We start from the raw sequence: 58,577 nt of genomic DNA, 5'->3' as shown, positions 1-58,577 counted from the left end.
GTTCGTTTTATCTACCCCATGCTGCAGTGTCCAGGCTGCCCATGGGATGCTGGCTACACAGCCGGCACACATAGGAGAAGCAAATTGAAAAAGGTGTGAGAGTGAAGTGTCAAGCCACAGAGCTGGTTGAAGGATTGTACAATGAGTAGTCAGACTGCTCACCATACTACAAAGGAGATGCCGTTCGCTAACAGCATGTACATGCCTTCATAGGGAAAACACCAGGAATTAAAAGGCCCTTTAATCTTGTAAAGGAAAAGAATAAAGTAGAGTCAGTGTCTAGAAGCTGAAGTTGGAGAAATACAAATTATAACTGTTATCAATGGGAGTGAGTGATCATTGGCACAAATGACGGAGGGAAAGTGTGCTTTATTCTCTGGAAAATTCCAAATAGAACAAGATGTCTTTGTGGAAAATATACTGTATCCCAATGGAAGTAGTTGGGCTTACCATAGGTATAATTGGATACAATCTAGTGGCCAGGGATATGTAGTAAGTCGGACTAAAAGACCCGGTGTTCCATCATTCTGTCCTCAAACTGTATAAACAGGACAAAGCAGAACATGCTAAACAGACCCGTTATACTCTGATTTCTGTCATTTACTGATAGCTTTGTCCATTTAACTGACTTGTCTTCTATGATTTCACTTCCAGAGTATTTCATCACTTTTCAGGCAACACCGTCCGAAACCTTCCAGTTGGTTTAAAATTTCAAAACTCTCTAATTCCACATTTATTTTCCTATTTTTGCCTCACCCCATTGTGTAGAGCTTGTTAATCCTACAGTCACCATTGTCTGTCTGCCCAGCTTAGTTTTCATATCATAGGTTTTCAGGATTAGAACTGCCTGGAGGAACATAACTAAAGTCATTTTTAGCACGTGCAGCTTGTATGGTATAAAAGGCTACTGCTTCTATCACACTCAATGCCCATGTGAAATCTCAGCTTCACTGAAGTCAGTGGAAGGCATCTTCTGCTATACTCCATCCTTCACACGCTCTTTAAATAATGCTGCAACTAGTTCCTGCAGTTCTTGGCATCTCGATGACTTAACACGATCTTAAGAATTAAAGTGCTGTGTTTAGTTCCTGTCTCTGTGACTCCTCTGTCAGGTTATTCCACATTTCTCTGTGTGACCTTTTCCACCTGTGAAATGTGGATAATGACACCAATTAAAGGGATTTGCTGTCTATGGATGCAAAACCCTGAGGAGAGCCAAGTATCAACCCTGATTATCTGGTATTACTCCCTGCAGCTGGTTTCCAAAATAAGAATGTAACAGGATTCAAAAGTCAACACTAAATTGGTAGTGCTCACATCTCTTACCGTAGAATGAAGAACAGATGAAGAGCGCATACAGATGTCTGAAGACATCTCATTCCTACTTGCCCCTGGAAATCTGTCACCTCTCTTTTAAACAGTGAGTGAAGCTGGTTTCCCTTTAATCCACTTTTCCACCAGACGGTGATTTCAGCCATCCCGTTCCTCTACTTAACCATCTGCAACTTCCTTACTATTTCTTAATAAGCACAAACAAGAACAGCAAGCCTTGCTTCTCAATAATAGCCTTTAAATCTGTGAGAACACTTAATTTCACAGCCTGAAATCACAGTCTAATGACTAATTAGTGGAGAGTTGTCAGATACACATCTCCGTGTATTGCACACCCAGGTTGAAAGTAGTATCTGCATATGCCTACAGCTGACAAGAGGTATGTTGGTACACCGTTGGAAACGAATGTTCAGCATCTTGTAAGAAGAAACCCTGGTTTCTTTTGACCTTGTCTTAAACTCAGCGATTTCTTTCTGCCTTAGTAATCACCTGTTCTTTCTCTTCCTTTCCCATTCCCTTGAGACCCAGGATTCTGCTGGCACCTGCTTGCTTTCAAGGACTGTACTTATATTAAAGGAGATGTGTAGAACACAAGATCCTCCTGGTACTCTTGAGGAATTATTCTCTCTAGATGATCATGCACCAAGGTTGCATTTTGTGCACTTTTTGTCACCTTCTTTAGAAAATATCATGAAAATAGAATCACATTTTTTCAGGGTGGATCTATGAAGTTGTACCACGGGTATAACCATCCCTTCCAGCGCCACAACACATTGTGTTGAAAATGATGCATCACCTGTACGCATTTACCATATCAAGTGAGGATAAAGTAGCAAGAGCAAAGGAACAACTAAGCTGCATTTGTTTGTCTCTGTTTTATGTTGAAGACATTATGATTGCCCGTTGACAAGAAATAAACAGCTACTTTAACCTTAATCAGTTTATTCACAAAGTCTGATGAGAGCTGCCTTCCCAATGTCCAGAAATATGATCTAGAATATTGAAGAAATCTGCATAAAGGTAGCAGTTGTATAATGTGGTTTCAATAACAAAAATGTTGGCTCGTCATTTGTATGTGGAAGTCATTAATATCCAGTGAGTTTCCAGCTTGCTCACAGTCCTTGAGGAGGCAAATTAGGTTTAAAGTCTCAAAGCCCAGCACTATAATGTAATCTGTCCTTAGTCTATAAAGAAAAGTGCGTCTCCATTTCATATCATATTCATATCTGAATACCCCACGTCACTGGGATATTGCAAGCACTGATGCTGTAAATAAGACAGCACTTAATATGGCTCCCTTTAAAAAAAGAAACGAAATGCATTTAATATAGAAATAAAGACAAAACTCCTGACCTTTACAGAGGACTAAAAATAAGACTTGGTTCTCTCCAAACCATGTTTCTTTCCCATGTTCTGTGGCTTGAGTATATGAAATACAAGGGGAAAAAGATTAGGGAATTAATCTGAATGAAGGGAATAGTAAGTAACAGTCAGCTGCTGTTGGAACCCCAGAAGGAAATGTTTCAGACGGCCTCAAAAAGAAGGCAAAACCCATCAGTAAAATAAAAATGACAGGCATTATTCAAACCATTATTCAAAGGACAAATTTAGATCTAAAAAACCCACTATAGTTTTACCGGGGTAGGTTGTGTTATCTTCTTCTAACATACTGCCTTATTTCAGTTTCTAAGCTATAAATGCACTTGATCAGTGTCAAATTCAGCTAATTAGAAGCTGCAGTGGAAAAGGGCATTGATAATAGGTGTATTATAAATGGCAATGTTTCGGTGGTGTGCAATAATTCTTAACGACTTATTTTAGACTGTTAATGTATTCTTTTTAGAGACACTCATTGGTATCCAATGACTAGAAATGATGATTGCCAGATAGCCCCTGACATGCCAGATTTGTGCTTTACCTGTGCTAAAGTAGTACACAGGTATTTGTATTCCTTTATGACTCTTGCCTTCTAGGAAGACTCACAGAAGGGGATGTTTGCCATTAAGACACTTCTCAAAGGAGACTTTTTATGTATTAATATAGATTGTATTAATTATGCCTTTCATATATATTATATCGATATTAATATATTAATATTGCCTTTCATTCAAGTATCTCAAGGCTCATCAAAATTCAGTGAAATCTCATGCCACAGCCTAAGGCATGTAGGAACTTCATGAGTAGGTGACCAGATCAAAGCCTAGAGCTGGAGAAAAACGAGTTCATGTACATAAACTTCATTTTATTTCAGTAGCTTATATAAATATTCGAAGTGAGAAGATTGGGGCACAAAGAAACTCGATAAGAGTCACGTAGCGAGTCACAGAAATAGAAATAGGAATACAAATGGAAATAGAACCCAGACTTCAACCCAGACTTATTTACCATTGATATTACAACATTTGATGCTGGGTGCATTTCTTGAAAGTAGCTTAGGTATTCAGACACCTACAGACACACATAAGCTCCTTGTGGATTTTTAAGGAACTGAATTCCCTAGTTGACAGCATAGCTTTAAATATATGCTCCCTTCCTTCCTTCTTTAGATGCTTTGAACATTCTCCCTGCTGTGAAAACTTCTATTCGCTACGCATCAGCTTATTTCATGCGTCATGTAAAGTGAATAGGAACCTTAGCTGATGGGAGACACTGATTTGCATTGCCAGTAACGGCTCAGGCAACAGAGAATTTAACTGCAAACAGTGTGAGACCTCAAGGTCATTTAATCTAACACAGGTCAGTACTAATGAACAAGCCCGGCTTCTGAGTGCTGCCAGAGCAAGGCAGCTGCTGCTGACAAGGTAAGAGAAGCGTCACTGATTTTGTGGGTGCCTCTTCAGGTAACTCAATGGGCAATACGTGTTTCTCTCTCCATGTTCAGCAGCTAAATCAATTCAACTCCTCACTGCTGTATTGAATGGAAAGGCTGGAACAAGGAAAGTGAACAGGACTAAACCGCCCAACCTCTGCTGCATCTTTGGGGTCTAAGGCCACAGCCTCTCATGTTCATACATGCAAAAAGAAGGGACTCATTGATTGAGTTAGACTTCTGCAGACCTTAAATTCATTCTCGCTTAAAGCTTATCTTTTGTAACAAGGACTTGTCACACAGACAATGCCCTGGCTTATGGCTGGTGGGAAAAGCAGGACTTCGAAAAACGAAGATTTGATCTGAGAAGCCTCCTAAATAAAACAAAACTTGGGCTTTAGCACCACCACAAGAAACACTCCATCTTCTGTGCCTTCATTATGAACACTGGAAACTTGTCCTTTGCTCAAGATCCAGTCTAAATCATAAGTGATGACTTAGGTTATGATTCTTAGGGAAGAGGCGTGAGGAATCCATATTTTTCACCTCACTCGTGAATGCATTCCACTGCAGTTAAAATGAGGACAGCAAACAGGGCACTATCATGGTTGCTTTGTGCTTGCTTGCAACAGCATTTTCCCATTTCTTCCCCAGGACAGAACTTGTTGCTTCCCTGTGCTTTTGCAGTGCTGACCACAGCAGAATTCCTGATGGCCTTCTCCGTAAGCAGCATGTATGACACAAAGGGAACTGAGGCATATAAGGATTCAACATTTCACCACCTCTCCCCAAGGAGAACACAAGGGATAAGCCTACACAGGCAGCAACCTCAGTGGGACTCCTCAGCAATCACATCAGGCAGGTCAAACCATCTGGGAAGACAGGCTATGGGACCAGCCTGCTCTTACTTTATCCTCATGAGAGCTGGAAAGAGCCAGGTCTTTACACAGAAAGAGGAAGCTCCTGCAACAAGAGGTTACCTGTTGCTTTGTACCCGATAGGGAGGAGAATTCAGAGCATGTAACTTACCTTCGCTTGTAACCCCCAAAAGATTGCCAGTTCCTGAATCCTTTCACACCACAGTGATACTGAGAGGCAATGATGTAATGTGGCATATCTTTGCACCTGGAATTACATAAATGCTTTGCGATACACAGGTCTACAAGTCTCATGAACCGGGTCCAAAATTACACTTTAATTAGCTCTGGTTTGACAGTTAAAACAGGAAAAAAGGACAAGGTTAAAGCATATGGAATGAGAATGTTTCTAATGGATCACAACCCACACAAGAAGTTAACATATTTTTGTTTGTATGACTCATATAAACCTTCCTTTTATATCCCCAGGAACCTGCGTTTAGCTATTTAGTCCAGAAGAACAGGGAAATAAAGACCATTTGGGATCTAAGTCAGCGACAAAGAAAGAAAAGTCCTACAAGAGAGGAAAGTCTATTAAATAAAAGAATGTTGTGGGGAAGAATATTGTACCACGTTGACAAGGCCAAGAGACAAGCCAAGCCTGTGCACGGCAACAGCATGGAGTGTTCCTGCATTTATGCTAAAGCTAATGCAAACACAAGTATATTTATAGGGAATATAATTCTCCTGACCATTCATGAGTGTCTGAAAAGCCTGTAATGAAACCTTGAAACCGAATTAGACTTTTTTTCCCCTTTTTAGCCCATGTCTCAATAAGGATTTTAACAACCTTGCATGAAAGTGAATGAATACTGCCCAGCAATACGCCAAGACACAGCGAACTTCAAGTGTGCTGCGCAGATTCCTCTCTTTATGAAGTATTTATAATGTTGCTTTAAAACTTTGGAGTTTTATAACACCACATTAAAAAAGCAATCTCTTATTTGGGACCCTCTGATATGGCCGGGGAGTTCAGGGAAGAGATTCCAATGGGCAGGCAGGAGACTGAGCTCTATTCTCAGCACAGACAACACCAATCTGCTGGTGGGGAGCCAGGCACAAGGCACCTCATTTCATGGCGTCAGTCCTTCCTCTTCCACTCTTTGCTATGATAGTTTGGTGGGAAGGGATAGAGGGGAACTGGGGACAGGATTATCTCCTACAGCATGTAGATAGAAAACATAGCAACTTCAAGCTCCACTTTCAGCTCGATATTACTGGAGTATGAATGATAATATTACACTGCCAAACACCCTCTAATATTTAGAGGAAGATGGTGTTTAAAAACAGTCACCAGCTGTTCCTTTGCTGCATGCTTAGGACAACTGGTGCCACCCCATAACTTTTGGGAGCTCTGGTTAAAATTAGCTATTTATACTGGACTTTGATGGACAAGATGCCAAATCAGCAAGAGAGCCAAAATGGGAGAACTTTGGTTCTATTCTTTTTAAAGTTCATCTCACAACGTAGCAGTGATTTTCTGAAGCCCTACTTCCAGTTATATGAGAGTTTGTGCTACCGGAAGAGAATATTCAGTCCTGCTGATTGAGAAAGAGTGATCTTGAAAGTATCAGCCTTACAGGTTGAAGAAGGAGCAGGCAAATATGCAATAAACTGCTTCAAGCCTGAATTCCCAAGCAAGAAAGACCGATAATCTCGCCTAGTGACTTTGAAACCACTGCCTAATTTCTGCCAAAACTGACAAGAGGGTGGGCATTTGAAATATAACTCTCCTGTATATAAAGCTTAAAGCACACAAGAAGCCAAATTATATTCTCTCATGAGGGCAAAGCAACTAGGATGGAACTGCTCTTCACATATGCAGCTGGTGACAACCAACTGGCAGTTGAACATGGGTAGTCATCCATGGATAGCTTCACATTAGCCCTGTTTTTCAGGGCTAACATCATCAGCTGCTGCTGCAACAGCTCATGGTGGGGAGCTGACATTATTAAAATTGGAAGAATGTGCACAGGGGCAGATAAAAAGCTGGAGGCAAAGGACAAGTCATAGGAAACCAGAAGGACTTGCTTAAATATCACTGCTTTTTAAGACAGGGGCCACAGCACAGACGCTGTCAGTTTGAAAAGAACACAGTACAATGAGCACATGGCATTCATTTTGACCCCTCAGGGAAGCACTTGAAAAGCCTTGCCACCTTTTTGTGACAGCACTTCCCTTTGCTTCCTGTGCCAATATGCGGTACTACATGGTTTGCAAGCTTTTGAGCTCTTCATGCATTGATTTCCTGACTTAGCCTTGCAAAACCAGAGCGCAAGAGATGCACATAACTGGGCAAGGCAGAAAATCATGAGAAAGTATGTGGTTTTCCACTGGCCCTGGTGAACGTTGCTCAACCCCAGGGAACACAAGGGGAAGCTGAAGTGCTGAAAGTGCTTCTATATAGCTGCCAATCTACCTCTACCCAAGTGAAGGAGAAAGCTGTAAAAGGCAAGAGCAGGCAATTAAGTGCTTTATTAGGATTTTGATGGAGGTGGTGTTTCAGCACACAGCCACAAGCCAGTTATTTTCTGGTTTTGCCCTTCACTTCATGGTGTGGAGAAAGGGGAGAAGTTGAGGGGCCTCCCAAAACATGGCTACTCAGCCAAGAGGAATGTGCCTAAGTATAGCCTTTCCTCTGCTATGTGTCCTTCAGACACAGCAATAAGCTCCTTTAGAGGGAAACAATCTCCTTTCCCTGCTTCTACCCATTCATGTTATACATCAAATGGTATGGGCACAATCCCTCATTCCCCCTCCCAGCTCAGTCAGATCATGGATGAAGTATCAAGCTTACAGACGATGCTATTTACTGTTACGGAGACTGATGACTACAGCCTCTCACTTATACTTCTCTCACTTGCCAGTGTTCCCCACAGTTTCTGTCTAAACCAAGGAAAACCAGACTTAGCATCTCAATGGTGAAAAGGTGAGAAAAGAAAAACAGGCAGCACTTTCAGAGGTTGTTCTCTTCAAACCCATCTTAAATCCATTGCAGATCCACTCCCCAAGACCCCATGTATTTGCCTGGAAAATGAGGCACCCAAAAATATAAGCTCATTTCAAAAATGCCCCCTCAAACAGCACTTTCCTCTCCTTTAAATGATCCATAAATCAATCTCAGGTAAGGAAGCAGGAGCTAAACAGCTCAAAGTAAGCAAATGGTTTCTAATCCCTCTACACTTGTTAGAAACAGGCCTGAGTGGACTATTTGCTTACAGCCTGGGAGCCTGGGGACGATACTTTGCTACCCAGGCAACTTATTCTCATCGTCGGTAAAGCCCTGTGGGTAGTGTATGCAAACTAATCTGAATGAATGGTCCTGCTATGTCATCTATTTACTTAACAAGGTACAAATACAGCAGCTGTCTGATGGTTTCTGTAAAGAAAGGGGTGAAGTTTACAATGATAACTTGATCATAGTTGTTAGCCAGTGTTTTATCCTCAAGTGCCTGTGCTAAAGATCACCATAAGTGGCAAACTCACTCCAGTGATGCATTTCCCTTAGGTGAAGCTGGTGCTGAAATGTGGCATACCTTAGACCTGTGTAAAACTGAAGATGTAACTCAAAACACCATCTTTGTACCAGGGAGTAATCAGAATGAGCTGTTGAGTTTTGCCAGCAAAGATGAACAGAAGAGCGAGTCAGCCGCAAAACCTCCTAGTCCCTTTGCTGAAACCAAGCGGATGAGATGCTTTGATAGGTAACTTTGCTCGTTTAGGGGCAAACACAAAGACTCAACTCTTTAAAGAGAAAACGGGTGCTCTCTGCACGGATTTCACCTACTTCAAGTAACTGACTGGAGCTATCTGGAGTTTCAGGTATTTTTAAATACCAAACGTGTTAAATACATAGGTCATACATGTGCCAATGCGCATTGGTCATACATCGACACTGTCCAGTGTGTAACACAGTGCCCAGAATAGGAGCTGAGGAATCGCATGCAGTCTGTGCAGAACTGTCTTGAACAGTATGTTCTGAGAAGGGTGCAGCTTTGCTGTTCCTTGCCCTTTCCACTGGGAGATCTAAGGAGGCTGCACTCATTATTTTGCTCTACTCAGGGCTTTGTGTCCTGCGGTAAAAGCATGAACTGAACTTGAAAATCAAGACTGTAACCAAAGATTACCTCTCCAACCGGTTGATAAGGGAAGGAAAAGCACCATGTGAACAGATTCGTGCTCTAAACTTGTCTTTTTAAGGCAGGAATGGGAATTTACTTGTTTCAGACTTTTGAAAGAATAAATCTCCAGCGAATTTCTGTGTTACAGTAATGCATGCATCGTCAGTGCAAGGACAGAGGAAATATCTGGAGGCAAGATTAGCAGTTTATCTGCTTTGAATGTTCAGTGAGCGCTCTGAAGGAGGACAATTTAGAGAGAATCACGCTGTGGTAAATACTGACAGTTTTCAATCAGAATTCGTTCAGAACAGAGCCTGCCTGAGCCTCGTTTGGTTTTTTTATGGCTACTTTTCCAGGGGAGAATTCAAAGGGAAGCTGAATCTCTCTGTTATGAAGTCAAGGAGTGGGTGCTGTTAATAACTCCAGTAGGTTGGGGATGACTGCACATGACTTACAGCTTTGTTTGTTCACTGCGTATTGCTTTAACTGACATGGCATAAATCCAAGGGGAAACAATTAGTATCCATGCGCTGAGAGACAAGCAGCGCCGGCTCTTTCACTCCTGAGCTCTTGGAGGAGTGACCAAGAGCCAGATTTAAGGAAGAGTTTAAAGCCACACAAGTGAGACTTCAGTTCACCAAACCAAATTCACGTCACCTTCCTCTTGCCCACCTCTAAATGCTCTCTGTGCCTTTGTTTTAGCCAGAAGGTATTTGGTGTGCAATGCGTAACCATTGAGAGGAGAGCAGGCTTTATCACCCAGCGACCCCACTGCTAGGCTGCGAGATCTTGGTCCCCGCACCACCTCCCTTTCTTACCCAATAAGTCTGTTAATGACTGTTTGCATGAAAGGGCCAGATCCAAGAGGGAACCTTGCCTCCAGCTCAGCTTTGTGTCATGGTCTTAAGGTGGGAGAGGCTGGTCTGAGTATTCTGGGTAAGGAAGAGGCTGGCTGTGCTCCCATTCTGTGTCCAAACGCTCCCTCCATTTCAGTGTTGTCTTCAGGAGGGAGCTTCAGGGAACACTTTGGAGGGATGGATCTCATGTAGACATCACCAGGGCACCTCAGAGAGAGAGACTCATCCTTCTCTCTGCTGTTTCCATATGCCTAGCTTGAGGCAGCTGTGCGTTTGAGCTGATCTCATAAATCAGTGTAATGGCTGCACTGGATCACATCCCAGGGAGTTTTATTCTCTACATGAACCACATGTATTTCTGAACAGAGGATTTTGGATTTCAGTGGGGAGCCGAGCATCTAGTATTGCATAGGAGTGCATAACACATTTACTGGGCACATTTGCTATAATGTGCTTGCACTAAATAGAAGGGAGAGAAAGACGTACCTTTGAGGTCACCACATAATTTGAGGTCATCTATTAATTGTTCGTTACTCAACTGGCACCAGAAAGAAAAGCTAAAGAAAAAATCAAATTCACAAACAGAGCTATCAGCAAATGCACTCAAAGCCTCCAAGAGCTCAAAGAGAAAGGTAACATATGGGTAAGGCTGGAAAGGCTAATTTTAACATGCTTTAGTTCAGCAAAGAACACATCCTGATTCAAAATGTAGCTTTATTCTTATCTCACATTTGTTATACTTAGTTATTTTTCTGGAGATTGAGCCTCGCTTTTAGCAGTTATTAAGACTTGCTGGTTTGCAAGTAAGTGAGGTGGGTTTACTAAATCTGGTACTTTTGCTTTGGGAACCAGCAGAACGTATAATGAGGTTACTGAATTTTTAGACTATTCTATTAGGAAAACGCAGATAATGTTTCTTGTTTCTAAGGGGATTCCTTTTTAGTCATGATTGGAGTTAAGCTAATTTGGATGGAAATCTCAATTACATATAAAAGGCAAACGCTACACTTTAATCAATTAAACGTAATTACATGGAATACTCTGAGCAATAACAAAACATTTAATTTGGAGTTAAAACTATCTGACTCAGGAGTTCTATGTGGCCATCTCTCTGTCTTCCAAGATACCTGGAAGCAGAGGAGGTTGAACTCCTCCTCTTCAAGGTTTTGTCATTAGAATCATAGACTCATAGAATAGTTAGGATTGGAAAGGACCTTAAGATCATCCAGTTCCAACCCCCCTGCCATGGGCAGGGACACCTCACACTAAATTAGCTCGTACATTTTCTTCACTCAGGTCACTGATGAGTATTTCATACCTAAATCTGATCTGCAGTGTACATTCTCATGGCAAGGGTCAGGTCAGAAGCTGTAAATGCATTTTTGTAGGCAACATTCCTGACAGTGGGCCCAGTTGCGCATCTTGAGGCCACCATTGCTTTCTTCTGTCGATGCACGTAGAAAAATAAACCATCAAACCTGCACGTGAGTTTCTTTGTTCTTCTACCCCTAAGTTAGTCTAGAAATGGGTCACTTCATGCTCTTGCGTTCTGCTTAAGAGACTTCTTCTCTTCTAAATGGAGCACAAGAATTCTCCAGCTTGGCTTATAAAGCTGGTTTTGCTCAAGGCTCTTGATGCCTTCCTGTCAATCAGCCAAGACTAACATGTGTGACAGAAAGTAGGGCAGAGATCCCCAAAGAGGGACAAAGAAGTCAAATTACAAAGCAGCAGTAGAAGACGCAGGGTCATTTCCCTCCCAGCTCCAGTGCAATACCTTTATGCTTTATGAGTCAGCACGGAAGACACAAATAAACTGCAATTATAAAAATAGGTAAATGATGAACACCAGATCCTTGCAGAATGCATTTGGCTGCCTGGTTTAGCACAGCAGGAACAAACAGGACCGGTTGGTCTGAGATGCCACCGTTAAAAAGCACAGACCCAGGAGATGAATCCATGGCTTGCATCCCTGATCAGGCACCCAGAACACTTCACAAAGAGCAGCCAAGAAGCCCAACATTCCAGAACCTTGGCTCCAGCAGTCCTCCCAGCCACAGAAACAAACACTTTCTAGAACCCGAGAGGGAAAGCAAGAGGTTCAGTGCCCTGTAGCCTTCACCAGCAGCTCAGTGCTACCAACATCCAGTTGAACTGCCCAAAGAGCACCCTTTCTTTGATTTCCTACTGGGTGAACAAGCCAGAGGAGGTCAGGAGGTCCACTTGAACTCAGCTTGTGCATTGAGACCCCCTTGCCCTGCAGTCAAATTGAAGAATCTGACTTTGGTTTTGCTGGGTTTCCTTTTATGCCGATGAAATTAATCTGATTGTTACCAGATTTATTTTCCTCTCTCATATGGGTAAAGATTAAAATGTGTCTTGAGGCATTTGTGTTGGTTGCAGATGCTCTCACAGCCTTACTTGCAGGGCATGGACAGCAGAACTTACAGATCCCTGTGAGCTCACGTTTAAACACCTCACCCAAGTATCTTCATGGAAGCATGGCTTTAAACCAGCAGCCCTTTCCTGAGGAGATGTGGGAAGCTCATTTATTTATGTTGCAAGAAACCATCAGAGATGCCTCTTCTCTCATCTAAAAGCAAATATTGAGGTAATTACTTCATAAGGAAGGCTTTGCAGGTGGCAGCAGATACTCTCACTCCGTGATCCTTTCCCTGCCATTCTCAGATGAGAAATTTTCCAGGTGAGCTTTCAATTTCATCGGTTCTAATGGAAGCGACAGGTAAATGAATCCTGATCAAGGGAAGTAAATGACAGTGTATTCCAGGGGAAGGCTGGGTAAGACATGTACGGGATTATCCATGTTAATGCCAGGGAGCTGGTCCAAGCCTGAACGACATATAGGGACTGGGAGCAGAAGATGCTGGTAGCATGCACTCCAGCCCTACAAGCAATATCCTTCATCCTGCACTCTCTCTCCCTGTATTTCCCCATCTCTAAACAGGAATGACCAATACACGTCCACTGGGCAATCACAAAGCTCGGCTGCCTAATGTTTGCACAGCATCCTGACAGTCCCAGATGGAAGCTGCTCCATGGAGAGTCGCCTCTACCTCCTCGATGCACTTTTTAATCCACCCTCTGTTGTCGGCTGGTATTTGGTGCTCCCTCCCTTGCAGCCGAGGCAGAAATGACAACGTGCGCTTCCAAAGCTCCCTCCCACTCCCCTCTCCTCCATCTGTCGGAGGGAGGGATTTTATTTGCTGCACAAGTGCTGTCTGGCTAAAAATGTGAGCACTTTTTACAGCGCGATCCCACTCTCTCCTCCACACACACCCACTGCCCAAGTGCTTCATGCTGAGCTATGACATCTCCTCTTCGCTAGCGCCCTGTGGAAGGAGAGGCTTCTCCAGCGCTCTTCATTAGGTGCGGACTAAAACGCTGCCCCAAAATCCCACGTGGTGCTCACTGCTGGTCACTGCCACCCCGACTCTTGGGGATGGAATGGAACGGAACAGGGGATATCCGACGCTAAAGACTGATTCTCTTTCCCCTGTCATAAGCAGACCAACTCAGCCATATTCCCCAGTTTTGAGGTTTAATCCCAAGTCTCATGACCAATTGGTATTTCCCTTTCATACCTGGCTTCTAGAAAGAAGGGGTCACCTGAGATTTACTGTCTCTTTGTAAGTCAAGCACTCCTGGCTTGGGAGGAAAATCAGGTTTTGCTGAAGACACTCGAAAAGACTCAGGAAATAAAGGCAGAAAGCACCAAAAATCCTTAAGCACACAATGCAATCTTCTGGGTTTAAGCCAGTGTGCAGCACTTCTACAGCTGTGGAACCGGCACTATGAGGAGCAGGGAAAGTTTGTGCTTATGAATACAAGGTTGTCCACCACATGGAACTAAAGGAACTATAAAAACCTGGGTCCAGACAGTGTTCTAGGCCAGATCTCAAGGTCTGGGCTTGAAATACTGCTTGAAGAGAAAGCACAAGAGTAATGAGATAAAAAAGGCAGATATTGCCTCATTTATCATTGAGGCAAAACCTGGGGGAAATAAGCAACAAGCTCCCCTCCACACCTCCCCTCCACACCCATGTTCACTGTTCAGTAACAAACAGCTAGTTTAATCTATTAAAATCTAATCTCCATTCCCAACACAAAAACTATCCCACAAAGCAGTCAAAGTCTTTCCTCTCCCCCTACACCCAGACTGCTGCAGAGCAGCGAGCTATAAATACCCCATGTCACAGGTACAGCTTATGGCACTTGAAGTTTACCCCTTTGTTAAACATCAGACTCCTCCAGCCGAAGTAAAGTGAGGTGAGAAACTGAACGCAACATCGGGCAATTCCTTCCCATGAGGTGGTGTTTCATCTTGTCTGAGCAGCATCGGACTGAAGAGCAGACGCAAACGGAGCGACAGGGTCAGGAAGAAGTGAGGTTCCCAACGCATGTTATTTACAGAGACAGGCAAAGCAGCTTGGAAGCTGACAGCTTTTTCTGTTACTTACTTATTCATTTCAGCTTGACGCCTCTCTTCTTTATGCAGGTCTCCAGCCAAGAGTTCCTTGTTAAGTGCTCCAAGTGTATCCTTGAGGAAACCTGGCCATGGTTTATGTAAGAGCTATGGAAAACGTGGTTCTGCATGATATGGTCAAGTACTTGAATGCTTTGTATGTGCCCAATAATCATGGTTCAAATAAGGACAACAGCACTGCTAACTCACCCCAGCACTGATTATCGTACAGTGCAGAATCATCACACAAGAACACAAAGCATCAGTTGTCCTAAAATCTCCCTACTCTAAAAACGGATGGAGTTATCTAAGCAGTACTGGTACCTGCATTTGATGCACACAAGAGCAGAAGCAACCTTATCACCACGGGGGTAGCCCGAGAAACAGCATTCCTTGCCCTGAAGCTAATGTCACTTTGAACTTGACCATGTAATTGGGAGAAGGAAGAGGCTTCAGAAGAAAATGGATGGGAATAGTAGCAATTGGCCAATACCAAGACACCTGGCTGCACCACCTCTGGTCTGACCCAGCATCTATTTACCTCTATGATCCACCCAGAACTGCTGTATTTTGACATGCTTGAGCCGCTCAGTGTGTTACCTACCTGTGAGTCCAACCAGGATCCAGAGAATAGGCAGCTCTTTGGCTTAGTGAGGCCAGAGGAAGCCACGGAGATGCTGCGAGGGCTGGAGCAGCTCTGCTCTGGAGCCAGGCTGAGAGAGCTGGGCTGGGGCAGCCTGGAGAAGAGAAGGCTCCTGAAGGGGAGACCTGAGAGCAGCTCCAGTGCCTAAAGAGGCTCCAGGAAACCTGGAGAGGGGCTTGGGACAAGGGCCTGTAGGGACAGGCCAAGGGGAATGGCTTTAACCTGCCAGAGGGGAGACTGAGATGAGCTCTTAGGCAGAAGCTCTTCCCTGTGAGGGTGCTGAGGCACTGGCACAGGGTGCCCAGAGAAGCTGTGGCTGCCCCATCCCTGGCAGTGTTCAAGGCCAGGTTGGACACAGGGGCTTGGAGCAAGCTGCTCCAGTGGAAGGTGTCCCTGCCCATGGCAGGGGTTGGAGCTGGAGGAGCTTTAAGGTCCCTTCCATTCCAAAACCCCTCTGTGATTCTATGATGATCTGCCTTAGCCCAATAAAGCATTCGCCAGGGTTCTTGCACACCGTGGGGAACCCCATAGAGTGCACTCTCCTGCTGAGACACTCACTAAGTGCAGGTGTGAAGGTCTTCGTCAAAACTCAAGGCTCCAACAGCAAAGGTAGAAGCTTGGCAGCAACATCCATGGTCCCCTTTCATACAGGGAAGAGTGCTTCAAAACTGGCTGTCACTAAATCATGTCATGGTGACCGCTGGCAGGAAAACCTTTGTTTTATTTACACTGAGACAAGAGAATCTCTTCCCTCCTGTTTTCAGTGAGCATCAAGACCAAAGGCTTCCCTTTAGGAATGAAAGCAAACACTTAAAAACCAGCAAGCGTTGAAATGTTTTGCTGGGTCAGTTTAGAACAGTTCATTGTCAAGGAAGCGTTCTGGAGTCAAAGTGGGTAGTATGAAACAATGCTGTTAAGAGGAGTAAGGGTGAAAAGGTAGAAAATACCCATCACCCCCACCACTTACCACACAGTCCTTTGTATTAATAGGAGGATCAAGCACCTTTTAGAGCACATCCCCATCTTCCAACTACAGCAAATAGTTCAGTCTTCTTTTTCATTTAGATGTCACTTTTGTACCACTGGGGAGAGAGGTTTTAAGTCACCAGTTCCTGTGATTTTGAAGCTTTTTCTTAATTCTTTTGAACTCAGCATGGCTTAGACAGGCAGAAGGTGGGTGGATGGGCTTGACAGCCTGCAGGCGCCACTACTGAGTTCCAAGGTCTCAGTGCAATACGCATCTCATGTGTACCAAGGCTCTTAAGCCCTTCGAGTCAATGGCTCTGCCTGTGCCAGAACACCGGAGCTTCCACCAGGGTGAGAAAGGTTTTTAAGCACACACAAAACCACTCCCAAGGGTGTATCTGGACAACCCCTTCTTGCTAAATAAATATTCCAATAGGATTAATGCACTCGGAGCATTAGCATCTGAAGAGATTGCCATGGAAAAGAAAGGTTTATGTTTATTTATGGATATCATGATAGGGGAAAGAAAACCTTTAAGTACTGATATTGGACTGGAGATCCAACTAGAGTTCCCAATTCACAGAATCCCAGATTGGTTTGCGTTGGAAGGGACCTCAAAGCTCCTCCAGTTCCAATCCCTGCCACAGGCAGGGACACCTTCCACTAGAGCAGCTTGCTCCAAGCCCCTGTGTCCAACCTGGCCTTGAACACTGCCAGGGATGGGGCATTCACCACTTCTCGGGGCTCTCAGTGCCTTCCAGTCAAGCCCCTTCTTCCAGTTTCTATACCGAGATGATGTTCTATGATGTGGAATATCCCTTTGGATAGCTGGGGTCAGCTGTGCTGGCTGTGCTCCCTCCTGGCTTCTTGGGAAGAGCATGAGAGACTGAAAAGTCCTTGATCAGGGTAAACACTAACCAGCAGCAACGAAAACATCGGGGCGTTATCAGCATATTCCCATACTAAATCCCAAACACAGCATTGTACCAGCTACTAGGAAGAAAATGAAGTCTATCCCCCCCCAAACCGGGATACTCCATTATGTTGGAGCCACCAAAATCCCAGAAGTAAATCAGCATCAGTATGATGTGATACTCTGGACCCAACCTGTGCGCTCTCTGATGCAGGCAGTCACATACAGCTTTCAGGAAGCATTCAAAACATAAGACAAGATTCAAGTGATTCCAAAAATCTTACAGGTTTTATAAAAACATTATTATACATTACAAAAAGCCTTTTATCAATTAAACCTTACAAAACACTTAAAATGCCAGTATTCTTTTAAAGACAGATTATCTGTATTTCAATATGTACATATTGATATCAGTTTATATCAAAACTTGATGAAATAGAGGACAATCTGTAATGTTCTTACTAAGCCAGTTAGAAGTATGTACACTGACAAAAATAGGAATGTGTTAAGAAATTACTGGTTTTGCCTATAAAAATAGAAGAGAGATACTGCAAGTATCTCACCTGAAGACTCAAGAGTTTCCAGACATAGAAAGACTCAGAACACAGCTGGTTTACAATGGTAACCTAAAAACACTGATTAAAACCTCTTAAAATCAGAGAAACTACCCTATTGCTCTGAGTGTTCCAACTCAGAATGATGATGTAAAGTAAGAGGCAAGAAGGAAAAGAAGACAGAGTGGGAAAATACCCTGAGGTGAGGCAGAAACGTTCTTATTTCTTCTTACTTGCTGCTTCTTTGGCTTTTCGCTACTTTCAAGCTACCATAGAGGTTTGAAAGGAAATTTGTCTTAACAACTACATTATCAGCACATAGGTAATTATTCTGACAGAATACAAGTGACATAAACACAATAGCATAAATTGCTCTTTTTTTTTCAGACTCTTCCCATTTCTGGCTCCATCCCTCTATTTTGCTTTTTAATTCTAACACTAGACTGTTAGGAGGACAGAACAGCCACCTGCACGCTGCTCCTCATCACCATTTCCCACATCTTCCTTTTTTCCTGGAGGGTTTTTTATAGACGAGTTCTTCAAAAGCCATGCTTTCATCTTCCACTTCATTTTCCAAGTCTCGATCATGCACAAAGCCTATATTAAAAACAAGAAAAGAATGAAGTATGGAAAACCCCAACACCTTTTCCTCTTGATAGTATGCCAAGCTGTCATTGCTCTTTTATGTCGGCCATATAGCTTCATATACAATATATAATCATGTTTAAGAAGTATTGGGCTTAATATGACAAGTATTTAAGAGCTCTGCTAGGAAGCAGGGACTGCCAAGCCACTTGCTGCACTAGTAATTAATTTTTACATAGGAAATCTGTTGGAAACCTGTGTAATTTGAAAACATACCTTCTTCTTTTATCTGATGAGAGTCCATTTTCTTCAGCCACTTACGAGCCTCATCAACGGTGGCAACCAATTTGCTGGTGTGTTTGGTTATTGTTTCTTCAGCTGAAATGGAGCACAATTAACACTGTGTAAGAACTAGGCAAGAGATGGACAGCAGCTAAAAGCCAAGCACAAAACAAAGTTACTCAGAGCTGTCTTCGTGATGCTGCTGCAAAGCAAGAAGTCTCAGTCACCACTGATCTCATGTGCAGGGAAATTCACTAGTGGGGATGAAGGTGCTGGATGTATTCCTCCCCATTCCAATTAACCTCACTAGCACTAGCAGAGGAGAAGCTCTGCATCCTTGTGTTGTCCCTTTCAAGGTACACCTGAAACTCCTGAAAATATCCTAGTTTATCTGTTTTGGGGGTATTAAAGTTCCTGGTTTTCATTACACAAGTCAAAGTCAAACATCGCCCCAAGATGCTGCAGCCTTTCCTTAACTGCACCATCAGGGACTTGAAAAATGCTTGTTATAAAGTGAGGAAAAAGTAACCTCAAAGGGAAATAATTGCTGTAAATGTATTTTCACCAAGTGGAAGAACAAGGTAAGATTCATCAAGCAACTGTCATAACAAAATCAACTATTACTTAATTAAGCTTACTACATCCATCACATTCATCACTAGCGTGGTTCACTGAGCAGAAATCCAACTAAATAATAAGCAAAACTTTATGGAATTCATCCCTACGGCAAAGCTTTCCACCAGGAGTAAAGGTAAAGCTTATACATGAAGATCACAACCTAACATTTAGGTACAAATTTACCATGGCTCTCAAATCGGAGCTGATGAACATATCAAATATTACAGCTTTTCACTCCTGTCAGACATCACAGGCAACGTGATAACGTGATGGGGTTGGTAGATTTCTACAACTAAAGCCAGTAACAATGTTTTGATTTAAGATGTCACTTTCCCACAGCAAATACTCCAAACAATTGTGTTCCTTCCTAGGCTGCTCAGTCATTCAGTTCTGCTTGCAAAAATCAGCTCAGATTAATGCTTAAGTATACGGGTGAAAAAAAGATACTCAAAATGTGTATCTCCTGAGTACCATCATTTACTGGACTGAATACCAGGGTTGCCTTTGAGTGTCTGACAGCCCGCAGATCTGTAGTCAAGTATCCACTTCTGTTCAGCCCTAGCAAAATTACAAGTCCAAGAGCAGGATAGTCAGAGGTATCCTTCACTAAAGACTCCATGTACTCCCAGCGCTCTGCTCCTGCATATCCCAATTACTATGGCTGGCAGAACGGAATAAGTAGAGAACAGTAGAAAAAGCAGCAAAGATTACCTGGGCTAATGTAACACACTGCTGTAAGGCCGGATAAATTCAGAGGACACGGCACATCTGCTCGTGTAGGTAAAACTCACTTTACTAAAATTCATCACTATTCACTTGACTTGTACTATCTGATGCATGACTTTGTGTTTGGAAGAGGTCAGAATGTATTTGATATATTCAGCTGTCTCAGTTCTTCTTTTCCTCAGCTACCTGAAATACCTTTCTCTTGACCACATTAAGATGCTCAAATGGAGCCTTGCCAGGTCCAGAAGTTTGGCCACAAATGACACATCAAAGTTCCTACCTTTAGCCCAGGCTTTTCTCTCATAGATTTCCTCTACTGCATCTGAAATCTTCTTAATATTCTCTTTGATTTTTCTCTGGCGTAAGTTGGAGCCCTCTTTATATGCCAAATGGCCTTGGGTGTAACTCTTTTCCATAATGGCCTCCACTACTTCCAGTCCATCACGTATTATTGGATCTATCTTCCTCCTGAAAAAGTCGGCGTAGTATTTGTAGGCAGCACTGTTACTCCTGTGTTCCTCTGTGTTTCTGTGCTCTATGTAAGCCTCACTGGCCACCGAACTCGCATCTCCTTCTGCATGCAGCTTTTCTTCTCCGCTGATCTCTGTTGGTGTCAGAGGTTCAGAAGTGTCTGCCTCCATGCTTTCTGACCGGCTGAAATAGCTCTCGTTGCTCTGGATAAACCTGACCCCACAGAGGTCACACTGGGTTTGGTCGATATCTGCTCTTTTGAAGATCTCTGATAAAAATTCCTCCCCTTCCACTGCAACAGGCTCAGCTTTGGAGCAGGCCTTCCTCTTCCACTTCACACACAGGTAAATGATATGGAACACACGACGCAGCTGGCGCTGCGCAGATGCTTTCTGCTCCTGCTTCTGCTGCTTGCTGAGTGCAATGACTTCCAGGGGATCTTTTTGGTCCTCTAGGCAATGAACCCTTTCAAGCTCCTTTTCTAGCTCATCAGCATACTCCGTCTTATCCAAAGAGGTCACAAACCTGTCGAGGTTTATGTTTTCATACAGGATGCCCCGTATGGGTGGATGCCCCTGAGTGTACGCAGAGTCCCACCTCCATCGGCAGTCCACCAAGTACTCTTCATCTCGCTCTGTCAGCAGCTCTTGCAGGCCCACAGCGACTTCCCTGACGTGTGTAGCATCACTCACTTGCTCCACAACCCTCAGCAACCTTTTAGGCACTTTAGAGGGAGGGTGCTGAGATTTCAGCATCGCCTTGATTTCAGGGAAGTGGTGGTGTAAAAGGGATTTGTATTTCAAGCTCTGCACCTGATCAGCATTCAGTAGCATCACTAAGCACAGCACTACAGTCCGCTCAGCCTCCCCTGAAGTTATACAGTCAGAGTCCTCAAAGGCATCCAGAAGGACATTGAACCTTCCATGAACTCCACACAAAACCTCTGCCAGATAATAGAGATGAAACATGAACTTCTGCACAGCCACATAGGTGTCCTTTGGCCTGTACTCCTGTATAATAGAAAATGTGTCTCTAGGTTCTTTGTTACGGTCCTTGCTTTTGAACAAGAACTCCCAGTGATGAATGAGAGCAATATAGCTCTTCGGAAAGCAGAGAGTAATGTTCTTGGAGAGACGCATCAGGACGGCGCAACAGAGAATATACTGGAATTCCAACAACATCACCGTGTTTCCTATGCTTGGAATCAGGTACCTCGTGCACTTCTTGACCAGGACATTCATAAACCGGAAGAAAAACCTTTTACAGTTTTCCGGGTTCTTGTGAACGTAGAACTGCTCCAGCGAGTTTTCAAGGAGGCGAATGAAGCACAAGTGTGTTCTTCCTCCGTTCTCAGCATTTTTGTCAGGTAGCAACATACCGTATCTGCCCTCTATTCCTTTGGCCTTTCCTCCTTGCCCTTTCCCCTTTGGGGAGGTTTTTGCCTTTGCCAAAGCAAGGTTGAGCTCTTTGTTATAATCATCCTCTTCCTTAAAAAGGAGTTTCTCAAACTCCTCAGGATACCCCGAGGATAAGATGAGGACTTGCATGACATGTAGCCACAAGTCAGTTGATTCTCTTCTGGCTGCAGTCTCTTCATTTTTAAACTTAAACATGAGGTACGCCTTCAACATGGCTCTGCAGGGTTTGGAAATAATGCTACTGAACTCCAGTATTTCTTTGCAGGCCTTTGGGTTCTCAGACAGTATTCTCAAATGGAAATGGCTAGGAAAAAACATATCCAGGAGGGCTTTACACGATGCATATCTGTTAGCACTCAAAACGTCTGCAAAGCCTTTGCACTGATTAAGTAGCTCTTTAGGGAAAACACATGCGGCTTCCAATAGCAGGCCATTTATTGCCACCAGGTGCATTTTACACTGAATTACTGTCTTTGCTTCATGGCGCAACAAGGGCTTATGGTAATCCTTACAGGCTTTATCTTCACAGTTCAAGCCAACAATGAACTTCATACAAATATCAGGGTAATGCTTGTTCACTAACTCATGGGTGATTGAGCACAATCTGGTTAACAAGTGCCACTTCAAAGCTGATTTTACCTCCTCTGTGCTTACTGAGAAGCCACCTTTTGTCTTCGTCTCTTTCAGACATGGTTTGCCTAACAAAATCCTGAGAATGGGTTCACCTTCATTTTGGGACACCAGACAACTGTCACCTGTTGGGACAATCCCAAAGTAGGCAAAGCATAACTTCACCATATCTTTCTCTGCATTGGTGGCTGCTTTCTTCAAACTCCTAACCAGGTTCAGCAGAGCCATCAAGCCACGTGTTGCCATAAAGAGGATGTTCTGGCAAGGAGCGCTGCAGCGAGATAACGCAAAGAGAGCTTCCACGGCACCAGCGGCATGATTCAGAGCCAGGAACTGACAGTAGGCGCTGCTCAGCTTTGTGAAGTCTCCCTTCAGAACCCCCTGCAAGAACACAGCCTCAGCAATGCCCGACGTCTGCTTAGTTTGTTCATAAAGTTCGAGGGCTTCTTTAAGGATGAGCTCCATTCCCACCGGGTCTGATTCCGAACAGCGAGCGACACCGGCGCGAGCTGCAGCAAGCAAACACGAAGCACGGAACTCTTTTACAGCCGTGAGGTTAGCTGCTTCCAGAGCAAACCCATGCTGCTTCATTAACTTGGCAGCTTCCTCCTCTCGACCTTCCCTTTGCAGTAAGTCTGCTGTTTGGCGCAGGCAGCCACGAGACTTCAGGAACTCGAGCTGATCCTCGACGTCAAGTTTTGAGAGGACCCGCATCATCTCCTCGGTTCTGTTCATACTCAGGTACTTCGCAGCTGCTTCCAAATACAACTGATTTGCCGTACATGAGAGTTTGGAAACCATCTGCCCTTTTGTGTTCAACATCTCTTCATATCTGAAATAACAGATACATCAATTTACTACCATAGATGACTAACCTAGGCAAAAAAAAAACCCACTTCAGTTTTAAAAAGCCCCTGAAGCATTAAACAGTCACCATCCCCGGAGGTATTTGAAAGACCTGTAGATGGGTCTCTTAGGGACATGGTTTAGTGGTGGCCTTGGCAGGGCTGGGTTAACAGTTGGACCCAACGATCTTAAAGGTCTTTTCCAACCTCAGCCAGTCTATGATGCTAGGAAATAGCTGTCCCCAGAAGCTCTTTCTTCCGAAAGGCCAGGTATTTTAAGTGATGTCTGTCATGCAAGAAAAACACTCACATCATCTTAAAAGATCTACTGATAAAATCGAGTTACAACGTAACGCTGTCTGAAGCAAGATCCTGACAACTTCTGGTACAAAGAGCATCACGAGGTTTTTACAGCATGAGGGAATCTTCCTCCACGCTGTCAAATCACTGTACAAATCATTTTAACCACATTTTGCCAGTGATAACCTTCTCTTTATTAAAGTAAACCTCAAGCTAGAATGGTTGTTTACAGGAACAAAAGCCAGAACGAAATAAAGGCAAATTTCAATGAATTCCCCACGGCCAATATAGGTAACAGTCTGTAAAATTTACATAAACCACTCCATTAAGAGGACTCTTTCAATTCTGACACACGTACCTATATACACCGTGCTGCTTATCGAGTGCCTGAGCAAAGTACCTGGTTTGCATCTCTCAAAACAAGCACTTTAAACCACTCAGTTCTTATTACTGGCTGCTGTGAAATTATTAAGATATCCCCTAAGCCATTCCTGCAAGACTGTTTTCTCCTGCATGCTGAGAATGAGTAATTTTTCTCCTGATGGGTGAGTAAATTATCATTAGCCTTTCATTATCATATTTTCATGACGAATGTGGGAGTGCAAATTTTGGTACCTTTGCTGATGAATTCGCAGGAATGATTTGGGGAGGCTGATTTAAAACATGGTTATTTGGTGCCTTTAATGCTTGAATTTTTGGATCAAACTATCTTTACATATGAAACAAGCTTTAATCCTTCAAAACCCAGTTGTCGTTATTGAAAGGACATCACAAAGGATTTCAGTGAAGGTGTGTAACTACAGGCCTTGCTGGAATTCTAAGTGGTGTATATATGCTTTAAAAGTGTAATTTAGGTGGAATTAATGAGAGGTGCAGCCAATAAATGTACTCTTTATGCAAGAATGTGCTAACGAGGTCACAGGGCTGGTGCCAGATGTCAAATGGATACTCATAAAATCAGTTTATCAAGCACAGTGAGAGGCAGTTCTTAACTGCCCTAGGCCAGCACAGGGGAGATGGTATGGAAAAGTTCACCTTAGAGACTGGGACCAAGAATGTGTCAGGCAGGCAGCCCAAGCTGCTCATTTAAATTACTGTTCTTTGCTCTCTACATGGATTTTGATAGACAAATAGTTCATTTGCCACAACTGCTGCATTATATACCATACATCTAGTGGTTTATACTGCCTAAGTGGCAGTAGGGGGCACTAAGCTAAATCTGGTACTATTTCAGTCTTAAAAGAGAAGTGTTCAATACTTCTGATCAATGTGTTTGTTGCATTTAACATAAGAACCTAGTTCAGAGGATTGGCTGCAGGAGAACTTGCACAACTAGTGAATAGAGATCGGAAAAAAATCCCAGGGAAATGAAGCTAGTCACTGCTGCACCTCTGGATGCAGCAGAATGCTGCAGTAGAATGCAGTGGATGCTCCCACGGTGTTATCATTACCCAAGTCAGAATTCTGACCAAGTTAATAGAACTTCATACACAACAAAGCCACCAGCCAAAACTCTTGTGACAACCTGAGGTGAGCCAACTGTGTCATCTGGAATTTGGAAATGGAAAAGGGAATTGTATTCCAAAACCAACTCAGAAGACATACCTCTCAACTGCCTTTGCTGCTTCTTCATAGAGTTCTTCCTGACAATACATTTTAATTGCCAGATCAAACTCCTCTATTTGTTCATAACATTCGGATGCCTCTTTGTAGCACTGGCATTTCTGATAGTAAAGTGCAGCATCTTTCATCTGCAATGCAGAAGTCAATAATGAAATGGAAGCAGTCAAAACTACACAAATAGAATGAATTTACTAATTCCGTCATGTAGGTGTCTCATGGAGAAACACACTTTAATAAAACGCGATTAAAGTATCTGAATGTAATCCAATACATATTAAAGTAACCACCACTAAAACTGAACTGAAGCCTTCAAAATACCTGTGTCTGAAAAAAAACAGAATGTAAAATTAAAGGCATTACGCAGGATTTCCAAAGTCCTTTTCATTCACCCAGCTCTGCCTGTTGTTAAAAAACACCACAGATGCTTCTGTTGACTTGCAAATTACTGCGAATCATCAGGATTAAGTTGAAACAGTTATGGATGCAGAACTAACTTTGCTTCTGAAACTTTACGCATTTGGGAACAATCACTTCACTTCCTTTTAGCAGGAATGCACTGCAAATAAAAACGTTAAATACCTCCTGCGCTTGGAAAATCACTGTTAGCCCACATAAGTCTCACGGTTCCATGGAGATGGCTGTAATCAGTGAAGTTTCACTATCGTCACAGTCCTGGATGAAGTAACAGGTTAGCTCTTCACAGTTTCATTAAATCAGTCACTAATTAACTTCCAACTGCAAAGCAGAAGTGACTGATGGTGACATTTGAGGAAAGCCAAAGAAATAGACCTCAACTGCGTAACTGCATCCTTGTCCTCTTCATTCCTCTTCTGGCTATCCTGTGACAAGTGCCTTCCCTTGAGCAGTCCCGCTTAAAGACCTGGTTTAATTCAGCTACTACCATGTCACCGAAAAATGCTATTACCCTGTGAGTAATATGAGGGGAAAAAGGCTGTAGGAAGAGGAAAGGGATAAGGACAGGATAGTTTAGAGGACTTCATACCTTTCCTAACTTTTTACACAGTTCTGCACAAAGCCGGAACTCCTTTGATTGAAACAGGCATTTTAGTGATAATTTTGGTTCTCCACATTCCAAGTAAGTTTTAGCCAATGCCATATATTCCATCTGCTTTTCTCTGCGGAAAATAAAGAGAAAATCACTAATTACATCCGAATTGCATTTAGGAACACATGATCAGTCACTGAATGCAACCAACACTGGCATCATGTGTTCTTTTTCATACATAAAGTGATGAGGTACAACCTTACAATTAGCTGCATTTTGGGCTGTCACTGTTCTGCCCAGAAGCCTGTTCCAGAATCTCACTGCTCTGACAGTAAAAAGCTTTAAGTTTCAAACTTAAGCACACTTAGCGTGGTTCTGCGCTGCTTCTCTTTTCTACCTGAACTTGCTCCTTCTTCCTACCTGCTGTTTAGCTCCAATGCCATTAAAGACAACAATCAAATTTGTTCCTAAGCTCCCCCTTTCTGTATCATTGCCAGACCAAGTCTGAATTCATCACTCTTGAGCCTCAAGTATCAGAACCATACAAAGCATTTAATATTATAGAGCTCACAGGAATCTTACCTATGCTTCATACACTGGCATTAATACTCTACTAAAGAAAGCCGCCACTTTCACAGCTTCATCATGACATATGTTCTGTCAATTTGAGATACCCCATTTCTTCTCTTCAGATTGTATCTAGTTGACAAGCACTCCAGTTTACAGCCAACTGAAGGTTTTTTTCAATCCCATCAACAGATTCTCTATGATCATGAAATTCCATGGATATCCTACTTGTAGCCAGGACCACTAATACAAAACAGGCAATTAAAAAGGGTAAACCTTTCATTTTATCCAGTAATAACACTTCTCCACACCTTCCCCCTTCTCCCTTCAGTGCTGCCTTGCTCTGCTCTAGTTATTCCTGCTACCACTGCTAGTTTTCAGCCTCCCCAGCGTGAAAAGGAATTACTTCACTTACAGTCCTCCCCATGAAGTGTTTTCCTCTCTTATCTGAGACCAATCCCAGGCAGTTTTTCAGCCTCTTCAGAAAACTGCAACCTTTCTGCCCTGTCAAACCCTTGAGCTGTTTTGCACGAACTAAATGATTCATCTCCAAATCTGCCCCTTTGGTTCAAACCTAGCCCTGCTTGTTTAATTCAGATTGAGTCTAACATGGATTTTACCTCAAAACCCACTTTTTTTGCAGAAGCAATGTACTACACCATTCCTTCTTCTTTGTTAAGTGAATATACAGTGGGATTAACTGCAGTTGAGCACTGCTGATGGCATATGCTCTTCTATCTATGTCTAAGAATACAAAGCCTCTTGAGGCAATGCAAAACCTGTTGCTTTTCTCTCACATAACCAGTAAGCCCTTTCAAAGGCCACTTTTGCTTTGGACAGCCTGTGGCATACAACTGCTTTCAGTACTCCCCAAAGGGAGCAGTGCCCTAGATCCCGTTGGAGCTATATTAGACTTCCCAGTTTCTTTCACCTCTTTTGCAACCCACAGACACAGACGTGGAGACACCTCACCTGTGCAGGTCCCCAATGTCTCCAGTGTGGTCCCACAACCGTGGTGGGAGTCTCCCCATGAGGTCTGGCACTGCAGAGCGACACTCACTCCTCTGCAGTGACATTTACCTGGGGCTGCTCTTCTTGGAGTGCACTTTGAGAACAGCATCGTGTGCCAGGGCCAGTTTTGACTTCTCGGCTGCTCCTCCCTTTTGGTAACATTTGGCTGCCACCTGGGGTGAAATCATACACAGCGTTCACACCCCAGCATCCAGCCCATGGCTTAGCACAGAAAAGCAAGCCTTAATTTTACAGTCACTGTGATGGAAAACAGAAAGACTAGCAGGGTGCCTGGAGGAAGAAAAAGGTGAAACACTGCAGCTTATTTGTAGGACAAAAAGAAAAGCTTTGAAGTCAGTCCACATGTGACCATCACCATTAGAGTTTTAATTAAAAGGCTTTACGTGGAGGTAGTGAAAGCAACCCTCCTGGAAGGCTGGCAGAAGAAACAGCACATGCAATCTGAATGATGTCCTCAAGCATTAATTGGGAAGTCACCAGGCATCTACCACATAAATTGTATTACTAATAGGAGAACCAATTCAAAGGTCAACCAAAAAAGCATGGATCCTTTATTCATGCTTTTACCACACCAGGCCCTTTCTGTGATAAGCTAAAGAGAAACTGCAGGAGCTACCATGTTCTAGTAAGGTTTGTTTCCTTATCACCTCACTCATTCTGTAACGCCATTATTTCTCTAATCTATCCATTGATCTAGTATTTACTTCTGTTTGGAAATTACACACTGCAAGCCACTCTTAGAACTGCCAGATTCACTAGATAATTTCTTCTTAATGTAGCAATGATAAGCAAAGATGAGGGTTATAAAGGAAACAAAATAGCAGATAATATAGCTAATGCATTTCAGATTACAAGATGAGATTTTTCCAGCTGTGTGGTTTTTATCTAAACACTCTGCTGTCCATGTAGGAAATTGCCTTTTTTCCAAGGGGAGATAAAGGCCATACAGTGGCAGCTGATTGTTCTGATTTTTGCCTTGTATAAATAACTGGTTTCCATCCAAAAAACCTCACGTTGCCATCAGCAAAAATGGAACCTTTCCTTCTGCCATGATCAAAAAAGTGTCCAGAATATGGTTCCATAGGATCATAGAGTATCTCAAATTGGACGGGACTCATAAGGATCATTGAGGCCAACTCCCCACTCCTCACAGGGAGGAGTAAGAGCATCATCCAGACTCTTCTTTAACTCTGACAGATGTGGTGCTGTGACCACTTCCCTGGGGAGCCTGTTCCTGCAACCCACTGCTCTATTAGTGAAGAACCATTGCCTAACGTCCAATCATAACTTTGCGCATGGTTTAGAGTCACAGATTCCAGTCAATTCCAGTTGTTGCTACCAATTGGGAGTTTTCAACCATCTTTCATTTGTGCACATTAAAATGTTTTTCCCTCACTGAAGTGCAGATTTCTGAGGAGTGAATTCAATATTACAGACAACAGGCTCGCTGTCCCTGCTTACTTCTTGCCATTTGTTAACAAGTAGTCTGTAGACACCTACACAACTACAAAGCACAAACTGAGACAGGCAGCTACGAGCAACTGAAGGTTTAGAGACAATTTTAGAGATGGAAAGGAAAAGCCCAGAAGGTTTCAGAATAGGCAATAACCATTACTTCAGATAAACGTTTGCTCCTACCTCCCAGAACTGATGTTTAGCGTAGTAGTCTCCTTGTGCAATCCATTCTTCTGGAGTTGAAGTCTTAGCAAACATGCTGTCGTCTAAGTCTAGAAGGTCAGGGGTAATCACTTTATGTTAGAATGGGGAACCCACAGAAACCACCTATCACATCCCAAAACTAAGAATTAACATGACACCAGTAATGATAACCGTATCAAATGAATGCTTTCATTTGATAAACCTCTCTTAGCTAGGATGGTTTTCTGTGAACAGCCTCCACTCCTGTGCAGGTGTGATGGACGCACTCCTGTTTGAACTAACTGAGCTCTGGTCCAGGCAGATGCTCACCAAGTAGGCCTTACTGAAGTAAATCCTGTTGTGTGAGGCTATCAGTGAGAGCGCAGCACCAAACCCAAAACAACCAACAGTCTGGCTGCAGACTGGGCTGGCAAGTGGCTGAAACCGTATAAACACAGCAGAAACCTGATGACAAATCAACCAGTTTATGCTATACATATCTCTAGCCATCAGGGTCCATCGAGCTCTCCCTGCACAGCAGTGGATTTGGAGGTGATCTCCCCTCGGTCAGCGGTGCCTCTCAAGGTTACCCTTTGAGGCTGAGAGATCCCCTACCTGACACCAGATATCGGTGGGTTGGTAAGTGGCACTTTTTTGTGCATGTAACATTTAAGATCTGTACAGTAAGCTTAAGCAATTGTCTTTGTATCCCATACTATCTTTAAGTGTAGTAAATAGTACTGACCGCCAATCCATCTCTACTCATTGAACACCTAAATTGACTGGTTAGAACTCAAAAGGACCTAATTACTAGGTCAGATCTGTCTGAATGAACTCTGATTCTTCTCCTCTGACAGCAGGAAAACTCATACTAATGCATGAGCAATGAAGTTACGTATTAACATACATGACTGATCTTTAGAGCCAAAAAGAAATCAGTGGAAATTTGCAAGGGCTGTTACCAATAAGTACTGTTAGAGGGAGCACGGAATTTAACCTTCTTTATTACACAGGCTCAGCGTAAGAAAGCATGAGCAGGCTGTTTCTGTTCGACAGCCTCTGAAGGAAAGCTTTAGGATAACTTTACCTTTCTTTTCATCTGTTTTGACAACCTGGACAAATTCTCTTTTGATGAAATACTTAAAAGCTGGAGCCCGTTTATCACTGTCTTCATCGAAGATCCAAAGATTGACTCTGGCTCTTGTGATGGCAGTATACAACTGCTTCAGCTCTCCATTCAGCATCTGAGGCAGAACCGAACAAAAGGCAGCACACTAAATAAAATCAGTTAAATGCCAGATTTACACCCCTACAAAGAAATGTACTTTGCAGTTATAAGAAAACTGCACATATATATAATTAATAACCAAGAAGAAAGTATCTTCAAGGAAGTCTCAATATTAAACATGTATTTTTTTTCCATTACATAAGCAATTGTCCAGGTAATTTGCATGAAAGTACAGCTACTGCAACTGAGGAAGCTGTAGGTGTGACAGTCCATTCTCCTCCTAAACACCTGCACACACAATTATTCATTCTCAAGACTGCATGGTAAAAAATATCTGACTCATTAAACTCTAAGAAGTTTCCTTAATTTTAAGGCAGTGACACTGATCTAAACCAGACTAAACCAATAACACTGGCAAGCTGATCTGCTATTTGCTTTAACCACAGCTGCTCTGTAAATACACCTGAAAGTCTCTTACCCATAGTTTTCCTTCTCGAATCAAATTCGTCTTTTAAAATCAAGAGTGTATCATACAAATGTGAACAACTACCAAAAAAAGCAAGCTCAGTAACACATGGAAATACAGGCTGAAAGGATTTCTTGAAGAAATTCCCCTACTTAAATCTTAGGATTTAAAAATTGAGTTTATCTTTCCTAATCCCAATGGCCCAAAAAAACTCACCTTGTACATTTCTACATTAAAAGGAGTTCTTTTCTGCATACCAGCAGCATCCTCTAAAGGCATTTCGATTAGCAATTTGTTTCCTACTTGCACATCCAAACCAGGAGTATAAGAGGAAATTATCTTCCATTCTTTGCTAGCCTAAAATGTCAAGAGAATGAGGTTTACTTGTATGCAGCAATCACTGCCCCCCACATATGCAAAGGATAAGGGTGAGACACTGGCACAGGGTGCCCAGAGAAGCTGTGGCTGCCCCATCCCTGGCAGTGTTCAAGGCCAGGTTGGGCACAGGGGCTTGGAGCGACCTGCTCTAGTGGAAGGTGTCCCTGCCCGTGGCAGGGGCTGGAGCTGGAGGAGCTTTAAGGTCCCGTCAACCCAAGCCAGTCTGGGATTGTGTGATTCTGGGATGGGATTGACAAATTCACCCCTACAACTGAAGAAGGCTCAGAGGAGACGAGTGGGGGGAAAAAGTTATCTCTGGGAAGAATATAAAGAACAATCAATTTTCCAAGAAAGCTGAACTTCACCCCAATGCAAACAGGGTTGGAGGGTAACCTTTTCTTGAGGCACATGCCTGCACCAGGCTGTTATCAAGCCCAAGAAACAACTTTCCCCCACATAGCTAGAAGAGAGTAATGGCACCCTGAGCCACCCAGACCAACCTGGGGGAAAGTGAACACACGGCTCAGCCCAAGAGTGGGTAAAAACTGAGCAGCAAACCATACTAATGTGGAAGAGTGCAACTGGCTTGAGGGGGCTTCAAGCTACGTATTACTTATCCGAGGCCATTCTATGGGCGATGGTCTCCACTATAGACTGTGAGACATTACTAAGTTTCCTGACAACTTCTGAGCTAAACCAGAATGAGTTTTCTGGAGCTAAGTTGTGGATGGCTACAAAGCATCCCCCTTCCTGCCCCCCTCAAACACATACACTATTTGATTCTAAACATCATTGTTTTTCAATTCTGTGGTGACGCAAAGCAGGGGATCTCAGCTGCTTTTTGGGGACCCAGAACTCCAGTGTAAGGTAAAGAGTATGAGCGGGTGATGGAGTGTCCCTCCACCCCTGCTCTGACCTGAACAGGAAGCAGCCTGAAGGGACATGCTGCAAGATAGCAGAGTACCCCTGGTACACAGCAGAAGTGTGTGTGTGCATGCACTGCTGTGCTGTGGTAATCCCAGAGCTCGCCCTTGAATTGCAACAGCCAATCTGAAGGAAAATGCAGCACTAAGGGAAAACACTCTCAACTCATAAACCTGTTTGCTGCTGGAGTGCAACCACCCATCTTCAGAGGTGAGAGGGAGTCCTTCCCCGGCTGGAAAGCCAATTGGACCATGTGCAAAATGAAGAGTTAAGAAAAAATGTAGGAAATGGATAAGAATTAAATACCTCTGAATCAGTGAAAAAGTTGTAAAGAAGAACATCATCAAATTCCAAGCCCTTTGCTTCATAAACTGTCAGCACAAGTGCTAAACTAAGCTCCTCGGGTATCTTCTCCTTTGCAGTCTCATTTGCCACTAAAACCACCTGCCATAAAATACAGTAACAAAGAGAACATATTAGTAAGGAAACAAAATAGGTAGTAGCTGCATAGAGAAAGCACACAGACATGCCATGATGATGCAAGAGCCTTCTCAAAACCAGGCAACATTTAACACAGACATTCAAGCACAAGCTCACAAAGCTGCCACTAGAAGACTGACAGATACACGGCATGTGCAGGCAGTTGTAGATCCAGTGTAAGAAAATGTGGAATTAGAAAGGAACAGGACAGGCAACCCCCGATGCGAAAAAATAACAGAAGAAGCCAGATGTATTCAGAAGAAACAGAAACCAACACAACAAAGGCTTCCAAGTTCAAAAAGCATAATTTATCTGCGAGATAAAAGGGGTCAAACTGCGGGCAGTCCATAAATGATAACTCAGCATCAGAGCTGGAAGAATCTGCAAAAACCCGTACACCTAAGAAAAGCAAACCTGATGTGCTCCAAATTCAATGGGCTGTGTTTTCCTTTTGTTGCCCCTCAGCAGAATTGCCAGGTCACTGACGCTGCAGGACTCCAACACCGTCGGCTTTGGTCCATCGAAGAGACCGCAGTCCTTGGGAAGCCGATCAAAAGACTCCGGGAAATAATGCTGCAGCAAATCAACCACTCCAGATGCTAAACGGAGAATGCCTGCCATAAGCAGAATACAGGTTCTAAACTTCAGTCTGTCGCATACTCTCTCACAAACACACTTTTAAAAGGCTTTGTTAGATGTTTGGAAACAAGACACATCTTGTCAGAATATGCATGCGAGAGAGCTGATCTCTTAACAAAACAAGCTGCCTGAAGACGGTTGGAATTGGCCAGCAGAAGCCCTCAATCATTAGTGACAACTGAAGAGCAAAGACTCACATCATAAATACATTTGTTACTCTACCTGAATGGGACCTGTAGTTCTGGTACAACTGGTAGATCCTTTTTGGTTTTCTAACACGCTGCTTCTTGCTGATGGAGTTCTTGCTTGCGTAATGGAACAGGGACCTCAGATCACTAAAGCGAAAAGCAACTCCTTTCATGATGCTCTGGGCAGTGTCCCCAGTTAGAAACATGGCATTAGGGTCATTGATGCATTTCATTAACAGTGCTAGCTCAGCTTGGGTGAAATCTTGTATCTCATCACCATAAAACTCATGGATGGACCAAGGCAGCTCCCTGAGCTTCGAGAGTCTTTGAGATATATTATACAGCAAATCTTCTTCATCGAAGTAACCCCTCTGCGATCGTATTTGCTGGTAAAGACAGAAGAGGTGATAGATCTCACTCCTGTCTTCCGTGAAGTTCGGTGATCTCTTTCGGCCTAGCTTTTTGTACTGCTCCTCGGTGAGTTTACCCCCAAAGCAGCTCAGGGCCTCAAAAGACCCTTTCAGAAACGATTTGATTTCCTTCCAGACCAGCGCTGGATTGTACAAGCTTTTACCTTTTATCATTTTTGGCCATATTTCATTCGCAAATACATCGTAAGTGACAAAAGTCCGAGGATCGCTTTCCTTAGAGTACGCATCTGCAGCTCCTTCCTCATCACCACGTTCTGCTTCGCCATTCCCTTCTTCATCCTCGTCTTGCCAATTTGGCACAACCACGTCTTCCTGAGGACTCCAGCCGACAATGATTCTCTTAAGGCTCCCATCTTCATTCCTTGGGAAAAACGGGTCAGGCATGGACGCATCCAGTAACAGCAACAGCTGCTTGGAGGTGACGAACAGCGGGAAATTCTCATCTTTAACATCCTGTAGCTTGTGCACATTTGGCTCCAGAGGCCTGAAGTGACTGGTGACCTTGGAAGACTTGCTGAGCTCAATGAAATTCTTCTGAACCTCCTGGCACAAGACAGGATTTTTTGTCACAAAGATCTGGTGCAGGTGCTCCAGCCTGTTCGATGCTTCTGCGCTATGCATTTGGTCTCCTTCATGGTCACCACACGAGTTCACCTCTGCACCAGCTGTGCCTGCAGGAACAGTTTCATCCTCGCTGTCCTGGTCTTGCTCATCGCTCACCTGCTCCTCACTTGAATCATCACTATCCTGTTTTAGCTCACTTTCTTCCTTCTCTAACCTCGCTTTCTCAGCCTTGCTGCACTGTCTTTGCTGCCAGGTCTGCCTCTCCAGCAGAGGACCATTTGCCAAGGTGGATTTTTCCCAGTACGAATAGAACTTCTTCCAAAGCCTATACAAGCAGCAAGTCGTCTTCCCTGTCCCACTTCGCCCAATTAAAATGATTGGCTCCATGGGCTTTGGATTGAGATCAATCACTGCGTACTCTAACTCCCCAACTCGGAAAGGGTATTCAACAGACGAATGGACATCATTTATAATGTTAAGTGCCATGTTAGTACTGAAGCTGTGGAATTTCATGATATTGTATTCCAATTCTGCTGCGCTGGCTGGAGGGAAATACTCAGGTATGGTACGTTCTTTGGACCTTTCTGCCTCTAGGTCTTCAATGTAACAACGTGGGACACGCTTCTGCGTTGTCACATTGTGGTTCTGATGCCCTTCGTTTATGCCCTTGAGCTTCTTCCTCAAGATGCAGGATAAGCCACGATTGTAGGAAATACAGATATTATCCAAGACGCGGTTCAGCTTGCAGTGGTCAAGAACAATGGCCCAAATTCTGATTATCTCTGTGTAAACTCTACCCGATTTTTCTGGAAGACTTTTGGCCTGCTCTGTCTCCATGATCTTTTCCGCACTCTCGCTGCAACGAGGAGAAAAGTCAATTGCAAGTTCCCACAGCATCCGTGCACCTTTACCCAACTTGGCTTCATACAGCTGGATATCAGCTTTCAAGTGTTTCAGTGGCTTCTGAAGTCCCCTGGTCCATTCCCCATTGCCGAGCTGCTTAATTGTCATGATTGTTTTAGTTTTCAGATAATGAGGCACAGCTTTGCTGCCCAATGTCTTCAGCATCTCAGGAGTGCACTCTATTTCCCAGGTCATGTTGTCAAACTCCTGCACATATGCCTCAATATCCAGAATCTTCCCCTTCTCTTCCTCTGGTTCTTCCTTCTCTCCATTAGGCAGGGCTGTACTAAAATCCCCTACTCCCTTCTTTTTCTCCCAGTCATTCCCTTTTCCTTCAGGATAAACTATGTTACCACAAGGTTGCAAGAACTTACTTCCTCCCTCTTCCAAATTAGTTTGGGCTGAAGATGGCTTTTGCACCAGAGGATGATCCTTTCTCAGGGTGTCACCCCATTTCAGCTGCTGAATCAGAGCTGTGATTGCCTGCACTAGACTCTCCTGGAGTGTTAAGGGGCTATTTATTCTTTCTGTTTCCTGCTTTGCCAGCTGATCTTTTTTTGCCTTCACAGAACATGGGGGTTTTAAATCATTATGCACCATGTTGCCAGATGGTGCCTTTATTGAGGACCCAGATGAAGAACGCCCTGTGCTCTTCGGCTGTGAAATCTCAGAGGCTGGAACAAGCTTGGATGCTTTAACCGACTGCCCTGCTATATCCTGACGGTGCTTCTTCTTCTCCAGTGCAGCATTATTCCAGGCAAGCAGCAGTGGGTCGTTTTTTTTAATTCGATGCCTCACATCTCTTCCTGATTTGTTTTTTATATTGAAGTTAATGTCAAATCTTGCCAACGACTCCACTATTCTCTTGGTCTGTTTTGAAAAGCCTCTCTGAAAAACAACATGCATCACTGTATTTCCATTCTCATCTTGTATGTTCGGATTAAGATATGGGAAGTCGGAAGGTCTCGAAGCAAAGAGGTCAAGGAGGTAGTTCAGGATGTTTAAACCAGTGCCATCTGAAAGCGAGAGAACCACCAAAATCATCACTTGCGTTACAAGACTGCTCTGCAGGCCAACAATTGTTAATACTTTTTTTCCTGCAGCTATTAAATGAAAATCAATTTGCTTTCCTAAGAACAAAAAATACCATTTTGGATTTGTAAAACTTGCTCATTTGAAATGGTTCGAAACTGAGCTGTTGTAGTACTCAGGGAAAACAACACTACAGCAGCAAAGCTTTAGCTGCAGCCCTAGTGCTGCAACTGTTCCTAAAGCAACTTCCTACAAAATAAGATGAGTCCAATAACTCCTCGGAGGGAAAAAAGAGAAAAGACATTCCACAGCTTTCTGGATTTAAACACAGGTAATAGATGAGATTTAAACTGGATAATGTATGTGAAACATTTCCTTCCAAATGGTAAAACTGTGGCACACCAAAATCATTGTAAAGAATAGCGTGAGCCGTCCCTGCCCACCACAGGGGGGCTGGAACTGGATGATCTTAAGGTCCTTTCCAACCCAAACCATTCTGTGATTCTATATATTCAGGAAACAGTAACTGGTGGAGACATTCCAGCTGCTTGATTCCCCCTGGTCACCTGAACAGCAGCAGAAGGGGCAGCTGGATGGACAGGTAAGAAATGGGGATGTTTCCAACAGTTGTTGTAAAAATGAACAGTGCACGTCTGCTGGAGCTCTCTGTGTTCCCTGAGCCCAGGCACACAAGAGCCTTACCTTTATTATCTAAACAGATGGAAACTGCAGCATGCAAAGGGGTATCTCCATGTGCAACGGAGACGTTTTGAGGATCTGCACCTTTGGTCAGCAGCAAATACACCAGTTCAAAATAATTCTTTTTGAGGCATATCTGCAGTGGTATTTCAGAGCTGGTGCCAATCCCATCCGGCAGAGCTGGGGTGAAGAACACGAAAATACAGGGGTTAAATCGGATACACCAGACCTGGAAGCTGTAAACAGATGAAGGCACAGGCTGATTGCTGAGCAGGTGACATCTTTCTGTCAGCTTTTTACACATTAAAGAACTTTTGACTAAGAAAATCTTCAAAGTCTCCTGTTCTCTCTCATTGAACTGAGCAAGCAGTCCTGTTGTTGTGATAGGAAAGGCCAGAACATACCTTCCTCAAGTCAGTCAGTCACTGACCAACCCAAGAAGCCTCCTTGCATTTCCACAAGGCTAGAGGAGGACTGTGTGCTCATAATTTATAGTGAACATCAGGTTATAAACTGAAATGCAAATTGACGGAGTAATCCTAGAAATAAACCTCATGCAAAGCAAGAAAAATGATGGTGTCTGTACCAGCTGGAAAAAGAAAGACATCTGGTCATGCCTTCGAGATCACTGAAGCAGTCAATGACTTGTAACAGACTAAACCCAAAGACTGTGGCTTGCAGTTTCTATTGGGATAATACTGTGCCTAAAGACAGAGAAATTGAAACCCAAAGAAACTACAAAGGAGCAACAATATTCTTTGGCCTTTCAACCCTGACAGCCAAATTCCAGTTGAGGAAACATCTTCTATCCTATACAGCCTTACTGGCTTCCCCGTGTCACACACAGCGGATGCAGGCATCAGAGCCAATGCACTCCAACAAGCCGCTGCACGTAGAGAGAACCACAAAACCCACGTGTTGGTATCTCTGAAACTACATTGCTCCAAATGTGCCAAATAAAATCCTGGATCTTTTATAACAGATTCATATTGCACAGGTTTTCACCTCCTCGTTCGATCAAGCATCTTATGAGATGCACTTGCTTATCCCATCTGTCGCACCGCTGGATAACGTCGCCAATGTCAACATCTGCAAGACTGCAGCTTCTGAAGAGTCCTTCCCCTGATGGCTCTTCCCCACTGCCTTTCCCTGTCAGCAGCAGCAAAACTTTATGCCACATTTGCTTCTCCAGCAACTGCTTTATGAAGCTGCTAGCACAGGCCTGGGAGATGTTGCAAACCACCCCTTCAGGGATTTCTGCAAGACAGTGAAGACAACACCACTCACTCAAAGCCATGTAATAAAACCCATCACACTGTAAACCGCTTTCAGAATAACGAGCCCATTAAACTCAAAGTACAAATGCAACACTCGCATCTTTCTGTCCTTATGCTGGCCACTAAATAAGCTTGAACACTTTGATTCATCACACTGAATTTTTGTGCGTACTGTGGTGGTTCTAAGTGCAAAACAGAACAGAAAAATAAGTAAAAGCCCATTCTGTTCCAGTAATATCAGTTGCAGAAACAAGGAAGAGAAGGAAGGGCAAAACCTGTCTGGTAGCATCAAACACACTTTCCTCAGCAATTAGGTTTTGTGAAGAGGAGAAACGGGAACTCACTGTACCTTTCACAGAAGACAGCAGTTTCAGAAACCGCTTAACTGCATCCTCCTTCAATACATTCTTATGATGTGCTCCATCTTCTAACCTGTAGAACTGGACAAACTGTTCAAGAACATCCAGGAGAGAATCTGCGTCAGCTACGGCTCTGCTCTCACTCCCCCCTGCAAAACAGTTTAGAGATTGAAAATCCAGCTCCTTGCTGGTATGTGTTCAGGGCAGGATTGGAAGATGTCATGTCTCGGACCTCTAAGAAATGTGCAGCGGCAGGTTAAAATCAGAGGGCTGAAACTCTTCCTGCAATAGCTAGACCTGCGGTGGATTTCAAATCCTATAGGATACTGGGAACCCTCATCAAATACACTCTTGACTGAAATACACTAGGTTGGAAACTGTAATAGTTCACAAGTTGATCTGCACACAGGCAGGACACTGCTGCCTCGCAGTGATCACAATCCTGGAATAGTTTGGGTTGGAAGGGACTTTAAAGCTCATCCAGTTCCAGCTCCCTGCCATGGGCAGGGACATAGATCAAAGATGGCTAAACCCTTGTGAACAAAGAGCTGTGACTACAATTTGGGTTTTTAAGTGTCAGCAACTTTTCACTCACATTTTCACCATTTCAGAGCTTCTCCTTTTGTCAATATTTTTTGTTATAAAATGTTCTAAATATGCCACCAAAATTTTAACATTCATTTTACAAAACCTGGGAAGATAGATACTTAAGACTGAAAAAGCATCAAAAAGAAGCAGTTTCTATGGCAGGAGGAGCCTCATATTAAGGGTAAGGAATAAAAACCAGTGGCTTATAGTAACTTTAAGCAACTTGTAGTTACTTATTGGACGATATACTAAGATCATCAGTTGGACAACCGTCACCTTCAGGCAAAGACAAAGTCTTCATCACCGAGTGATAGGAGATCAGGGTGACAACTCATAAGAAATGTTACACAAAACTATTCCCCAAGTAATTTTGTACCTAAAGGATGTCACTTTAAACCAGGAAAAGCACACAGTCCATGTAGTGCATCCATGTAGTACCTGTCTGTTTCTCAGAGGAAGTGCGTTTCTCAATGTGATTGCTGATCGCTTTTACAGCATCGAAGTTTTTGTTCTTCTTCAAGATATCTATGACATATCTTGACCGTGCATCTGGAACACTGGGATCAGCCCCAAAATTCAGGAGCATTATCACGTCTTCTGTTTGGCCTAAAACATTGCACGAATAAACATCAGAGGAAGAAGAGTTCTCATTGTTCAGGGGTTTTTGTTCTGTTTTCCCTTTGTATTTTTAATTTCCTGGCACAATCTCTAGCATAATTTCAGTATAAATCTAAATTTTTCTAATGTCTCATAAGAAGGAGGAATTACTGGGTGTTCTTCCCCCAGAAGAAACCCCTTCAAAACATTAAAACACTTCTCTTCATTATAATTGATTAGGAAATGGAAGCACACGAAGTAGTAAACACCAGGGCTTCAAACTTCCTTCCATTACTCATTTTTCTATATGAAATCAAACCAGCACACACAGAGAAGAAAATAATCATTGTATTTACTGCGTTTCTGGGAATATTCACTGGAAGATGCCACAACATGCAAGAGGGTGCATCCATCTCTGTCCTTCTGGTTGATGCGGTCCTTCAAGTCTGGCCTCTGAGTCAGTAACCACCTGAAGAGGTGGTTCTTTCCTGAAACAATAAAACCCCCACTTGTTATAAACAGTAAACAGAGATACAGCACAAACAGATCCTGGGTTTTTCCCCTATGGAGTGGCAAGATGCATCTGTATGAAACCTCTTCTGTAAGACAGGGAGAAGGAGAAGAACGAAACCATGGTAAGAGCCAGCTGCATTGTGGGAGGCAGGATGCTATGTCCTTGCTGACTACCAGCAAGCACAAATTTGAGGTTGACTCCTGACTCTTTAGCACATACAGATAGAATCATAGAATCCCAGACTGGTTTGGGAGTGAAGGGACCTTAAAGCTCATCCAGTTCCAGCTCCTTCCACTCGAGCAGGTTGCTCCAAGCCCCTGTGTCCAACCTGGCCTTGAACACTGCCAGGGATGGGGCAGCCACAGCTTCTCTGGGCACCCTGGGCCAGCGCCTCAGCACCCTCACAGGGAAGAACTTGTGCCTAAGAGCTCATCTCAGCCTCTCAAAATACTCTGGTTTGTTTTCTCCTTCTCTGACGAAGGCCACCATTGGGTTTTTTTAGCTGTGGATGTCACTCACTTGCTTTGATACACAGTCTGATAACAGCATGAAGTAGACACGCTCCAATGGTTTCCACTTTCGCCCCCATGGAGATTAGCCACTTGGCTAATTCCGCTACTTCTTGCATCTTCTCCCCATGGCCATACAATTCAGAGGTCTGACGACAAAGAGAACAATTATAGCACATTATCTTTACATACACACAGGGCATTGCTTTTTTAATCGTATTTTCATGTCTTTTATCACAAGAATCAGTAGAATAATAACAGCCATGTCCACGGTAAAATGGAACACTTATATATCTAACAATTCCAAACAGAAGCTCCAAACAAAATACTTTTCTTCTATGAGTTCTTCATGAATCTTAAAAGCATCTTGTCCGGTTCTGAAGAGCACTGAACCTAAAGTCTATTTTACAATACATATTTCTATAGTTCTTTGCTGTAACTGACTGCAACTTCCTGCCTTACAGCTGTCTACTAAATGTACTGCATCTGAGTACACATATTGCTGTGGCTGGATGCTGTGCCTTTTAAACTTTGATGAGGCAGCTTTTGCAGGCAGTTGCCCCAAAGCAAGGAAAGACTGGCGAAATACTTGAAACTGGGAAAAGGGAGTTAGAGACTGAAAGAAAGAGGTATAGGGAACTCGGGCAACCAGTCAGGAAGCCCTTGGGTGGAGAGAAGGGCAAAGCCCTACTCTCATCCAGCTAAGGAAGCATCTGGCATTATCAAGACAACAATAATACGACTGCTCACACAAAGTAAAGGTGTTAAACCTTGGGAGACAGATTTCCCGGCAGATAAATCCCTAAAGGTGATCAGATAAAAGCAGGACACTCACAGGGAAGTTTACAGACCCACCTTAAAAGCATGCAGCCTGAGCAGAAAGCAGCTGAACTGAAAAAGGATGTTCTAACGAGGACTTAATGAACACGAAGCACAGCCTGCTAGGGGTACCGCAGTCTGGGTAACGGGAGGTGGGCAGAGGAAGCTCAGAGGGAAATTGAGACAATATGCCAGAAGGATCAGGACATGAGGGGGTGGTCGGAAGCAGCGTTCAGACATAATTTCTCCATTTGTGCCAGTCATCTTTTTAAATAGCAGCCTTCACACATGCTTCCAGCATCCACAAATACATCCTTTATTCTAACACCTCGTGCCAGATTTTGACTGGCAAGGACTACTGTTTGCGCACAGCTACAGACTCCAAATACAACAGATTACAGGGAGAACGCAGCGGCAGCAGGGGAAGGAGAAGAAGAGAGCAAGTCGCAGAAGAACACCATAAAGATCTGCTGTCTGCAGATGCCATCATTTCCATGAAAGGCATTAGGACCTGTGGCTACTTGGACTACCTACAACTGCCTGTCTGCATCTTGCCAAAACCCTCTCCGTCATTTGGAAGGTGTCAAAGCCTTTAGGGAGAAAGTTTCGCAGTTGCTGCCCAAGTATAAGGTAACCTACCAAAAACATGGGGCATTGAGGGAAGGGAAAATGCCAACACTGTGTCCAGCTCAGCTCCTTATAATCACACTCAGCACCAGAAAGGAGTCCAGAGACATGCTAGCAAAGTATAAAAATACTGTATCCCATGTACATCATAAGTTCTCCTGGTTGGAAAATATATCCAGCTTAACTGATGTCAGTCATTTTTCAGCATTAAATTGCCTGGTTACAAGCGTGACATGGACAGCTTGCTGTACTTGAGAGGAAGATGTCTTGTTTTGATCAAATTAGAGGAAATTTTAAATTACAAACAGAAATTCTGCAGAATCAGGATGTTTCAATTTCACATGAAAAGGCACAGAACAGCCGAGTTAACAGGATCACACAAAGTTCATGTACTATTTTCCATTTCATTTTTTGTTATCTGTTTTAGCCTTGAACACAGGATGGCAAAATCCCTCTCACTAAAGGGAACAGGAAGCAACAGACACAAGACAAACAAGAAGAAGGATGCGACTTTACCTCAAAGAGGCTCTTCAGTGAGACCTGGCTGACCGTGAGATTGGTGGGCAACGCTTTCTTCTCAGACAACAGCAACAGACAAGACTGGGAAAAAACCCAAAATGTTGGTGATCTTAAAAGCATCGTTCAGAAAATTGATAAAAATAAAATCATAATTCCTAAAATTGTCACTTCCCCTCAGAAACTTTGTTTTCCACTGCCTCAGCAGACCTTGTAGGGAAGCAAACGAGAGCCAACAACATCACAGATCTGTGCTTCAGACTGTAACAAAATACAGAGTCTCCCTTTCCACTTTTCAACTGAGTTAATGTAATAAAGACCGGGCTGTGGGAAACTATGGCTGACGGAAGTTCCCTCTGAAATAAAAACCATGTAGAAAGGTCAGACCCTAGAAGTCTCTCCAATACACCAGGGAAGTGACCCCTTCGCTTTAGGAACGGACCTGTGCATTCACGGGGATGAGACTCCCCAGCTACACTGACATCCTGAGCAGAAAGCTAGAAATGCACACCGCATCTTTCTCTGGTTTCAGTTTCCTTGAAAACTCGACTTTGCTCCTTGAAAACTCACACAGCTTAACCAGAGGACAAGGGAAGAACACAGATATAATCTATCTGGACTTCTGTAAGGCCTTTCATACAGTGCCCCCCGACATTCTTAGCTCCAATTTGGAAAGATATGGGTTTGATGAATGGACAAGGAATTGGCTGGACGGCTGCATCCAAAGAGTTACAGACAACAGCTCCGTATCCAAGTGGAAACCAGTAACGAGTGGTGTCTCTCAAGGGTCCGTACTGGCACCAGTGCTATTTAATATCTTCATCGATGACATAAGACAGTGGGATTGTACTCAGCAAGTCTGCAGACAGCACCAACCTGTGCGATGCAGTTGATGCGCTTGAGGGAAGGTGATGACTGAGATGCTCCTTTATTTGGGTATCTTTCACAGACAGCTTCAAAAACTCACCTTGTACACAGAAGCCAAAAGCAGAAGGGACCACAAATAAACATGTATTGCTTTCCCCTCCCATTTCTTTTAACAATAATGGCTCTAGATGGCACCACAATTACAAGAGAGATAACAGCAAGAGACAAGTGGGATTACAGGTTCATTGTAGGCAATACAGCAACAGACTTACCCGCCACTTCCCTTTCTGGGCCACCCTTTCTATCACTGCTTGCCAAATCAGTGCATCAAACCTTGCGCTGAAAATATAATCATAAGCAGGGAGGAAAGTTGATGGAACGACCCTTTCATCTGCAAGAATAAGCAATTGAGAAAACCATTCAGTATACACAGCCCTTTAAAGCTGGGGTCTCCAACTAAATGACTTCATTGCACAGTGACAAATTTAGCAGTGATTTACACCCAGAGGAATGCCAAATGGAGGGTTAAGTATCCCTTCCCACCCAACTGATACAGCACCTTGTGGTATCTATAACTATCCGTTGCCAGTCTTCCTTAAACAAGGTGAAAAGATATTAATCCCTGCCCTCAAGAAACATCTCTAAGTTCCAAGCTGTTGTGCAGCTCGTGGCAGTTCTTCCACTTGTGGGTGAGCTCAGCTACAGATACTGCTAAAGCTAAGCAAGGTCCTTACCACGGGGCTACAAGTGCAAGTAAATGCACCAGGGGCACAACCCAGAATCTCCTGGCTTGGCTGCAGGCCCCATCATACAGAGCCTGTGAACTGGACAAACAGGCAAATAGAAAGGGGAACTGAGGAGAGGTCAGGGAGAGATAAGATGGGTATTGCTCAAAAAAAACCCACCACACAATGCCGCAGAAAAGCCAAATTCCCTCTTTTTGTTGCTGGCCATTAGTAGCTGAGGGAAGAACCCCATGCTGGAATACACTGGGCTGTAAAATCATGTTTAAGCTGAGTATTTTCTCATTAGTTTTAAATCTACCGAGCTAAAAGAGAAGCAGAGCGGCTTGGGCAAAAACCACTGAAAAGCCTCTTGGGTCTGGAGCTCCAGATATCCAATCCTGCCTCCCTGCCTCTGAATTTCAACCTTTTCTACCTATTCCACAACTGATGTGTTCTTATGAGACAACACACTCCCCTGCACAGTGTTTTGTGATCGCTGGCATCTGCTGTATACAAACTGGACCGCACTGATTTTGGTCAGGCCACTCAACGTGTTCATCATCTTCAAACAGACCTGAGGCACTAAGGACTAAATGAACGATCTCACGAAGGATGCCCAAGGACTTGTGATCACTACAGAAAGTAGACAAACCAAGCTCTTGAGCTGAGTTTACCGTTGACACTTATGAAGATTCCTGCTATGAAATCAGCGATCTGAGTGCGATCCGCAGAAGTACTCAGGCGAATCAAACCTTTATGAAACATAGAAATTGCCTTGTCAGAGTCCGATAACATGATCAGTGAGTGGCCAGCTCTGTAGTAAGCCTGAAGAAAAAAAAGAACAGAACAAAGAAGACCACTGTTGAGAAAACATTCAGAGATCTTTATCACAAATCATTGCAATTCTTTCCTAAATTCTCTATGTTAGAAAAATGACATGGACTGTTTTTACAGCTTCTTACACACAGTTCTACAACAAAGGGCAATAAACATGCTATTTTACTGTGTTCAAGCCAAATACCTTCTCCTGAAGACTCTGAGATGCTGTAGTTGTTGGTTTAGAAGGCTACTGCACATACAAGCCAATCCAAGTGTATGCCTCTGTATCATAAACACTGTATAACCACTGCCTACTCCTAACAGATGAATATTTGGGTCAATGTGTAACTTAGTGTGACTTAATCCATGGGTACTTAATCACAAGAGTACACGTAGTGCATTGTTCTGTCCACTGGAAATACAATATGACCCTGATCACCACACACTGTTCCCAGGAACCTCAGGCTTATTAACATGTAAAGAATATCAGGGCACACTGCCCAAGGGAGACTTCAAAGCTCAGTCCCCATCCCAGACCTGACTGCTGCCAGTGACTGATGAATCTGTACTGCGAGCCAGGCTCTGTAAGACAGAGCTGGTGAACCTCACCACGGACGGTACCATGGCCTGGCCAGAGACCTGCACCATCCCTGGGTCTCCAGCATCACAAGGGTACATAAGATTTTATTACTATCACTTTGTCTGGGATATTAACAAAATAGTTCTCTGTCTTGAAAGCACTGGTGCCTCTCTTGTTGGGAGCCAGAAAGAACCAGCATCTCCTGGTGCCAAAGAGAGCGACTTCATTCTATTGCAAGTACTGTCACAATAATAACTCTGCTGCTTTCGTGCAGTCAGACACTGATTCTGGACTTTCATGCTATATTTGCTTATCACACTTCAAAACTAAAACACAACAAAAAGCAGATATTGACACTTGTTTTCCAAAGTCAGTCGTGTAGAAAGTGCCATCTTAAACATCTCAATACCTTAACATACTCCGGATCCCAGTGTAAGCTCTGGTAGGCTGAAAACACCGCTTCCCTCCATTTCCCAAGATTGTACAAGGCAGTCGATTTGTTGCAGTACAACACAGCAATGTCCCTGGAACACCTAAAAATACATTTTTAGCATAGCTGTTTGTTCACTGGAAAAAGGACACACTGTACTTTATACTTAGAAACAAGAAATAAAGTCTACATCACCCACTTAACAAAGTCAGAGGTAGAAATGGAGCTGTAGAAAATAAAGACCATTTGGACATCAGCTTCAAAGACACTGCAAATGTTCTCCTAGTGATATCCTGGTCTCTTCTGAAGCAGAAAGCCAACTCACTGGAATAACTCAGTATGAGGATTTAGAAAGAGTTAAGACCCCCTCGACACACCTCGATAAGGCTTGGTGAAAGCCAGTGGCCAATAATGGGAGAAAATAGGCACAAAAAAGGAAGCTACTAGATGGGAAGAATGCTAAACACATTCTGGTCACCAATAAACAACTTAAATGCATTTCGCTGTATCACCAGTTGATGAAGGGAACAGAATTATCCACATTTACATCAGCTAAGAAATAAAGAAATGCCTTTTACGTAATAGAACATACTGATGTGTATAAAGCATCAGCTGGATCTAGGAAAGGTTGTGGATCGAGCTGCACACCAATTACAAACTACAGTCCACAGGGCAGTGAATCACAGAATCCCAGGTTGGAAGGGACCTCAAAGACCATCTGGTCCAACCTTTCCAGGCAATCATGACCTCGACTAGATGGCCCAGCATCCTGTCCAGCTGAATCTTAGAAGTATCCAATGTTGGGAAGTCCACCAGGGAAGATTGTTCCAATGGCTGGTTGTTCTCATTGTGAAAACTCTTCCTCTAGTGTCCAACCATAATCTGCTGGGGGATTTTACCAGGGAGCCTGGAAAGCCTGTATTGCCTGCACTCAAACAAATAGCACACACCACAACGCTGCATCCTTCATCTTATTCTTATCTACTATTTACACTTTATCAAGAAAGTTGTTTCAACTACAATGAATGTGCTCAGAGGACTCTCTTGCATGAAAGCAAATCCTGATGAGGCATTGAGCAAGGGGAAAAGAGATGCTCAGGAGCAGATCCCTGTCATATGATGAAGGGATCAGGCAAGGGGCAGGCACTGGAGGTAGCCTTCTGACATCTGTCCTCGCTCCTTCCTACTCCCTGCACATGCTCCAGACTTACTTTACTACCTGGTATAAATGGCTAAGAGTGAAAATAAACTGACAGCTGATGTGAAATTAGGTTAACAGCAGTTTCAATACAAGGTAGTAAGGAATGCTTAATAGTTAGTACAATACTCAACCATTTAATCATTAGCAGCATTAGCAACAGATGTTAACTGATGAAATCAAGCACTTAACATTTAGAAAGAAAACACCAAAAAACCTTTTTGCTGAAGAATTATTTTTAACAAATCAAAGAATACTAAAAAAGACCCCAAAAAGTGAACCAAGTAACTTGCATGAATCATTTTAACAAAAATCAGACGACCCATGTAACAACAGGTTTACATCTTGTCATTCAAGAGTACTTACGGGACCCACTGCATTAAACAACCGAGCATATGCAGAGCTTGATCATACTTTCTGATGGCCATAGAGTAATTCCCATTTTTGAAATCCTGATTCCCAGCTTGCCTCATGAACTGTGCATATTCCATGGCATCCATGCTAATGAAGAGGGGGGAAAAAAAAACATTAATCAAACAAAAGCATTGATTTATGAGACACTTCTTTCCCTAAAATCCACTCAAATTTTCACCTTAGTTTTTGCATCTTTGAAAAGGAGGACAAAAAAACCCACTTTTTTTATTGTTGGAATAGTAAAATGTACCTCAGGTGAAAGCCTCATCTTTGCTGCTGATGCCCCAACTTCCCATCTATGTTGCAATGAACCGGATGTACCACTGCGATGCTTTTTTCCCAGTTTTCTTCCTCAAGTCTTAAGCCTTTTAATTAAGATCCCAAATGATTTAAATGTGTGCACACACACTAAATGCAGAGGGCAATATCAGAGAGAACAAACAGAGTCCGTATGCTTAGGAAATACATGAAGCTATTAATTAATCCAACACAAAACTTGCTTTTTATTTAGGACTTCTTTTGCCCAACCTGTCTGCCTGGACATTCAAGAACCCAGGGTACACAAAGCACCTCTGAAACTTGATTACTGCATGGCAATAGCATAACCTAAGTATATTAGCAGTGCATGAGAACCTTGAATCAGATTTAGGACAGCTATGAAAACGAATATAAGAAAACAGAGGTGGAAAGAGGCATTGACTGAAACAGATTGAAAGAATAGAAATATTTCATCACTGAAATGGTAAAATCAGGTTTGTTACATCAAACGAATCACCTGGTGAAGCAGTTGGATAAAGGGAACAAACACAAGAGGAAAATCCAGCCAAATGTATGTTGTGAAACAGCACATCAAAATTGCAGAGAAAAAACCCCAGCGCTAAAGCCTTGCGTAGAATTGCTCTTCACAGATGGGTTTTCATGATCAAAACCCATTTCCATTACCTGCAAAAACCTGCATGAACCTCACAGTACTATTAAGTGAGGGTAAGGCGCCCAAAAGGAACGCACAGATTTACTCATTATCCTGGTATTAGTAGGGCTGGAACAAAGCCAGGAACAATCTGTAAACTTCACAACCTGCCAACAGAACATCATGGTTTAACCTGGCAGGCAGCTAAACCAGTGTGTCATCAAGAGTATTCTCATCTTAAAGAGAAAACACAGCACTGTACCAGCTACTAGGTCCAGTACAGGAAGCACAGTAACTCTATCCCAGCCCAGGACCACTTCACAACAGAGCAAATGAGGTATTTTCAAGTCTATGAACCTCCAGACAAACCAAGAAATATTACTGATGTATTTACTGTGTAGTATTCCTCACAAATGAACCCGAAACACCGAGAATCTGGATTGCACTGTGACCACAGAGGTATGAAGAGGCACACTATGGATGGCACAGTGCCCCCCTCCTTTATCCAGGGATACCTGCACCAAGCACAGAGGAAAGCAGCAGCCCTCAACCATGAAGAGGCAACAGCGGGAGAACCAGGCGCACATCCCGACTGCTTCAGGCTGGCTGGGAAAAGGCCTGTCGGAAGTTGTATCTTCTTTAATTACACAACCAGACACCCCAGTGAAGCCTGCAACCCAAACATCACCTCGCTCATTCCAGGGAAGCGCCAAATCCAGATGGAATTCCAGGCTATAAACTAAACCAAATGAAAATAGCTCCCACCTACACGGGGAAGTTCAACCATCAGTCACATTCGAGGAGTAATTATGATGTCTACCCCAGGCAAATTAAATCATCACTTCCCTGAGCAATGTGCATGCAGTGTGTGCCTTAAAAACACTACTTCTCCACGCGGCAAACCAAGTGTACTCACAGCGTAAGCTCTTACACTGCGTAGTATGAGCACTAGTGAGGAGAAGGAAAGGATAAAACAGAGCAATGAAGCAAAGAATAAAAAGCAAGTGCTAAAAGATGGTTCTAACCTCCTAGTTTTGGAATTCTCCCAGCTTTCAACTCTGTGGCTTCAGAAGGTTTGATGAATGATTTTCACCACGAATAACACCCAAACAGTTCAACTACGTAGGAGCTTCTTCAGGTAGGAATGCACGTGAACCTGTGATTTTCTAAATCACAGCTGAATTCCAAGCTTTTTCCTTCTGTTAAGATGGCTATGCTTCCACTTAAGGTGACACTGCTACCCAGAACCACATTTACCTTACTTCTTGGATTCTGCTGAAAGCACAACTACAAATAAAAGGTATTTACAAGGCATTTGATGGACAATACAGCAAAAGGCCCCCACTTACAATGTAAGTTTTAAAGGGACTTTCAAACGTGTCCTGTGTTGAGAGACGTTGGAACTGAGCTCCCTGTTTGGGCTCAGGAGGTGGCATCCCCCTCCCGCTCCAGGCAGCAGAACCCAGATCCCTACCCTTTCCCAGCACTGCGGTTTCCCATCCAAAACTCCAAACTATAGGTCATTTAAATAACCGGGATGCCTTCTGCAGGCTTTAGCAACTACCTCCAAGTCTGCAGACCCAGGAGATACACGGGCATGCAAATCTAAGCTCATGATCCAAGCGAAACGGCTGTGCTGACTCAGCACAGCACGTCTGGCTATTGCCCAACATCCTCCTGAAGAGTAAACAGCTTTAACTCCAAACCAGGGCATTAACTGAAGATACATAAAGTCTGCTGAGCGTGGTGAGCATTAAACAGTGCTGTTGTCTGTTACTTCTAGTGGGCTCAGGTAAAGGTCACAACCGCATCTGAATAGAGCTAAAGGAAGGCTTGGTTGTGATGAGTGCTGTGTGTTAACCCCTACTCCCAGCGGGATAGGGAAAGAGGAAGAGTAAAAGCAAGAAAACTTGTGTGTGAAGATAAGAACTGTTTAATAAGCGAGAGAGAAATGGAAGAGGAGAGAAAGGAAACAAGAGGTGCAAAGGCAACATCCACCATGTCCCACATGCAGGCCAAGCTTCCAAGCCCCATCCTCTCCTTTCTGACTGTTGAGCACATTACACGGCATGGACCATCCCTTGGGTCAGTGTTGGTCATCTGCCCTGTTGTGTCCCCTCCAAACCCCTTGTGAGCTCCCAATCTATTCACTGGGGGGGCAGAGTAAGAAACTCTGGTTTGGTCACTAATCTAAACCACAGCACCCTTTAGACTGCTATGAAGAAAAGTAGCTCCATCCCAGCCACACACAGTGAAGAGAGGTTCTCCTCACACAGTGGGGAGTGATGGAGTCCATGAAACACACAAATGTGTGGAGGTACCCTAAGGTCTAGGAAACCCTTCCCAGCACATTGCTGAGACCTTGTCCTTCAAAGGTAACACAACAAAGAAAACCAAAGACAGGATGGTGTCCTCTGCTCATGGTTTATGGCTCCTGAAGCCACCAGCGTGACCATGACAGCAGAATGAAGCCTATTAATTCCTACTCCAAGAATTAAAACAAGGGATGCTACAGTTAGGCCACAAACAATCAGATCCAACCCCTACTGCTGTCAGTGGGCAACATTCCCATTTCCTTCACATGCTGGCCAACTCTTATGTTACTGTGATGGTCAGCGTCCCACTGGACTGTTTCAGTCAGAGCATCCTCGGAAGCAGAGCAGTTTTGGAGGTTTAAAAAGCTAAGTGTTGATTCCTCTCGCCCTGAGGAACAGCCCTGTGGCCAGTTCGGGTCAGCTCTCCTGGCTGCGCCTCCTCCCAGCTTTTCTCCCCCATCACTCCCAGCTCCTCGAAGTCCTTGACTTTGTGTAAACACTGCTCAGCAACATCAAACCCACAGTGTGTTATCAGCGCTGTTCTCAGGCCAAAGCCAAGACACGGCACTGCACCAGCTGCTGGGAAGAACATTAACTCCATCCCAGCTGGAAGCAGGATAGGTGGCATCTCAGAACCCCCTTCTTCCTCCCCTCGCCAGCTGAACTTACACTGCTGCTCAACAAAAGCTTTTGTTGGAGGCTGCTTCACAGCTTGCGCCAGTGACACGTATGGCCTCCTTCCCCAGCACATCCTGTTTTCCTAAGTGAAACCAAACAGCCTTTTCTGCTCTCAGTTTCAAACCTTCATTTGTAACCTACCAGTTAACAGGTTACACATAAGATGGTTAAGGCAAGTGTGGGGCTGCACAAGTGCCACTTGCATCCCAACCCTCCAGTATTACAACCAAAACCAGATAGGAAGCATAATGTACATGAATACAGCTGTATTCACCTACAAGTAAGCCCTGCATGGAGAAACTACCCCAGCAGCACACAGTGGACCCTGCAAAAAGATGAGTGCTCACACTGGGTGACTCCTTGCTAAGGAGCACTGAGGAGCCTGACAGGGAGTGTTGCCTCCCTGGTGCTACGGTCCCAGATGCTGCCAAGAGGGTTCTGCAGCTTGTCAAGAGCACAGATTACTACTGCCCACTGCTACTCTTTCATCATGGAATCACAGAAGGGTTTGTGTTGGAAGGGACCTTAAAGCTCATCCAGTTCCTAATGTCTCACCTCAATCTCCTCTCTGGCAGGTTAAAGCCATTCCCCTTGTTCTGTCCCTACACGCCTTTGCTCAAACCCTCCCTCCAGGTTTCCTGCAGCCCCTTTAGGCACTGGAGCTGCTCTCAGGTCTCCCCTTCAGGAGCCTTCTCTTCTCCAGGCTGACCCAGCCCAGCTCTCTCAGCCTGGCTCCAGCCCTTGCAGCATCTCCATGGCCTCCTTTGGGCTCTCCCAGTGGGGTCCATGTTCATATGGGCACAAGTGATACCACATGCCAGAACCTGGGCAAATCAAGGAAGACCATAAAGCCCTGGGGATGCAAGTGAAAAATACTGGTGCCAAAGTGATCTTTTCCTCTATTTCACCCGTTAGGCAGAAGGGTGCAGCCAGCAATAGGCATATTTTGCAAATGAATGCAAATTTGCATGGCTTCACGGCTGGTGCCACCATGAGGGTTTTGGCTTTTATACCAGGACATTTTTGATGACTATAGCCGTTAGGGAGGGATGCGATCCACCTTGCCTTGTCTAGAGGGGCAAGGGAATCTTTGGCAGCAAGCTGGCCAACTTGATGAGGTGGCTTTAAACGGGAAGGCTTGCGGGGTGGGATCCAAAGTGGCTTTGCTTACACCATTGCAACTAACTGGGGAACAAGGCAGGGCAACCACAGCAGCCACAAATGCTCCGTAACTGCCTCTCAAGATGAAAGCCAGAAGGCCAGTCACCTCAACTGTATGTGTCCTAATGCAACTGGACACAAACAGGAGGAACTGGGGCTCTGTGCCCAGTCAGAAAGCTGTGGTACCACAGCAATATCTGAAACGTGGTGGGATAACCCCCAGGACTGGCTTTGTCCAGCCTGGAGAAAAGGAGGCGCAGGGGAAGAGGCCTTATCACCATAGTCCAGTATTTAAAGGGTAGCTACAAAGAAGGTAGAGACTCTTTACAAGGAGGCACATGGAGAAGACAAGGGGTGATGGGCACAAGTTACTCCTGGGGAGACTCTGTCTGGACACAAGAGGGAATTCTTTCCCAGTGATAACAATCAGCCATTGGAATAATCCCCCCAGGGAAGTGGTGGCCTCCCTAACATTGGATACTCCTAAATTCGGCTGGACAGGGAGCTGGGACACCTAGTCTAGATCATGCTTTGCTTAGAAAGATGATCCCTGAGATCCCTGCCAATCTGGAAGTCTGTGATTCCATGATATATATACTTCTGATTTCCAGTAAACTAAGACAGGACTTGCATCTCCCGTGTTATATATGATGCAAAACCACGTCCAGTATTCCATCTACAGTGTCATTACTGCCTTACAACTCAAAAAAACCCCAACCCTAAACCTCATAAAACAGCAGAAAAAGGTTAACCTTGTTTCCTTTGAACCAACCACCATCTGTAAACCCCTGTCCAGCTCAGCCATCCAAGAGCTGGCTCAGCTCAAGAGGAAGATGTTTACACTGCTGCAGTTGTTTGCTCAGCCCTGTCATCAGAGAGGGCTGGCCGGGTAGGAAGGCCATGCCAACAAACTGCCTCGGTACTTCCTTTACTGTCGAGATGAGCTCAAGATGGTTCTTGCATCTGAAACACAACAACGCAAACAACCCCAGACCAGGAAGGCTTTCAAGGCTGCGTCGTTGGCAGCCGGTGCTTGACAAGATTAACTGTGTGTTGACAAAAACACTGGTAGGAAACACTCCCTCTCGCATGTGTTCATGGGGAAGCAAAGCCTCTTCCCCTCTGCAACAAACCCCACCAGCCTGGAGTTTATTTACGTGAACTGCAATAAAACACGACGGGTGATGAGAGCTCTTTTTGCCTTTGCTCCTCCTGAAGCTGCGTCCAAGCTCATTCCCGAATGCCCTGTTTTGCTCAGTGACCACTCCACGACCTCGCACAGGAGTTCTGGTTTCCAGGGAAAGGATCCAAGCCCCGCTGCAGACACTGCTTAGCTCGGCGCTGTGCCAAAGGAGTTCTCTTTCTTTGCAAGCGCTCTTCCACCCCAGCTCCCCCGTGCAAACCGTACCAGGGCAACGCACGCTCCCAGCTGCCTGGCAGAGCAGGAATGCACTCTGCTGCTCCTCCCTCAACTTCCCTGGCAGCTTCCCAGCCAGCACAGCCACCCTCAGCACCAAACAGCCCGCACCCCGAAACCAGCGCTCCTGATGGGGTCCTTCCCAGGACTGCGGGAACCTCCTGTTCCTGCCCGCAGGGAGCTGAGGAGAGCTCGCCCCAGGTGGGAAAACATCCCAAGAGGCCACATCTCTCACGGCAGTGCAGAACCACGCACACAGATGTGCAGATGTGCAGAACTGCACACAGAACCATGCAGATGTGCAGAACCTCACACAGAACCATGCAGATGTGCAGAGCCATACACACAGATGTGCAGATATGCAGAACCGCACTTAGATCGATGCAGATGTGCAGACCCGCGCACAGAGCCGTGCAGATGTGCAGAACCACACACAGAGCCGTGCAGATGTACAGAACAGCACAGCGCATGGTGCGGAGCCGTGCAGATGTGCAGACCCGCGCACAGAGCCGTCCAGATGTGCAGACGCGCACACAGAACCGTACAGATTGCAGAACTGCGCAGAGACCCCCGCAGATGTGCAGACCCGCGCACAGAGCCGTCCAGATGTGCAGACCCGCACAGTGCACGCTGCGGAACCGCGCACAGAACCGCGCAGCGCGGGCAGCTCCCGCCGCCGCGAACGGGGCGGGTAAGGGGGGAAGGCGGCCGCAAACACCGCGGCGGCGACTCGCTCAGACACCCCCAACCCCCCCCCCCCGCCAAAACCCCGCGCTCCCCACGCGCGCTCCCGCGGGTCGGTGTCACCGGACGCGCGCGCACCCACCTGCCCGCCGAAGCCCCGCCGGCCGCGCGCCCGCCGCCGCCGCCGCCGCCCCTAAACACTGCGGAGCCGCGCTCCGCCCCCCCGCGCGCGCCCCCGCCGCGTCATCGCGGGAGCGCGGGGAATCGAAACCGGGGCCGCCCCGTTCCCCGCCTCCCGGTGTCCCGGATGAGGCGGGGGTTCTGGGCGGCCATCAGCTGACCGCGCATCCAGCCCCCTGCCGGGCGGGAGGACCGTCAGTCACCGCCACCGAGCGGGCAGGGCTCAGGGGTTCAATGGGGCCGCGGCTCCATTTAACCGGTTCAATGGGACAGGGGTGGTCATCCCGGGGGGCCGTGCGGCCACCGAGGTGTGTCCAGAGGGAAAGGAGCTGCTGCGGTGCTCCACGGGTTAAGGAAAACCTCCGGAGCTGAGGTTGCTCCTGGGGCACTTCCCGTTGTCTCTCATCCGGAGCAACAAGCCAGAGGTTAATCATGGACTCACAGCCTCGTTGGTGTTGGAAGGGACATTAAAGCAGTTCCAACCCCTGCCATGGGCAGGGACCCCTTCCACTAGAGCAGCTTGCTCCAAGCCCCTGTGTCCAACCTGGCCTTGAACACTGCCAGGGATGGGGCAGCCACAGCTTCTCTGGGCACCCTGTGCCAGCGCCTCAGCACCCTCACAGGGAAGAGCTTCTGCCTAAGAGCTCATCTCAGTCTCCCCTCTGGCAGGTTAAAGCCATTCCACTTGTCCTGTCCCTACAGGCCCTTGTCCCAAGCCCCTCTCCAGGTTTCCTGCAGCCCCTTTAGGCACTGGAGCTGCTCTAAGGTCTCCCCTTCAGGAGCCTTCTCTTCTCCAGGCTGCCCCAGCCCAGCTCTCTCAGCCTGGCTCCAGAGCAGAGCTGCTCCAGCCCTCGCAGCATCTCCATGGCCTCCTCTGCCCTCGCTCCAGCAGCTCCACGTCCCTCTTGTGCTGCTGCCCCAGAGCTGGGTCAGGGCTGCAGGGGGGGTCTCACCAGAGCAGGAGAGAATCCCCTCGCCAGCCCTGTCTTCCTGCACCTGGCTGCAATAACAACTCCATGGGCCATTGCAGGCTTTTGCTTTGACTCACCAGGAAAGGTTCAGGACCTTGGTACAAGTCCCTGTGTTAGCACGAGTGGGGCAGGTAGCAAAGGGTTAATAGGCACAAAGAGAGGGCGAGGGACTGTGCACCCACCTGGGGAGCATCAGGAGCATGGGGAGTCTCAGAGCAGATGGATCTGGTTCTGGTCCAGGGTCTTAACTCAGGGGAGGGATGCAGTTTCAGTGGCCTTGGGCAGTCTGCCACAAGCCGCTGGTGACCAGAGTGGGAAAGCAGAAGGCATCTGCTGGATCTCGGCAGGCAGCCTGGGACAGAGCACGTTCTGTCTCTTCCTCGTCTGTGTTGTCGCTGACACCTGTGTGCACTGTCAGCATCCAGGGGGGAAATTTCCACCTTTTATCATTTATACCTGCGTTAGAGTTTGTGTCACACAGATGGGTTCATCTTACTGGGTGCATGAAGCTTTAAAATCATCTGTGGTCTGTGCCCAGCTCCTCATTTCCATGTTGAAGCTGATGTGAATAAGTCTATTTCTCTGTTTGGCTGCAGGTCGCCATCGAAAGACTCTCATGTTTGCTCCAAGTGGAGGTCAGCCCTGCCTGTTCGTACCCTACAAGCTCTGCTCTGCCACACTCAGTTTTAAACTGAGTTGGTTTGAGTGACGATCTGTTAAAGAAGAGAAGCACCAGGAACAACTTAATCCCTAGAAATAATTCCCCAGAGACATAGGTGTCATGATAAATACACAGGAAAGTGGTGAGGTTTTCCCTTGGAGACACTGAGGACCAGTTAATTAAAAAGAAACAGAAAAGAAGGCAGTGGAACTGCAGTCTTACCAAACTCCTTCTCACTGCTGAGAAGAGAAGCCCCGAGTGCCAATAAATGAGTTTGAATTCTTTTGTTTTTATAATCTTTGGATCTTCTAAATGCAAAGATCTGCCTAGTTTTGGGTCTGATAACCTACTGTCCTGAATACCAGTGCCAAGTCTTATGCTCTTCTTATCTGCGGCATGTACTTCCTATTCCAACTCAAATGTATTAAGCCCATAGAACAGTTTTTAAACTTAGTTGTAATGGGTCAGTGACCCATTCAGAGTCAACAATCGCTTTATTTGGCTTGAGCAATTCAAAAAAGAGAGTATTTTGAAATAGTAAATAAGGTTTAAGAAATCATTGGAAGGTGGACAGTTTCCTTTAGAGAACAAGAAGCAGAGACCATACCCTCTAACATGAGGCAAGGCTACAAAAAGGCAAAGACCTGCCACAACGAGGAAAATACTGAAGAGTGAGGAAATCACTTCTAAAGGTTAAAACTACTGGGGTTTTAGGCTGCAGCTCCAGCAGAATAGGTGTTTAAAAGGGGGAGATTGCTTGAAAGCAAGAGCCTGTATTTTCTGTTTGTTTTTAAAGAGAAGCAAGCTAAGCAGCATTCCAGTGCATAACTGGTTTTTTCCTGCCCTAGTACTTCTATAGACCTCCTTGTAAGAAACAGCATTTTCATAGCTGATACAGCAGTCTCTGCAAGTGTCTTCTCATTTACCCTTAAATAAGTCTCCTTGATATGCGTGTTAATGGGAAGTGGTATCTTTCACCCTTCTTATAGCTTTTACTGCAGCAAAGTTTAGGACAGTTTCTCCAGTTGGTTAGAAAGAGATAACTGGAAGAATGCAGACCACAGGACCTTGATTCACAGACCTCTGCTTGTCCTGGCAAGCACCCCCAGTGTCTGTGCAGTTCTTGGAACCCTTGTCATGGCTGAATGCAGACCCCACTCATGTCGCAGTGAATTTCACGCAGCTTTAGGATGCTGGAGAAAACACTAACACAAAATCTGTGCTTCAGTGGCTGGCTATGTATCAGCAGCAGAAGCAATAGCACTGCTGGTACTTATACATTACTAAACTTATTTACAGAGAAGGAGCTGCTTTTAGTTAATGCAGTGTCTACCTAAAGAAAAAACCAAAATGACACAAAACCTCCTATCCCAAGACAGAAAAGCACTGGATTGATGTTCCAGTGAAATCAAATTATCCCATATCTGAAGGGGGCCTACAAGGATGCTGGAAAGGGACTCTTCATCAGGAACTGTAGCGATAGGACAAGGGGTGAT

The 58,577-nt window shown here is 44.6% G+C and overlaps 1 protein-coding gene across 2 annotated transcripts; it reads right to left on the bottom strand.

The window, feature by feature from the left end:
• Nucleotides 1-17,340: 17,340 nt before the first annotated feature.
• On the bottom strand, nucleotides 17,341-55,467 carry TRANK1 (tetratricopeptide repeat and ankyrin repeat containing 1). 2 transcript variants are annotated; one of them, XM_080609946.1, is made up of 24 exons: nucleotides 55,412-55,467; nucleotides 48,057-48,191; nucleotides 46,472-46,595; nucleotides 45,338-45,488; nucleotides 44,211-44,329; nucleotides 43,072-43,155; nucleotides 41,120-41,258; nucleotides 40,443-40,574; nucleotides 39,928-40,095; nucleotides 38,892-39,050; nucleotides 38,271-38,522; nucleotides 37,269-37,445; nucleotides 33,671-36,550; nucleotides 33,224-33,423; nucleotides 32,636-32,773; nucleotides 31,244-31,384; nucleotides 30,421-30,577; nucleotides 29,334-29,422; nucleotides 27,744-27,847; nucleotides 26,094-26,226; nucleotides 25,073-25,218; nucleotides 20,084-23,154; nucleotides 18,454-18,555; nucleotides 17,341-18,189 (listed from the first exon to the last, which is right to left on the bottom strand). In XM_080609946.1, exons 2-24 carry the CDS (start codon nucleotides 48,188-48,190, stop codon nucleotides 18,077-18,079), a joined length of 8,913 nt encoding a protein of 2,970 aa, XP_080466072.1. In that variant the 5' UTR covers nucleotide 48,191; nucleotides 55,412-55,467; the 3' UTR covers nucleotides 17,341-18,076. The 2 variants fall into 2 exon arrangements, with proteins under 2 accessions (XP_080466072.1, XP_080466073.1); XM_080609947.1 differs by lacking the exon at nucleotides 38,271-38,522.
• Nucleotides 55,468-58,577: the final 3,110 nt, after the last annotated feature.

Source organism: Psittacula echo (genome assembly GCF_963264785.1).
Source record: "Psittacula echo genome assembly, chromosome: 2".
NCBI lineage: Eukaryota > Metazoa > Chordata > Aves > Psittaciformes > Psittacidae > Psittacula > Psittacula echo.
The sequence above is the reverse complement of the archived record's forward strand: the minus strand, read 5'-3'. Positions and strand labels throughout refer to the sequence as shown.

Bases quoted from the DNA above. Each gene is read 5' to 3' on its own strand.
- TRANK1 (XM_080609946.1), bottom strand. From the start codon at position 48,190: ATGGATGCCATGGAATATGCACAGTTCATGAGGCAAGCTGGGAATCAG. The intron at 45,489-46,471 runs GTATTGAGATGT...TTTTTTCTTCAG, and splicing joins GGGATCCGGAGTATGTTAAG to GCTTACTACAGAGCTGGCCA. The intron at 18,556-20,083 runs GTAGGAACTTTG...GCTCCATTTCAG, and splicing joins GAGAAAAGCCTGGGCTAAAG to CTGAAGAAACAATAACCAAA.